General features: G+C 39.3%; 1 protein-coding gene across 1 annotated transcript; it reads left to right on the top strand.

Moving 5' to 3' along the window:
• The first annotated feature begins 14,944 nt into the window (after nt 1-14,944).
• On the top strand, nt 14,945-48,033 carry LOC148036011 (uncharacterized). Its single transcript, XM_087678012.1, has 8 exons — nt 14,945-15,577; nt 15,832-16,014; nt 23,280-23,428; nt 23,528-23,779; nt 38,957-39,118; nt 39,255-39,319; nt 47,603-47,691; nt 47,771-48,033. The coding sequence occupies exons 1-8, from the start codon at nt 15,229-15,231 to the stop codon at nt 47,842-47,844; spliced, it is 1,323 nt and encodes a 440-aa protein (XP_087534138.1). The 5' UTR covers nt 14,945-15,228; the 3' UTR covers nt 47,845-48,033.
• Nucleotides 48,034-72,089: the final 24,056 nt, after the last annotated feature.

Genomic DNA, 72,089 nt, shown 5'->3' with positions numbered 1-72,089 from the left:
TCAATGGTGCCTTGTACCATGCGAGAATGAGCACCAGCTTTTTGTGTGCTTGCACCCATGCATTTGCCTCATCAGTTAGCTTGTCAAAAATAGTTGTGTGGTTAGCCTACCCTAGAATCCTTGCTTCACAAACAAGGTCTGGATACAAGGTATGGACAACCCCCTTTTGTGCTAGCCTATGTACATTCTATATTAGAATCTCATGCATATTAGGATCTCATGAAAATAGTCAATTGCTTACCTGTTTGTACGAGAAATAGTTGACAAAATCTCCCCCTTTGCCACAGTTGTCACTTTCACAAGGCAACAATCAATGCACTCATGCTGCCTCGTGTTATCTGGAAAGGCTGTTGCAAATGATCAATTATGTTAAGGATTATGTAAGAAATAAGTACATTGTAGAATGTTAAGGTCCTATGGTTTAGGGCCACTCACATGTGCATATCTCATTCATCCATGTTGTCAGCCGATGGTTACCATCCCAAACATAAAACATGCAATTTGACAAAAGGGCCAATCGATGCCGCTGATGTTTCCCTTGAAGACCTCATGCTCCTTTAATCAATTGGGGTCCCATTCAATTCTAATCATATCATCAACCTCCTTGCACTGGTGACTTGGAGTCTCTATAATGACACTATGAATATATCCATCCCTCTAACATACCCATTACTAAAAAAGGTTTTCAAGAGTTGCTTATACCTTGATGTGACTTGTCTAATTGTAGGCATGGAAACCAAATGACATAATGGGATGGGTGGCAAAGGGGTGGATGTCCGCATCTGAATAAGACAATGAAATAATTAATGTCCAATCAACGTAAAGAAATAAAAACCATAATCTAAATCATGTTGCCATGTCTTACAAGCACTCATTGTCAACGTTTCCAACTAGTCTTCTATGCATGCTTGCACAATACGGGTATAGCAAGTAACTGTGAGAGCGGTCTCGCCAGCATCTGTCATGTGCTTTTTTTGGTTCTTAATGTTTGATTCTTCTTGGGTTGCGTATGGCCACGTCCTTGCTGTGCACTAAAGGACTCGATACTTTGATGGTCATTGCTTTCCTCGTCAGTATCACTCTCTGATAGTACAAGCTTTCTCTTGCCCTTCATCGCCTGCATCATCAAAGTGTGCCTACCTTCTCTCATGATGTCACTCTTTCCCCACATGCAATTGCAATGGTTGCTTGTAGCTCGGCATAAGTCAATGATCGCGTTTGTGTTACTCTTCTACTCGCTCTTGGAGGGCAACTCTCCCCTTGTGATTGCATGTTGCCAGTGACAATAGCATGTCGTCTTGCTGTAGATCGCGGAGGCAAGTCAGAGTCCTCGAGAGACTCATTTGGTCATCGCTCTCTTTCCTGCAAACAATGATCCAAAATAGGATAATAGGGGGAGATAGAGCAATCATAACAAAAATCAAGAGAGGAGATCCTTACTGTCTGTTCAATTAGCCATTGCACGATTGCATTTTCCTCAACGTCAATCTCAGTATTGCCTTTGTCACGGGTCTTCACACCCCTCTGATGCACAATGGTGATAAGAAATCCCACTCGTCCAGGGAGCAAGCTCGGTGAGGGGAACGTTTGTCAGATTAAACCTTCTGCAATCCTTTCATCACCCTCTTAAAGAGAGACATAATCTTGTCTTTTGAAACCAGATTTGGCCATAATAGAGGGGCTTAGGGTTACTTCTTATAGATATATTGCTTCCTCAATTTTCTGCAAATGAAATACCAAATTGTGTGTGTGTGTGAGGGGGGAAGGAAGAGATGACATTGGGATAGAGAGAGTGTGTGAGAGGCAAATACACAGAGAGAGAGAGCGAGGGAGAGGAAAAGAGACAGAGAGAGGGGGGAGGAAGGAGGAAGGAGGAGATAGAGAGAGGGAGAAAGGTGGGGATAGAGAGAGAGAGAGAGAGAGAGAGTGTGTGTGTGTGTGTGTGTGTGAGGGAGAGTGGGAGAGGGAGAGAGAGAGGAAAAAAGCCTAGGATAGAACAGTGAGATAGAGTATGTGTGATTGTGTTAGAGAGAGAGGTGTGGAGAGAGAGACGGAACCATACTAAGGGTAGGGGGATAGAAAACAAGAAGTTAAATTGCAAGGGGAAGGGGGTCCTTTTTAGGACAAAGGAGAGAGAGAGAGAGAGAGAGAGAGAGAGAGAGAGAGAGAGTCACATGCGGAGAGTGGAATGATTTGCAATGTGAAAAGGGGGGGGATGGGTCCTTTTATAGGTGAAGGAGAGAGAAAATAGGGGGAGAGAGAAAAAGTGACGAAAGAGAGGGGGGAAGAGGGAGAGCATGTGATATGTGTAATTTTTTCTCACTAGAAAGGGGTCATTGATAGCCCCTTGTCAAATGGTTTTTTTTTAAATGACCCATTCTTGGATAGTAAATTTTGGCCCAACTAGATTTGTGGTTTTCTTTTTGCCCATTAAGGGGATGCTAGCGACCCCTTTTTGGCAAAAAAACAAACCATAAATCTGAGAATATATTGCATGGGGAGAATAGGGACCAATAGGGTACGGGCTTTTTTTTCACTCAATATAGGATATGGGTTTTTTTTTCGCTCTTGGGTGAAAAAAAAAACCCGTACCCTATTGGTCCCTATTCTCCTCCCAATACTGTATATTCTCAGATCTATGGTTTGTTTTTTTGTCCAAAAGGAGTCGTCAACAACCCCTTATTAGGCAAAGAAAACCCACAAATCCAATTGGGCGAAAAGTTACTCTTCGAAGGAATGGGTCGCAAAAAAAAAAACATCTGATAAGGGGATGTCGACGGCCCCTTTTTGGCGATAAAAAATCACACATCACATGCCCTCTATCTCATCACCCTTTCTCTCTTAGCCCATTTTTTCAAATAATTAACAAATATTTACTTAATTAACTTTACGAGCGAAAGAGAGAGATATAATTTTCTAAATAGTAGATCTTTACACTCTTAGAAGCATAGTATGAGATAGTCATACAAAGTAAAAGCTTATACACACTCGTTCAAACATTGCTTTATCCATGTTGCCTCTCTCTCTCTTATCCCTCTCCCATCACTCTATTACTCTCTCTTCCCTCACCCAACTAGATTTGTGGTTGTTTTTTTGCCTATTAACGTAGTCCCTATTCTCCCCATGCTGTATATTCTCAGATCTATGGTTTGTTTTTTTGTCAAAAAGGGGTCGTCGGTAGCACCTTATTAGGCAAAGAAAACCCACAAATCTAGTTGGACGAAAAGTTACTCTCACAAGAAATGGGTCGCCATAAAAATTTTCACCCAGTAAGGGGCTGCCGATGACCCCTTTCTGGTGAGAAAATTTTACACACATCACATGCCCTCTCTCTCATCACCCTTTCTCTCTCCCTCCCATTTTCTCAACTAATTAGCAAATATTTACTTAATTAACTTTACAAGCAAAAGAGAGAGATATAATTTTCTAAATAGTAAATCTTTACACTCTTAGAAGCATAATATAAGATAGTCATACAAAGCAGAAGCTTATACACACTCGTTCAAACATTGCTTTATTCATGTTGTCTCTCTCTCCCTCTCGTTCCTCACTCATCACTTTGTTACTCTCTCTTTCCTCGCCCAACTAGATTTGTGGTTTTTTTTCACCCATTAAGGGGTTGCTAGTGACCCCCTTTTTAGTGAAAAAACAAACCACAGATTCGAGAATATACAGCATGGGGAGAATAGGGACCAATAGGCTATGGGTTTTTTTTCTACTCTTGGGTGGAAAAAAATTCGTACTCTATTTTCCCTATTTTAATAAACAATGTGCGTATACATTTCAAAGAAATTTGATTTATGTTGCACATTTTTAAAAACTAGCTCTAATTATGAAACTGACTTTACATATGACAATAATTGTTATTATTAATGAGGTATTATATGACAGTTCATGGAAGAAAGACTTGGGAAACCCTCACAATAGCTTATTTAAACTATGTTTGTAGTATAAAACAACAAAAAGAACTAGCCTAGTGGATAGTCACTTGACAGTTAAGTACACTTGGGTAATGACACAGCCAAGATGGGTAACCTCCCAGGAAAATTTTCCTACAAGCTAGTGGGAGCTTCTCACGTGCAACCAATAGTGCCAACGAAGCCTTCATAGCCCGTTGCCAAGTATACCAAGGCCAAGATGCCAAGGTCCATGCCTTGGTCGCCACCTTAGTTGTATGCCTTGGAGTGATGCCCACCCGACATCAAAAGGGATTTGTGGGTGCGCGCTCTCTCACTCTCACTCTCATATAAATGTAAAAAAAAGTTTAAAATAGTATTTAATTTCTTTTAAATTAGAAAATTAATTAACTAATTAATCAATAGTTATTAATTAATCAATTAGTTAATTACTAGAGCGACTAATTAACTAAATAATTAATTAGTAACTAGTTAATCACTAATTAATGGTAATTATTATATAATTAATAGTTAATCAAGTAATTTGTAATTACTATTAATTAATAACTAAATAATTAACTAACTAACAAAATAATCAATTAATAGCTAGTTAGTTACTAATTAATAGTAGTTATTATATAAGTAATCATTAATCAAGTAATTAGTTAATTAATAATTATTATTGATTCAATACTAATTAATCTAGCTAAATAACTTATTAATTAATATAAATAATCAACATAAGTAGTAAACTAACTTACTAGTTAATTAATATTATAATTATTTTATTAATTATACTAATAACTAATTGGTTTAATAACTATTGAGTCAAATAATAAGTGAGCAAAATTAACTATGAACTAATTAATTAATTATTAACTATTAAATTAATTAGTAATTAGTTATTTAATATTTTATTAATAGTATTTACAATTAGTTAATTAATTGATAGTAATTGCGATTAATTAATAATTAAGTAATGGTAATTATAAATTAGTTAATTTCTAAATTTAGCAAGTTAACTAATTAACAATTTATTTACTAATTGATATTAATTAGATAACTAATTAGTTAATTAACTATTTACTAATTAAATTAATTAATAATTTACTAACTAATTAATTAATTAATGATACTGAATAAATAACTAGATAAACAATTATTGAGTTGAAAAATAAGCGAATAAAATTAAATATTAACTAAATTTACAAATTAATTATTAATTATTAACCAAATTCACTTACTATTCAACCTATTGATTAATTAAGTAACTAATAAAATTTAAGTAATAGCTTTTTTGAATTACTAATTAATTAATAACTTCTTAAATATAATTATTTAAAAAGTAAGTAATTAATCAATCAATAAACTAATAATCAATTATTTAATTAAAAACCAAGTAACCAATTAAGTAACCATTTAACTAATTAAGAAATTAATTATTAATTAACAAATAATATTATATTTTATATTAATTACTTAGTTAAATAATGAATTAATCAAAATGAATAATTAATAAATAAATAATTTATATATTAACTATTAATTAATTACTTAGCCAATAAATTTATATATTGATTAACTATTTGAAATTAATAACCGATTTCTTAAAATTAATAACTATGAACTAAAAAATAATGAGAAATAACCAATAACTAGTTACTTAAAATTAATAACTAATAATTAATTAATTATTATTTATTAATTAGTTATAAATTAATTTAATATCTTTAATTAGTTATAAATTAGTTTTTAACAACCAATAAATAATAGCTTTTATTCAAGTAGTAAATATTAATGGTAATATTATATATTTATTTTATTTAAAATATTAAATAATTTTATGACATAATTATTTAGTAATTAAAAGTATTTTTTATTAAATTAATTAAACTTTCATTGATTTAATATAAAACAAATAATATTTAACAAGATGATATCCGTTAGTTCATTTATTAGATAATTAGTGTATCGATCAAATTATATCAATTAATCTATTAATTAATTTCTTAATTGATAATAGTTAGCCTGTTTTTAAATTCATATATATCAACTAGCTGATTGATTAATTAGTTATTATAGTAATCAATTGTTATAAAGTGAACATTTGTATATTAATATTACTTAACTTGTTTATATATATATATATATATATATATATATAAAATTTCATATAAATCAATGTATTATAATAGTAATATCAATTAATAAGTTAATATGATTGTACATTAATACGTTAGTTGTATGTGATTTTTTTTTTTTAGGGAATGAAGAGAGAGTGCAAGTGCATGTGGATTAGGATCGTTCTACACGTCGAGAAAGGGGTCGCCGGCGCACTTGCATCTATCTTAGTTATTTGGATTTAAGGTCCATGGTATAAGACATAGAGAGAGTGCACGTGGGCCATGATTGCTGATGAGAAAGAGTACGTGGATTGGGATCATTTTTTCGCTGAAGAAGGGGTCATCGGTGGCCGAATATTTGGTGTAAAAATATGACTAGCACCCTTCCCCCTTCTCACATCTCTCTCTTCGTATGATACATGTCTCCCAGCCTAGCCTCCCTTTCTCCATCTCTCTCTCTCTCTCTCTCTCTCTCTCTCTCTCTCTCTCTCTCTGACATGCATTTAATGCCCCACTATGTCACAATGGTTATATAAGGCCACACACCCCCTATGACACAATGCCTCCCCCTCCCTCAAGTTTTGGATTATTTTCTTAATCTCACATGTACGTACACATCTCCCTCCCTCTCTCTCTCTCTCTCTCTCTCTCTCTCTCTCTCTCTCTCTCTCTCTCTCTCTCTCTCTCTCTCTCTCTCTCTCTCTCTCTCTCTCTCTCTCTCCGTGTGGCACCCACATCCACTCACACACACACACTCTCTCTCTATCTCTCTCTTTTGCTCTCTCCCTTCCACACAAATCTTTATATCCTCTCTCTCTCTCTCCCTCTCTCTCTCTCTCTCTCCGTGGCACCCACATCCACTCACACACACACACACACACACTCTCTCTCTCTCCCTCTCTCTCTCTCTCTCTCTCTCTCTCTCACTCTCTCTCTCGTATCTGGCACCTGTATCCATACACAAATGCACACACACACACACACTCTCTCTCTCTCTCATGCTAAATACTTTATATATATAGCACTCACATGCACACACGCTCTCTCTCTCTCTCTCTCTCTCTCTCATCCACACACTTTATATACCCTCCCCTCTCTCTCTCTCTCTCTCTCTCTCTCTCTCTCTCTCTCTCTCTCTCTTGTATATGACATACACCCCCCACACTAAGTCTTTCAATGACACCCATATCTAACATGAGTATTTGTACATGTGTAGATAGCTTTGAAAATGGATCCAACATCCAGTGCTACACCAAATACCAAGGTCCACATATATGTATTGTCCCTATCTACCAAACCTATTATGCACTACACAAGTAGTCAGTTCCTAATGTTGAAGAAGGAAGACATTTGCAATGGCAATGGCTATAATGTTCTTGCTATCACCCATGCAAATGGCCGAATACAAAGCACGTCAGTCGATTATAACAATGACCATAAGGCTGTCCAGGTATATGTTCTGGATACCTTGGTCTCGCAAGACTATCTTGTTAAACAAGGAAATGGGCCTACATTGTAGCCTTCCCCCACCATAGACCTCACCCAGAGCCCTTGTAGCGTTGAGAAAACAACAATCGCAGTGGAAGCCTCACCACCCCCCTTGGACATTGAGAAAAACAAAACCATCCCTATCGCGCTTGATGTGGAAGAGGAGTGGATGCAACAATCCTCTTATATTTTAAGTGTGGTTGAGTATATAATGTCTTCGGGGGCCCTACACCGAGTCTTATATCATTTACTTTAGAATACGAGCGCTATAGAGAGAGTGAGTCCCAGTTTTCTATGATGGTAATGTGGCATACCAGCTTCCACCAATAGTAGTAGATGATATGTGTCCAATATGGAGCAAAAGTACAATGGCCATTGCTGGACAAAGCCCATGTCAACATCAATGGCATTTCTCGATACTGTTCGTCGAAGCAAATGCATCGGAGGGCTAGAATGTCTGAATAAAGATTGTACATGCAAGTCGATTTTTAGCTCCCCAAACAAGGTGGCATGGACATGTGCAATATTCTTCATTCACTCCACTATCATTAAAGTGATTGCAGAGTCGCATGACATGGTTCTAGTACCCTATCAAAAGTAAATGACACTAAAATCAAGTCGAAAGACATGCAATGTAGGTAAACTCAGTACCACCATATCGACTGTTGGAATGTCAGATGTTGGTCCCAGAAGCCTTGGATGCTTCTATTGTAAGAACCCCCCCATCCTACTCTCCAAGTGCGAGTGTGTAGTGTATTATGTGATGTCAACAAGGCCAATGTCAATACTATTTATTCATCAAGGCACACATAACCATGAGGTGCAAAGAGACACATGTAGAGCTAATGTCAAAAAGGTGCGAAATACCATAGAGAAAATGGTAAGACTTTAATGCAGCTGGACCTTGACACCTGCAAATGACTGTGGCTAGAAGGCTAGTGATGGGTGCCTTGGTTCCTAAGCAAGGTGTCCCCATGCCTGACACTGAACTCTTGACAGTGCTCGAGGAACTCCAACCACTCATTCAGAGGAACATGTAACATACTATTCCATTCACAACATATTTCAATATATCTTTAAAAGGCCATGCATATGAAGATCAATATTTTGTGCATGCAAGTTCAAACGCATGGTCCGTGCAGCATGCACTAAGAGTGATTGGGGAATGGAATCTTGTCTTCAAAAGTTAAAGCAATGTTGTGCATATATATTTTTCCATGGTAGCCTATTTCCTAGGCAAAGCCATTAATAATGATAGTAGGTGCTTTATATTCAAAATGTCAACAACTGGGCCAACCTCATGGGTTGACTTAGTGAATCGTATGCGAAGGAATGGCACTGGGGACCTACACAATAACTAGGTATATGCTTTAACCATGTGCATCACATTAATGATTGGACCACCATGGCCGCACATGTGTTTGACCCAAGGTAGTTTCTCTTACCTGATTCTACCGTCACAACACAAACTTAAGTAACATAGTTCTCCTTACTCTCCCATTCCTTTCTTGTGTTTCTATAGTGTACAAGAGTTGATGGCTCTGGCAATATGTGAGACGAAGGAAGAGGATACAGATGCACAAGCTCTTTTTTGGACAAAGATGAATGAGGTGATGGAGAAGTGTGGTCACCCAAGCACTGATTTTCGAGGATTCATGGCAAATGAGGTAACTGCGAATTGGAGGGCCATCTGCGCAGTGTTCAATGGTGGTCCAAACAATGTAATGCATGGAAGGGAGAGATCTTGCTTACTTCATTGGGAATAAAGTCTCTAAATACACACATCACAATATGTGCACAAGAGTTTTCAAGATGAGCATAAGTGCTCATGTCGCATGTGGAGGTGTGCAGTCACAAAAGATGATGCAACAATGCAATATCAATTCATTCGGGCTTGGTGGGCCTAAGGAAAAGTTGTGGATTGCAATATACTAGTAATGGATTGTTGGCTTAGTTGGTGGTATATCACATATCCACATTGGAGACGGCACTTTGTCGAGGTAAGACTAGTTCGTAATAGTAGGATGTGACGTGTGGTGCATTTGTTTTCTCACGCTCCATACCTTCTCATGATGTATTTTTGTCCAGGTGGTGGAGGACATTGCTCATATGCCAACCATGAACTTGGCATAGCCAATGCATGCAAGTTGGTTGGCAGGGGAGGGATTCAAGGGATCTATCAGCTTATACGATGCATGTGTCAGTGATTTGGCCAATGCTCTACTATGGAGCACAAAATGTCATGCATTCATTGGTGGAAAGTTCCATGGTGCAGGACCTAGTGCAGAGAAGCGTTCGAGTAGACTACAACAAGGAATTAGCCCCACACCTTGAGCAATGGTAAGGATGGTTGAGGAAGTGGCAAGAGGAATTGAATTGCATAAACGTCCTGATATTCGAGGGGACAATGTGACTGTAGTAAGAAAACACAAAGTTGATGGAAAAGTGGGGTTTGAGGAAGCCAACGCCTCTCATAGGCCTGAGTATGTGACCAAAAACATACCTAGAAGAAAGGGTACAAGAAAACTAAACTTTGAGGACCCTTTTCCTTCCGACCAATCAAGGGCAGTATTACCAAAATTTTTGGAGGAAATGGTGGTGTAGACAATCCTTCATGACATTATTTGGGCTATAAGAAGGATTCCAGCTCGTAGCTGTGTACAATGTCAAGGATGGTAGGAGCTAGAGAGGGAAAATGCAAAAAACCTATAAAAATATGTCACATGGGGTGCATGCACCTTCATTTTGGGGCATCGTGGAGTGGTCTAGCTCAAGAGGAGAAGCTAGTAATTAACATGGAATGCAGCTTCAGTTCATGTGGTTTTGTAATGATAGTGTGAACCATACATGGAACATTTGTTCTTCCATTCAACATGCACCGCCTAAGGTTCCACAAGTATGGCCAATGGCACGAGGTACTAATTTGATTGTAGAAGAAATCCATGTTGGAGAGTGGTGGGTTTGTTTTACAAAAGGTGGCACAAGAGGCGGATGTTAACGAGGGCTCATGTAGATATCGAAGATGTGTTTCACAGGTTGCAAGGAAAATGATAGACTCAACATGTAATTGCCGGGATCTCATGGACAGTGTTGTAGAAGGAAAAGCATATTCGGCATGCAAGCACCTATACTATGTGTACCTCCAAGTGTTTGGGATGGATGCAAATGCCAACATGTTTATACACCAACCCACACTCACTGAAGAAAACTTGCACATTGTATTTGGAAGCAAAAGAACTTTTCCAACACCACCTATATAGTGACCATCAATGCAATGCCAACACTACCTCTTAGCACAACCATATTTTATTTTGTTGAGAAGTCACCATTATACAATCCATTTGGATGGCAAGCCTTTGGTAAACTTCTCTCTCTTAATTTGACAAGCAAAAGCACATTTCCCAGAGTTAACACAATATAAATGTACATTTGGATTGCTTGTATGAATTGTCTTGTATCATATTTGTTGGGGAGAGGAGGGAAAGGGAGAGAGAGGGGGAGGGGAGGGAGCTATCAATGCATTGAAATTAAAGTTCTAAAAACACTGAGTGGCTACCCAAGCATTCACATTGTAGAGAGAGAGAGAGAGAGAGAGAGAGAGAGAGAGAGAGAGAGAGAGAGAGAGAGAGAGAGAGAGAGAGAGAGAGAGAGAGAGAGAGAGAGACGTATTTAGGATTTAAGAGAAACGTTTGTTACAACACATGCCATAATCTTATGTGAGACATTATGATACAATGTGGACTAATTGCATGTATGAGAGAGCGAAAGTGAGAGAGAGAGGGAGATAAACACGGAGAGTGAGTGAGTGACTAAGAGTTTTATACACACACACACACACACACACACACACACATACATACACACACACACACACACACACACACACACACACACACATATATAAGAGAGAGAGAGAGAGAGAGAGAGAGAGAGAGAGAGAGAGAGAGAGAGAGAGAGAGAGAGAGAGAGAGGTGTTGGCCATGGTGTTCCATTCTTCCGGGGTGATCGCATGAATGAATCCATGTTACATGCTAGAGAGAGTGAAATCGTTTACATGAGATGGAGTGCTATTTGATTGAGTGTACTAGAAAGAGAAAAAGAGAATATACACGTAGAGAGAGAGAGAGAGAGAGAGAGAGAGAGAGAGAGAGAGAGAGAGAGAGAGAGAGAGAGAGAGAGAGAGAGAGAGAGAGAGAGAGAGAGAGAGAGTGTGTGTGTGTGTGTGTGCGTGTGAGTGAGTGAGTGAGTGAGTGAGAGAGTGAGAGTGAAGGTAGTGCTGGCAATCGTGGGGGTTGTGGGGATAATGGTAGTGGTGGTGGAGGTGACAACAATATTGGCAGCGGCATCGGCGGGCAGAGATGGTGTTAGTCGTGGTGGAGGTAGCCTTGGTGGCGGTGGCGACAGTGGTGGCAACGGCGATGGCGGTGGTGGTGGATGAAGTTGTTGTGGTAGTGGTGGTGGAGGTTTAAAAAATCATAGGGTGGAATAAGTGGACTATGTGAAACAAGAAATGGAGGTTGCCCAAAAAAGCTCGCTTCTTGCACTCACTCATAGAAGATGTTCCCCACTTGTTTAGTCTCTTGAGTTTTAGAGCATTTGAGAGCAACATATAACCCTTGCTTGCTTGGCAAGAAAAGGTGCCCCCTCAATGCACCATAGAGAGAGAGAGAGAGAGAGAGAGAGAGAGAGAGAGAGTGTGTGTGTGTGTGTGTGTGTTAAATGGACCATGGAGAGAAAGACATACATTTAGAATTTGTAAGCTTTTAGAATACTCTATGCTTTGTAGGTTTGGGGTGTCCTATACATGCACCATGTAGGATAAATAAGAGGTTTGCTAGATAGATTATTTGGAGTTGAAAAGATTTAAAGGACATAGATTTTCAACAATATATCATGTTGCACAACATTAGCTATCTAGAATGTGGAGAACAAAAGCATGGATTGATATATCATTGAGATGAAATTAGAAGATACAAGAACAACAAATTGTAGCACAAATCAATAAGAAATTGAAGAATCTTGCATTCCCTAGATTGCCACCAAGTTACAAATTAGCAATTTTCCATAACGAGGAAGCCCAATTGGAACCAACTCAACTCACCAACTAGGTGTTGGAAATTTTGCACATGTGAAGTAAATGTTTAGTGATCTATTTGGTATATTTTTGTATTTGTAGATTGTTTTTCCATGGATATACTTAACATTTTCTTTGATTACTTATTTTACTAATAATTTACTAGCATCCAATTAGCACTCTTACATGGTCTTAACCATTTAAGAGAATGCATGTAGTCATTGCTCTTAAATACTATAAATAATGACTATATTTCATATTCTTTTTCACCTACTTTTCCATTCAATATTTTTAAATTAATTCTCATTCTTTCACTTATACTATTACATGCCACTTCTTACCTCCACCTTAAACGAATAATATTCCTTGTTCGCAAGAATAATCTTAACTATCTATTTCCTCTATATAGATGTGTGAAGTTCATAGTAAATGGTTGGCTAAATCAAGACGTTCCCTTTCAATCAAGCTATTTTGCTTTAACTTGCTAAATACATACGTTGGCATCTAGCTACATCTTTAAGGTTATGTGAACAAAATAACACGTACTTTCTAATAATTTGAGACGTGATGAAATGACCTCTCTCTCTCTCTCTCTCTCTCTCTCAAAAAGGACCTTTTCCTACCTTAAAGAAATTGATATCACTTAACAATCACAAAAGACTTAAATAAATAGATACCATTATACAACCATATGGCATTAGGTAAACCTTTGGGGCCCATCCTACCATTATACAACCACATGACATTTTAAGTTTTTAAGTGGGTTTGAGAGAGAGAGAGAGAGAGAGAGAGAGAGAGAGAGAGAGAGAGAGAGAGAGAGAGAGAGAGAGAGAGAGAGAGAGAGAGAGAGAGAGAGAGAGAGAGAGAGAGAGAGAGAGAGAGAGAGAGAGAGAGAGAGAGAGAGAGAGAGATTCAATGGAAACAAGCCACCTCTTGCATTAGGGCTAGCATCCACACCGAGATATTAGGGTTGCACAAATATATTTTAGGGTATTCTTTGTAGACACAAATGTTTGATTAGCTCACGAGTGTTCCATGGAGATCTCACAACTTCTCCATGAAAATCTCATTTGTTATTCTTCCTATATCTTTGTTAATACACCCTTTTGTAAAAGGTTTTGCTAGGTGCTGAAAGGGGTAAGTACATCTCCCTACCTCTATTGTTATTTAGCGTGATAGGATAACACATATGGTAATAGAGAGGTATTCCATGCTAGAGTTGAATGGACTCACACTAGCTCTCTATTTGTGTTGGCCACTATCTCTCCATCTGTAGGTGCCTTGAACTTGTACTTCAAGATTTGATCAATTAAATGGCATTGCCAAAGTATTTTGATTGTGATGAAAGTCCTTAGTTTGTGACAAATTGCTATAGGTCACAATAATTTTATGTCTCATGTGGATATTGTCACTTTCCTGATCATACCTCATATTTAGCTAGGTCCAACCAACTTAATGACTCATTTTGGTGATTGGTCAAGCTTCATAACCACACACCAAGTCCTCTTTCAAAGGTATTTTTTGCATGTAAAGTGCTACGCATTCCATTTTGGACATGTAGGAAGTATTCGACATTCTTGGGAATTGAACCAAACTCCGCATGTATACACCTTTTGGCTTTTTTGCAAAAAGAATGTTAGAGTTATTTCGGATCAGGATAGTCCAACTCACACATGCATGCTCATGGACTCGAGCTTCAACTAGCTAGGCTATGCCCTTGACCATGTGACTGCCTTAGCAACTCGCCCTTCGTGCGAGAAATTTATTGTTTATTAGTTTGTATATTAGCAAATTGATGGCCTTCATGCTGTTGATCAATATTTGGCCTTCCTCCTCTAGGGGAGGCTATAGCGTTTAATTGTTGTAGGGGTTGAAGAACTTTCTCTAGGGAGATTATTTTAAAAAGTGGAGAATTTTTATTGGTTGTTTGATTGACTATTATGAATCTCTCTCATGTGAATAGGCAATTGTTGAGTTGAGGTTGTAGTTTCTAGCTTCTTCCATTCTTTTGTGATTGCAATAGGTAATCTTTTCAATTGCCTGTCATTGTTTTTGGGTCGTATGGTCTCTTGATATGCAAACATCTCCTATAATAGTGTGTTCTTGATGTAAATATCTTCAATTATTCAACAAAATTGCATTATTTAAAGAAAAAAGTAATTGAAATTTAATTTAAAAGCTTAAAATTTTAAATGCTCTAGAGAATGACCAGGCTTTACGATAAGGCTTTTGCTTATCATTGTCACATTTGTTGTCTTAGCAAAGGAATGCCATGCCATTGGCATCCACGAGTTAATCCTTCATCAACTTTTATATTAGCAAAGTAATCGGAGGTGTCGATCACGTGGTCTTACAGGGTCGTCCTTCCCGGTTGGGTGCCAGCTTTACTGAACAGTCCCCGTTCTCACCACGACCACCATCCTCACCATCAAATCATGGTTCCAAGACATGCCAGTGCAGAAGGGACTGACGCCTGAGTCTTTTGCCGTTATCCTGTCAGAGTAAAGGGGCGCTGCTAGGGGTGAAAAAGGAAGCACGCCGGCAACTCCTAGCTCGGTACTCAGAGTGTCATTCAGAGCAGTCGTGTTAGGAGGCAAAAACGCAGGTGGAGGGGAGGGGAGCGGAGGTGAATGTGAGAGAAGGAAAGATGGGCCTGCCAAAGCCGCTGGGGCCATATGCGGTGGCGTTTGCGGACTTCGAGCTGAGGCGCACAGAGGGCGTGCATGGAGGGGGAGGAGCAGCGGCGGCAGCAGCAGCAGCAGCAGCAGGAGGAGGAGGGGGAGGAGGCCTTCACAACAGCCCCGATTTCGTGATGCTGGCGGATGCGCTGGGTGCGCCCCTCATGCGCATCTTTTACCCCACCTCGCAGGCCTACGCTAGCCAATGCACCAGCTCCACTCGATGGATCCCCAGCATTATGTACACCTATGGATACGTGTCTAAGATTATCCCTCCCTCCACGGTTGTCAACCGCATCGCCGTATGGATCCTAGCAGGTATGTTGCCCGCCTCATTCAAAATGCAGATTGTGTTTGACGGATATCGTAGTGTGGATACAGACTTTGGTCTTTTCCCACAATTCAGGGGGTTTTTGTTTCATTCAAAATGCAGATCGTGTATATTGACATTGTATTCGTCTTTTCCCACAATTCAGGCGTTTTTGCTTATTTCTGTAACCTTCATCTTCCCTCATTCCCAAGCCTTTGCATGGATATCTCACTTTAAAGGCTCTGTTTCTTTGTGTTCACAGGCATTGTCCATTCATATATGTGGCCAGCCATCGTAATACAAGCATCCGTGGGCGGCCCCATTCTGCCACCTGGTGATAGTGCCGAAGAAGGACGACTGCCTGTGGTCGTATTCTCTCATGGATTATGGGCTTGCAGAACCACGTACACTGCCTTTTGTTGTGACCTGGCCTCCCATGGTTACAGTGCGTCTCTTAACCTTTCACTAGTCTGTTGTGACGAAGGCTGAAAAGCAGATCCTAAGTTGTCATGGTCGACATGTTGTTTCGTGTTTGCTTGCATCTGTTCTGTGCACACACACATGCACTTTCTCAGAGTCTGCTCAATATAAGCTCATGTTGGAAGAAAGCCAGGTAATGAATTAGCCATCAGAGTCAGCATCTCAGCTTAATCCTTGCAAGAGAGTGGAAGACTGGACCATAATTCACCTCTAACAGTTGTCATTGGAATCATGTTCAGCCAAAAGGGCACATGAATAGCCTTGGAGTCATGACTGTGCTGGGAATTTATGGCTGTTGACCAAGCCAACAAATTAATGGACAGGAAATCTACACTAAATATGGAAAAGTAAACCTCATTTGAAACAGAGTTGTTTTTTTAGAAAATTTTGAGTGGAAGCTTTGCCAGTAGGTGAGTTTTTTCGGTGAGAGAAAACTGTAATGACCGATTGTAAGGGATGTGGAGCAGCCATTCAAGATCATAGTAATGTAGGGCAGAGGACACGAATGGTGATGGGGTTGGGGATGGGGGATGGCCAAAAGCAGGGGGTGGGGACGGGCCAGGATGGCATACATAAATAACATTTTAAATCTCATAGTTACCAAATGCATCACTGGATGTGTGGGTGGAGGTGTGGGTGAATGCGTTCTATTACTGAGAATGTGCATGTGCATGCACACATACACGATGTTCTTTCTGTTGTAGAAAAACCATGTGAGATATAACTTTGTATGAGAGTATGTAGTTTTGTCCGCGTATGTGTGACAAAAGGGGAAGAAACTCAAACCAAAAGGAAAAAAACTGTCAAAAAATGTCTCCTGTCAGCCATTCCTGACAAGGGGATGGCCAAGATGGGGGGACAGCTGTTGGGGAATGGATAGGGGACATTTCTTGTCCAATTTTGGTGTCCTCTTTGGCAGATCTCTTCATAGCTCCCTTGTCTAGGGGGCTTGGGACAGTTGTCCCATGTTTCTATGCTAAAGACACTTTAGTAGAGAATCTAAGGTGTTTTGTGCTTGCATCCAAGGCAATATGGCCTTGTTAATGTTGATGTATCAAATGTGACAATTGTTACCTAGCATGCTCTGATTGCTTTTGAGTGTGTTAAATAATGGAGTGAGATCGAACAAATAGTCAAAAGTTGGAAGCCAAGGGTGTCATTCTAGTCCAACAAGGTTTATTGCTAGGAGCTTTTATTAGTCCAACATGGTCTATAGGTAGGAATTTTTTGGAGGTTGTCACAAATAGGTGATGTCTTCCCTATATAAAGAGTGGACACTCGGTGATGTGGCCAAAGTCTTTAGCACAATGTAGTGGAATTCTCTAGTAGGGCATGACGAACTTTGGGCCAAGATGTTGATTGACAGAACAGAATTCAAGGCATTTTGCATAGAACCTTTGAAAGGCAACATGGCTTTATTCCAAGGTGGCAAATAAAAACAATAATATTTGAATGCTCTCATTGCTATTAAGTATGCAAAATATAGAGCAATATTTTTTGATTCATGAAAATCAATTTGGCAGAGCATTTGACAAAGTGTGTGGTATTATCTCTCAAATCATATGAAATTCAGCTTTGTTTGTAAATCAAGCCATTTGATTTTTGGTTGTATAGTTGGATGTAGGTTCTCAATGCATCAATGGTAAGTAGCTTTCATCATTATGGAAATTCGTTACATTTATTTGTTATGAGTGCCTTGTTGTATTCTAGTGCTACATACTCACTCTTACTATGTATAGATAGAGTCATATGTACAAGAGTCGTGCATGGATTGCGATTGCCAAGTGCTAATTTTACCTTACTCTTATGTTGGTGACTCCTTTTTCATACCTAGAAATGATCAATGTGACATTACGCTTCAATATTTGGGTTTGGCTTGGTAGTAGGATTACAAAATAACCTTACAAAGTCAAAGCTTTTGCTTTGGAATCATAGATAATAAATATAGATGTCTTTGGGTCAAATATTATAGAGAATGAGGTTATTGGACTTAACTTGAGTCTTGTAGAAGTTGAGAAGAATCTAGAATACGAGACAATACATTCTTTATTTGTAAGGCTTAGAATAGTGTAGTTCGTCAAAATGACATGCTCATTTCATTTGTTACTCTTGATTTGGAGAGGAAAAGACATTGATAAACTCAAGGCTTCCCAAAAACTAGGCTTTTCAATTTAGGAGGTGACATTTATCACTACACTTTGCAAATGTTGAGATGGGTTAGACTTTGTATCCAAGGGGTTGGAAACATGTATGTGTGTTTTTAGAGAATTGGTTTGGGCCTATAAAGTATTGTACCCCATGGGGAGAATGAAAAGGGATGATCAGATCATCTAACACATCACAAAACAGACAAGCTATCCCGACCACTTGTGGGTGTCGGTGGCAAAGGAAAGGGCAGAAGAAATATGAAAGTATGGTGGTAATAGAGCCACTAGTGGAGATAGCTCCATGCTGTTCCCCTCACAAATAGAAGGATTTCTCGTGATGAAATTGTGAGAACATGCTTTCTTTGCGAGAAAATTGCTCGGTAAGTGCATTAGACTTGAGATCTTAGAGGAGAAGAGAGGATCTCAATCTATAATGATGTAATAACTTGTTTTTCTGATATTAGTTCAATGACAGTAGCATACCTTGTTGTATATAGAGTTATAAGGCTGTCCAAGGCTGTGCAATGGAATCCCCATGCCAGGAGGAGAAGATTGGCTACTGTCCATACTCCATCCATGCTGTTAGCTCATATTCCATGGCTGAAACCTGCAATTTCTACAACAGAGAAGAGAAGCATGGTTGTCTCCAAACTTGGGCTAGTGTGAGCATTGGGCCGTTGACTTCTTTTTCCTATCCCCCTCTCTTTGAAGTAGCAAATGCCTCATCATGGTCACCAGACTGAGATGGAAGATTCTTGTAATCGCAATGACGCCTCATGCTTAAGTAGCATCGAGGACATGTGTGTAAAGCTGATTGGTGTTGATGATGTTTGGGCCCGTAATATCTATAAATAGAGGAGCTGCCCAACATTTAGCCTTATCCTTTTGTGTAGGTTTCTCACTCTACTCTGCAAATTTTAGCCATTAGCCACCTACCATCTGCTGTCTAGCCATCACTGATTGCAGCCCATCACTATCCAGCCTTAGGTAGCTTGTTTTTAGGCATCGCCTCGCTGTTTGAAGATCTCCATCTGGTGCGCCATCATAGCACTTGATCAGCCAACGTTTTTAGCATCTCGTGCGAGGCGACAAGCTGCTATTATCTCTCCCACCAGGCGATTGTGGAAGTACTTGTGTTTTTGCTATCTAGCAGGCCATCTATATCAGCAAATACTTACTTGCTATTGCTTGACAATTCTTTGCCTCCAATGATCAGTTTTCAGCCTTTCTTTGGTGATACACTATTGCGTTTACTAGATTTCAGCCTTCAATTACTGTGTTTTGGTGACTAGCATCTATCCTTTATCATTTAACGCTCTCTCATGTCTAATTGTTGGTTATTGCAATTGGGATCTATCTTTGGTGGATGTCACTCTCCGACGCTGCATTGCTCTGCCCTTGGGCATTTTGTACACTCATACATTCATTTACAACATTCATTCGCTTCAAAGTTTCTTCTCTCTTTGTTTGAGTTTTGAGTTTTTGTGTTTTAGGTTTGGCATTTAGGGTTCGAGTTTTACTTCTCTTTGTCTGAGTCTTTGTGTTTGAGTCTTGGTGGTACATGTTGTGTTTCCTTAGTGCAAGCCCTAGCATATCTTCACATGATATCGGAGCTAGTGCTCTTCTAAATAGTATCTTGCGGTAATTGTGGAGACTAGTTATTGTGCAAGACTCACATGCGACTCCATTCTAACTCTTAATATCTCAGGCATCTTTTTCTAGGAATCCTATGATCTTCTATCAAGGTTCTTCATCATTGGAGGCTTTGAGAAGGCATTATGGTCTCAAGGAGGAGGTAGACACATCTATACCTTTACTGTCTGTCTTCATCTTTTGGTTTTAGTTACCTTATAGATGAAGACTTTGAGGAGTACTTGTGCATTACGAATAGTTTCATTTACACTCCTTAAGTAATTGCTACTATTCCGTCTGGAATGATTGGTGAGATTGGCCCTCTCTTTGATCTTGAAGAGATCATGACATTCAGTGTGCTTGCCGATCTAGCTTCTTCATCTCAGCTAGGCCTTATGTCAGGTTGATATGACCCTTTTGAGTTGTATGAGCCAAAATCCTCTCATGTTCCCTGTTTCATTGTGTAGCATTTGGATGATTTTCAGTATGTTAACTTTAATAGAGAAGGCTCTTGAAGCAGATACCCTTCATTCTTCGTCTAATTTTCATTTCTTTTGTAGGGTTTTGTATTTCAATGTAGAGCTCACATACAAGCTTGTATCAGTCCTTCTTGAGTTGGAGACAGGAGATGCGCGCTGTTTCTTTCATGGTTCCATCTACTTGGAGTTTTGTGGAGGCTTCTCCACTTGCGGTGGATCGTGTAACATCTCTCTTGATGCTATCATGGTGGTGACTTCTATCCTTGCTTTTCTAGTAGGGATGCTTTATTAACTTTATCCACATGGTTCTCAGCACCACACGAAGACTAACATCCTTAAGTCCCTCTTCCTTCTTCGGCATTGACATCTAGGTTGAGAGAGGATTCCTATCCTTCTTGGTATTCACAGATTTCAACACTTATCTCCGATATCGGCCTTTCCCCCTTGTTGTACCTTCCCTTATGCATCGCATGATTTTATAATCTTTGTACTAGGATGCTTGGGCAAGTGAACAAATTTTCCACGAGGGACATTGTCCATGTGGTACCTGTTGCATGAGCATTCTTCAACATGCAGCATACTATGCATCCCATTGTGTAGAGCACTGCTGTATGGATCCTAAGCTGTTTCCATTGGCGGATTACACCACCATCCTTCTTCCCATGATGCTTCATTACCTTTCCCTCGTCATCAATATCCTCGAGTGGTTGGGTAAGCTTGTATTGTTTTGTAATGTGTTGGATGCACCATCTCTACTCTCGTCTTCTAGGTCATTGTTACTCAATTGGCCAACACTCCTAAAATTAACTTTCCATCTTAAAAAAAAAAAGCTCAATGTGGTTCCATTTGCCTTTGTACGGCTTGATAGGCCACTAGGCAATTGACGAGCATCCTTTGTCAGATGCCTTGTTCTCTTTGGGGTGATTACTTGGACTCCCATGGTCAGATAACAATTGCCTGTGTAGTCTTGGTAGGCCATTGGGCAGCCGACGTGTACCCTTTGTCCGATGCAGTGGCTGCTTTGGGGTGGGTTGCCTTGGGGTAAACATTGCAGGCTCCTTTTAGGCTTAGTTTTGGGCTTGAGAGGGGGTGTTGAGCTAAAACATGCTTTACAGCTGATTGGCATTTTTAAACAACCCCAAAACATGCAAATCAAATAAAAAACACAAATTTGGTGTGGGGTTTGAGAGTTTTAGTGGTTCCCCAAAACCATAAGACGGGCTGCTCGTCATTCAACCTTATCCTTTTGTGTAGGTTTCTCACTCTACTAGTACTTTGCAGATTTCAGCCATTAGCCACCTACCATTTGCTTTCCAACCATCATTGACTGTAGCCCATCACTATCTTGTTCTAGGCAGCCTGTTTTCAGCCATTGCCCTGCTATTTGGAAGTCTCTATTTGATGCCTCATCATAGCACTTGATTAGCTTGCGTTTTCAGCATTTACAACATTCATTCACTTTAGAGTTTCTGCTCTTTGTGTTTGAGTTTTGGGTTTTTACATTTTGTGTTTTGCATTTAGGGTTTGAGTTTTGCTTGTGTTTGTTTGAGTCTTTGTGGTCCAGTCTTGGTTTTACACGCTGTGTTTTCTCATTGCAAACCCTAGCATATCTTCACATCCCTAGGCCCTCGAATTCTATCTATAAATTAGGGTTTATAGTAGAGATTATATAAAATCTCTACCTGTCTAATGAAGAGAGAGAAAATTCAGAAATCGATTGCAAGAAAATGGATGAAATCAACTACTGTCATGTCTAGATAGCTATGAAAGTTGTCTCTACTAATGGAACACCCCAAATATAATGATTGCCTAGCTGAAATAGCTTTCAAACTACTGTCATCTATTGTTGTAGTCTCTTTTGGGAATGTCACCAGCTTCCTTAAATGTTGTAGTAGCAATGACAACCCCCTCCCCCACCTTCTCTCTCTCTCTCTCTCTCTCTCTCTCTCTCTCACAAAAACGTTTTTCCCACTTACATGAGCAAGTTTTGCCAAGTGGCAGCGTTCCAAAACAAATTTTGGCATTATCTTTACTTAATTAATTTTCATAATATTAGTTTTGAAAATTAACTTAATAATTATTTTAGTGTCGAGAAAAATAATTTCACTAGCCAATAGTTAAATTGGCTAGGCCAAATTGTCTCCCAAGTATCCTTGAGCAGCTATTGGCCCTTAGATAGGCATTAATTAATTAATGCCTAGTCTCTAATGTCACCACTGATATTAGTGGCCAATAAATTGGTTTAGGTCCAAATCTAACACTTGGTACCACCTAGTACTTGTGAGGAATAAGTTATTACAACTTTTTCCTTTGGCATCAACTGAGATGTCGTGGTCTTGGGCCGGATTACATTTGCAACGACATGGTTTTTTTCCTCCAAGGAAAATCACATAGTGTAGCCAATTTCTTGGTAGAGTATGCTTGCTATACAAACTAGTATGTACTATTTGAGCAGGCGGACGTAGCCAAGGCCTTTGATGTGGTCCTTTTGGAAGGATGTACTCTTGGTAGCTTGTTATATGCCAATGCCCACATTCTCTTTTGCTGTACTTGAATGCACAAGCTCAGCATGGCAGGCTGCATTCAAATGGATCCCATTTATGGGCTCATTTTGTAAGTTGGATCTGTCATACTGGGGAATGATATTTTGTAAATTGTTTGAGAAAGTATACCAGGGTCACTTTCATCTGTTAATGTTTGACTTTTTCATTTTCACTTTTGGATGCAATTGTAAGTGAATATTGAATATACAAATGATAGACTCTGTTGGTAGGTGGAATGATTTGTCCGAGCCATAGAATCACTTTCTTAAAAGAAGCAATTTTCTCTGGGGTGTAACTGTTATCCATTTACTACTATGCTTGATGGAGGTCGTGTGATTTGTACTTTGCATATGTGCAGTTCTGACCACAGGCTTATGCAGAACCACAATATTAGTGAACTCATTCTGACTGTTTTTGTGGATGTAAAAGTTGTTGTGGCTCCAGAGCACCTGGATGGGTCAGCCAACATGGCCAGCTATGCAGATCAAAATGGAAAAAGGAAATGGTTACGAAACACATTTGCAAAGATACCTGTGGATCAAATTCCAATGCAGGATCGTGCAAAGCAGCTTAGGCAGGTAACTTGGGAAACAGGCAGGCACACTGTTTCATTTAAAACTTTGTTATAAACAATGGGAGGATTTTTTCTAACCCTTGAATGTGTTGCTTAATAACAGAGAGCGCTGGAAGTTCGTAAAGTTGTGGATGTGCTAGAAAGCCTTGATCGAGGATTATTAACTCAGAATGCTAATACTGTAAATGGAAAAGCTGCTCTGAATGTTAGCATGCTTCAGGCCAGACTAGATCTTCACTTTGTTGCTGTAGCTGGCCATTCTTTTGGAGGCGCAACTTCCATAGTAGCATCTGGAATGGATAAAAGAATCAAATGTTGTCTTGCCATGGATGCATGGTGGGAACCTGTAGAAAAGGTAACTGACTGTAGTCATGTTTTTAAGCAGAAGACTTAGAATCACTAGCTGTAATTGGTGTAATCTTACAATGGTATGTGATGTGCGCCCTAGGTATATAGGTGGATTGTTTAAATTACTTCATGCTCGACTTTTTTTCTAGCTGTATGTTTTGTACAATGGTTCAATCATATATTTCCTTGTTGCAGCATGGTGTTTTGGAAAATGATGTCTCAACAGAACCATGAAATGACTTTATCTGAGGCTGAGCATTCTATGCTTTGGAGTTGTCACAACACTGTTTTTGCACAACATGTTCCAACCAAATATAGGGGCACTGTGAAACTTAGCAATCAAATGCTGTTATCCGTATCTTTTATATTTGTCTATAGAGAATACTCAAGACCTTCCCTTCCAGTGAAATACGTTTCAGCAGTGAAACACAATATGGCTTCTAGATTATCACTAAGTTGTGTTTAGGCTGAGGGTGACCAGAGTCTATGTGCTGTGAGCTGTTCATTATTTAAGGAAACCTGGCTCTGAAAGTGTTCAAACATATGATGTGTTGTGCAAGATATGTCATTCTCCAATGGTCCAAGGGGCTTTGGCTGTGGCCAACTGCTGTGAAACCTTGCCTCATTTGTCCACCTCATTGTAAGATAAAGTATGTTACAAGTACTTTATTGTTCACTTTGCTTTGGTCACATATTCTCCAGTAAACAATGTTTCCTATCTTCCATTGAGCAAATTATCTCTTGGAAGATTTTATATAGACCTGAAATGCAGATAGATTCAAATTTTTTGTACTGTCCCTCTATGTTTGTCCCTCTATGTTTTCGGGTTAGAGTTGTCAAAAGTATTAACATGTTGCACCTGAATCTGTGTAGCATTCTCTCTTAATTGCTTTTATTTGGAGCAAACAGCAACTGGAACCTTGTCTCTTTTCCCGAACAACTCTCCATTTACTATGAAAGCCTCTTTCTGTGTACCCTAATGTACTCAAAGACTAGTTTTATTTAAAAGTTTGATAAACTACCTTATAAATGGAAGGATTGGGAATGAATCATTGCTGTAGTAGGAGCTGCTATATGCAAGCTTCTGCAATCTTTGGTTGTTGTGCTTTGATGCTTCAATCACATAATTCTTAACGACAACGGATCCACAAAGATCCTCCAAGCAGAAAGGTCTGCTGAGATTGACAACCTCCAACCAGAAATGGTTTGATAGCATTGGCAACATTCTCCAACTGATGTTCTTAATTTGTCCTTTGAATCTTTCCCAGACTAAGTTGACAATTACATTTGGAATTCATCTTCAGTCCATCCTGCTCATACAGAAGAAATCAATGTATCAAAGGATCACTTGAATGAGGTCAATCTTTCTGATCGACTGCCAAAAAACCTTTTTGTTATTTCTTATGAGGCTATACATCATTAGTTCCTCATAATCCTTCAAGCTCCTGGCAAAAATGAGAATTGAATGAAGATGACAAATGTTGCAGATATGGAATCGGATTTATTATTTCTATGCCGTACTTCTAATACATTACAGGAGTTTCTGTCTTTTTGGGGATATAGTCACCATGTATATGCCTCATGTTCAAAGCATAATGTATCGTTGGTTTTATTAACTTAGTCTTTTACATGAGTAATCTTAAATGCATCACACAAGAACCCAGATAGTTATTGCAATTGTGTACCTTCATCATCTTCACCACCATCTTTTGATTTTAAAACTATTCACCCACTATGGGTAGAAAGGTATTGCAGGAGTTAGCTCTGACTCCCTTTATTGTCAGCTAATATGCATTTCGTCAGTAGTTTTGAATCAATTGAGTAGCCTCTAGCTGCATAGTCCATGCCAATTTTGGCCTCTTGCAGCAAGGTGAAAGCTATGCATCTTTAGCTCCAAGTGTCTTCTTTGCCATCAATATTTTCTGTCAGCCAAATTACTTTGGAAATTTTGACATAACTTGTGGTTATCCAAGATCCCATAGGTGTTGAGCAAAAAAATGCATTAGCTTTACTTAACCAGCCCCAAAACTTGCTTAATTAATGAAGAAACCTAGTTTATTTAAAAGAAATGCGATCCTAGAGAGTTTCTGTGTCCCATAAGCATAAACCCACTTGGGAGGGCCCAAACTTTCTATTAATACGTATGCTGCCCTTTATTTAGTCCAACAATCTCGTTTTTGCAGATTTCAGGTATTTCAGCTTGCTGCTCACACCCTGTTCGCAGAGGACATCTCAGTCAAAGCTGTCCATTGCTGTCTCCATCAGTTGATGCTTGATTTCCAACCCTCTTCACACAGTTTGGAGCTTTTCTCAGACAGGTGATTGCTGTTCCTGTGTGGACCTGTTGTTGTACAGCTTGCCACGTCATCACAGCCCTACGTTTGCTTCTTGCAGGCTATTGCCCAGCTGCTGCAACTGTCGTTTGGCAGTTTTCTCTCTCCTCCAACTATCGCCAGGCTGTCTTGCTTGCGTTTTTAGTCTTTCTCTCCAGGCTGTCCTGCCTGCGTTTTTAGTATATCTCTCTCCTACAAGCTTTCTTGCCTGCGTTTTTAGTATTTCTCTCTCTTGCAGTCTGCTTTTTTAGTTTTTCTCTCTCCTCATTGCCGTCTGCACACCAAATGCAGCTTCTCACTGCTGCGTTTGTTGGTGTTCGACATCCAAAGGCTGCCTCGTTGCGATTCGCGATCCGTTCAGAGTACGACACACCCTCCAGCTCATTATTCCTGTCTTGATCCTCCTGGAGATATAAGAGTTCAAGGTTTAGTATTCATTCACTGTATAGTGTGTTTGCTGCATGAGCATTGTATATTCAGGAGTTATATCACTTCAGTTATTTTCTGTGTTCATTGTCTCTGAGTTACCCTAATCTTAACTAAGTTCTTTTATGAGTCTATGCTTTGTCGTACGATCAAGTCACATTGTTTCTGAACAAACTCCCCAAGAAATACTTCAATTTTGTGAGAGGTATAGTTTTAAAGTCTACCATGCCTACTTTCTATGAATTTGAGTGTCAGCTGTTGCGTTACGTACGGTTATTCGATTAATTTCATATAAACTCTTCCTTAGAGGGGGCTCTTGTTGCTCATTCTCAGAAGGGGCAACAAGGAAAGGGCAAACAAATCCAACCTCCACTCAAAATAAAAAAACCAAATCAATCCGAGGAATCACAAGGAAACTCCCAATCACAACTCAAACAAGGGTAGCAGAATATACCTAAAAGAATAGATATTGTCAACATTGTGTCAAAAGACTGGTCATTTTGACGATGAGCGCCGCTCAAAGACCAAGGGTACATCACCCAAATCTAAGTCTTAGACCCCCACCCCTCAGTCGGGCAACCCGAGCAGGGGAGGCAGGGTGATGGCAAGGGGCAGTTTAAAGGTCAGACTCATACTGCCACTGATCAACCATCTCAGTCGATATCGTTCTCAACTCCAGAGGGCTTGTTTGACTGATCTGTAAAGGCCCATATCATCTCCATAGAGACATTAGATGTGAGTCTTGTCCACATCTGTGAGTTGCCTCCTGACGAGGTTACCGTAGAGGTACACTCGTCATAGTCGAGCACTTCAGCTCTTGCTTGGATTGTGGACAATGGAGCTACACATCATATGGAAAAACACAAATAACAATCGTATGACTAAGCATAGACTGATAAAAGAATACAGTTAGGGTTAGGGTAACTCAGAGACAATTAACACAGAAAATAACTGAAGTGTTATAACTGGTGAATATACAATGCTCATGTAGCAAACACACTATGCAGTGAATGAATATTGAACCTCGAACTCATGTATCTTAAGGGTCAAGGCAAGGGTAATGAGCTGGAGAGTGTGCCGTACTTTGAACGAATCTCGAATTGCAGCAAGGCAGCCTCTTGATGTTGAACACCAGCAAACGTTGCATTAAGAAGCTGCATCTGATGCAAATGGTAGTGAGGAGAGAGAAAGACTAAAAACGCAGGTAGGACAGCCTATAGGAGAAAGAAAGACTAAAAACGTAGGCATGATAGCCTGCAAGACAGAGAAAATTGCCAAACGCAAGCTGTGGACAACCTGGTGACAGCTTGCAGAAGCTGGGCGATAACTGGAGGAGAGAGAAAACTGCAAATGTAGGCTGCAGATGATGTGGCAGGCTGTATGGCAGTAGGTCTGTGCAGGAACAGTAGTTGCCTGGCTGGGATCAGCTTCAAACTGCATAAAGAGGGCTGGAAATCAAGCACCAACTGATGTAGACAACAATGGATAACTTCGGTTGAGATGTCCTCCGCGAAGGGGTGTGGGCAGCAAGTTGAAACACTTGAAATTTGTAGAAACGAGATTGTAGGTTGAATGGAGGGCAGCATACATATTTATAGAAAGTTTGGACCCTCCCAAGTGGGTTTGTGCTTATGGGACACAGACACTTTCTAGAAATGCATTTCTTTTAAATAAACAAGGTTTCTTCATTAATAAGCATATTTTGGGGATGTTTTAGTAAAGCTAATGCATTTTGAGCTCAATATCCACTTCCATTTTTCCAGAGATGAGCTAGGCATTATCCGCTTAGTTTGTACCCATATTCGACAATTTTGTAGATATCTTGACCAAAGTAGTTAATTGGCCGGTTTTTCAGTACCTCAGGGAGAGGATACTTTCCTCTTGCTTTCCCTTCTTGTTTGAGAGGGGGTGGCTTTTACTCTTGATAGTGACAGTGATGATGCTTACAGTTTTTAGACATTTATTCATTTATTGTTCTGTATTGTATTATGGACATTTGTAACTTCATCTGCACTGTCAGGATGACTTGATTGTAAAAGGGTGCTTGGGTAAGTGAACAATTCCCCTGCGAGGGCACCGTCTAAGTGGCACCGTTGCATTGCATCTTGTGTGAGCATGACATCTTGCATCACCCTTTGCATTACCCTATGCATTGGCATTCTGTTCATGTAAACATGTATTTATGCGCATTTATCTCTTTTCGGTCTTTTTGGAGTGGGCGACTCTGGATCCACCATATTCGTGGCATTACCCATGGCAGTCTCCAAGGCAGTTTTTCCTTAGCTTGCTCGCTTGCTTTGCTTGTCTTGCTTGCCTCACATATTTGCTATGCTCATAGCCATTTTCCTTCTTTACCGACACCCAGTAATGGTAGGGATGGTATGCTTATTTTGTGAAGGTCTTGGGTTTGACCATCCTTATCCTTTTCCATTTAGGGCACGAATACATTTTTGTGACAAGTACTTGTGTATCGCTTAGCTCCATAGCTTTCTAAACATGTGCAAAGATGGTTTTAAATGACACATTGTTAGGAAAGTTTTATGCTGTGTGTGCTCCCCTCCCTAGCCAGCTAGCCAGACAGTCTTCTCTTGCATCTTCCTCTTGTTCACCGGTGGGCTCTCTTCCTTGTCACCTCCCTCTTGCCTTCGCCTCTTCCTCTCATGTGGCTACTCCATTGACATAGCCATCCTCTTCTTGAAAAAAAACAACAGAAATAAAAAGATGTCAAAGCTTGCATCACAGATAGAGGCCTCGCATGTTGATATGAGGGGAGCCACTCTTTTCTCATTGTAGGCCAGCATTTGCCTAGGATCCCTGCTCCAGATTGCTCGCAAGCACAGTGGTCTCAAGGAAACTATCACATATGGGAGTTGATTGCTAGTATCATTGTCGGGTATGTTTGGATTGTGAGGTGTAGCCATTTTATAGAAGATTTTTCTCTCTGTAGAGACTCTTTCGAGGATTTAATAGAGATCATCAATGCTCCCCACAGGAGATAGGAGACGCTGTGAGGGGTTTTGAGAGGATGAGGAGGAGGAAAGATGCTTTCTTGCAGATATTGGTATTTGCCCTTTTCACCTAGCCCTCATATGGTCTGGCACCATAGCCCACATATTGGTTGTTCATAGAACCATTATATTCATGATGTACCCGGTTTCTCTTCACATGGCCTTCTTTGTACCTTGTCAGAGGAATTTTCCCAAGGTGTCATTAATAGAATTTTCTTTAATTTTGGAAAAATACCATTCTGAGCAATGCATATTGAAAATTTCATGTGACATGGGTGAGATACATCATTCTACTTCTAGTAGAGAACACGATCTCTTGAAGTGGACTTTTAGGTTCATCCACCCTTTGTGTCCAGATGAGATATTGTCTAGCTCCTTTTTGGCCATGCTCATTGTTGGGAATAAAGGGCCATTGTGCCTTTTATATGTGCACGGGTGTGAACACACCCTTAGCACATTGTACTTTCATACATATATCTATCTAAAACCTAAAGTGGTACACTTGTCATTGTACCGAAAAACGTGTTCACTCTATACTCTGCTCTCTCGCACTCTCCACAGTCTCTCTCATTGCATGTAATGACTGTCTGCCTCGATTTCCGTGCCTAATCGATTCCTTCAAATTGGAATCAAAGCGTAAGGTGTTGCAGATGGTCGTCAGGTTGAGGCAGAAGACCAACGTGGTGACGAGAGCTCAAAGGCGAGCAGGAGAGTCACAGGTGTAAGTTGCAAGCAATGACTTTGCAAGCAGGCGTGGACCAAGAGTGCGACGGGATGGGCTGTAGAGCTGATGAACGAGGAGGCTGTTGTTGCGTGACCAGTCGAGCTGCGCGACAGGCGATGTCTGCAGGGAAGTCGGACAGGATTGGCGGGCAATAGTCGACTGCATAGGCAGTAGTGTGATGGGCTGCGACAGCGTGGACCAAAACGGCTGCAACTAACAGGCGATAGTAGGCAGCAGTCAATGCTTGACGCCAGCGGGCAAGGAGGCTTAATGGGGCATGCAACGCGTGACGGAGCAATGCGTGACGGAGCCAGCGGGCGAGCGCGCGACGGGGAGGCTTGATGGGTCAACGGACACGTCATTCAAACCGTTTTTTTTCAAAAAAATAAAAAATCTTTTTCTCAAACTCCTTCCCCTAACTAGGGTTCGCGCATGCAAGCACAAAACATCAGCTTTGTGCAATTTTGGCCGAGAAAGCTGGGGCTTTGCCAGACTGAGCACTGTTCGTGGAAAATTGAGGCATCTGCGTCGGAATTGCAAACATTGTGCGCATTTGAATTGGGGATTTCGCTAAAATTGTTGAAATTTTGCTCATATGAGTGAAATTTCTCAACATTTAGCCCAGAAATTTGGGGTTTTTTTTTAGATTTGGGAAATTTGATGCAGGACAAGCAAATTTGTCTTAGAAATTGCAGGAATTTGTGACATTTTGTCCCCGACATTTGGGGCTTTTCATGTACATGCACAAATCGGGCTGAAATTGACCCAATTTCTCGACATTGAGGCACATTGGATCCCGTGCAATTTGGGGCTTTTGCGATTTGGGCAAAATTTGTGCAGCATTTGGTCATCTTATGTATATGCAGGTTGAATTCTGCGCAATTTGGACATCAATACTTGGTGAAATTTGGGGGTTTTGCTGAAATTGCTTCACTTTGGCAAAATTGGACAGCCCTATGCATGATAGAGGAAATGCAGATGTGTGTTTGACACTTTTAAGCACAAAATTTTGGGGCTTTTGACTGTTGGTGTCAAATTTTATGCCTGTGGGTACACGTACAACAGAAATTGCAGCTGAAATTTTGGGATTTCTCATGTAAAGTGATGCACATGCCTTTTGGAACAGCTGTAATCAGTTGGATAATGCTGTAGCACTTGGTTTGGTGCTTATGAAAACTGAATTACAGATCTGAAATCTGTACTTCTGCATGGTCATTTATTGCTGATTGGTACTTGTTTGTACCTTGGTCACTTGGGTGACAATTTGGGCCTGCATTTACTGGTTTTTTGGTCACTTTTGAGCTGAAAACCATGGCTGGCAGCAATGACAGCAGTAATTTGATGCATATAAAGAAGCTTGAAGGCGCACATAATTTTGCAGTGTGGCAAAAACAGTGCTACAATATCTTGTTACAAAAGAAGCATGCAAAGCCGATCAAAACTAAAGGGGCAAAGCTTGTGGACATGGATTAGGATGATTGGGATGAGTTGAATGAGCTTACACGCTTAACCATAGAGCTATCGATTTCTGATGCCTTGCTCTTCAACATTGAAGGTTTGGATTCTGCATATGCTATATGGACTAGATTGGAAGAACTGTATGCACAAAAGATCGCTGCAAGTAAAGTGTATTGGCTGAAAAAGCTTATGGATTTGCGTATGAAAGAAGGTACAGCAATGTCTACTCACTTGAGTGAGTTTAACTCCATTTTCAGCTAGCTGGTTGCCTTGAAATTTATGATTGATGAGGAATTTAAGGCTACTTTCTTGCTTTGCACTCTACCAGAGAGTTGGGATACATTCAAGATTGCTATGAGCAATTCTAATGTGATCCTTTTGTATGCTGATGTAGAGAGTGCTCTACTTATGGAAGAGATGAATCGGCAGAACAATGCATCCAACAAGTCTTCGAGTGCTTTGCATACTAGGGGCAGATCATAGCAAAAGGGCAAATATCATGGCAAGGGACGCAGTAAATCACGTGGCAAAGATGTTGAATGCCATCATTGTGGCAAGAAGGGTCACTTTAAACGTGACTGCTACAAATGGAAGAAAGAGAAAGGAAAAGGCAAGAAGACAGATGATTGCAAAGAAGAGAAGAAGGACAATCAGCCTAAGAAAAGCAGTGTAAAAATTGAAGAGGTGAATGTAGTCACTCATGACAGTGACAGTGGGAGTGATGTACTCTTTGTCTCTTCACATTTTGGTACACATGCTCTACTTGCAGATACAGATGATGATATGCATACCTGGATTCTTGATTCGGGTGCTTCTTTTCATGTCACCCCTCATCATGAGTGGTTTTCCGCATATATAGGGGGTCGACATGGTGTTGTCCATCTTGGGGACAACTATGCATGTGAGATTGCAGGTATTGGTAGTGTGCAGTTACAGTTTCAGCATGGCTCTGTCTTTACACTTCAGCATGTACAGCATGTACAGCATGTACCTCAGCTCAAGAAGAGCTTGATCAGCATAGGGCAGCTAGATGATGATGGTTTTCATACCACCTTTGGTGATGGAAAATGGAAGATCTGTAAGGGATCTAGGGTTATTGCCAGAGGTTGCAAGAGTGATACGCTATATCCACTTCATGTATCCAGTGTGCGTGACCATGTTGTTGCCGTGACTGAGCAGCCAAGTGTTTCTTTGTGGCATGGCCGGTTGGGACACATGAGTCAAACAGGAATGAAAGTGCTTTCTCGTTTGGGTTACTTACCTTGTCTTCGTTATGCTGATTTTGAGCACTGTGATCATTGTATTTATGGCAAACATGCACAGACTTCTCACAAAAAGTCTCTTTCTTTCAAATCTTCTCCTCTAGAGTTGTTACATTCGGATGTATATCAAATGCTAGGATTATCTTTAGGGGGAAAGAAATATTTTGTCACCTTTGTCGATGATGCTACATGGAAAGTATGGGTTATCCTATTCGTAGCAAGAATGAAGTGCTTGACAACTTTAAAAAATTCTTTACATTGGCTGAAAATCAGACAGATAAGACACTTAAGTGTTTTCGCTTTGACAATGGTGGGGAATATGTGTCCAAAGCCTTTCAGGCATTTTGTGATAGCAAAGGGATAAAGAGGGAGCTCACTGCCCCTCATAATTCACCCCAAAATGGAGTTGCAGAGCGTATGAATCGGACCATATAGGATAAGGTCCGTACGATGCTGTCTCATGCTGCATTACCCCATGGTTTTTGGGCAAAGGCTGTTACGACAGCCGTTCACTTGATTAATCGGTCACCAAACAGGTCTTTGGGGGGAGGAGTTCCCCAAGAAGCATGGTCGGGCAAGCCACCTTCATATGCTCATTTGAAAGTGTTTGGCTGCGAGGCTTTTACGCACATTTGTAAAGAAAAAACACAGCAAACTTGAGCCAAAGTCCTGTAAATGCATTTTCCTAGGATATGGTGACGAGGGTGAAATAGGATATAAATTGTGGGATCCCGAGAAAAGGAAAATAGTATGCAGCAATGATGTTATCTTCCAGGAAGATCGCATGCACAAACAACCCGAAAAGACTGAGGAGGTCCGTAGGGTCTTATTCCGGGAAGAAATACCTTTTGGACAGCAAAATGTGCATGCTGTACAGCAGCAAATACCTGCTGTAAATGAACCTCTAAATGTAGGAAATGGTCAAGCAGCTATTGCCCATGAAAATGAGCCATTACATGTGCAGGAACAGCCAGGACAGCAAGCTGTTAATGCTGATTTGCAGGCTGAAATGCCAGGACAGCATGCTGAAAATGGGAATTTGCAGGAACAGCCAGCAAACAATGACCATTGGCTTAGGAGATCGTCTAGGGCTACTAGACAACTTGACAGATTTGTTCATGGTGCAATTAATGTGGCTGAGTATGTCATGTTGACAGACTGTGGTGAACCGTCTTGCTTCAAGGAAGCAATGGATAGACAGGACAACAAGAAATGGTATAAAGCCATGCTGTCAGAGATGGAATCTCTTGGAAAAAATGGCACTTGGGACTTGGTGCAGTTGCCTAAAGGGCAGAAAACCCTTCCATGCAAACGGGTTTACAAAATGAAGGTCACTTTGTCACAACTCTATAGAAACAGAATTTGTATCCTTTTTCATTAATTTGTCTATATAATGATTTATTAATTTGTTTCCTTTGCACTAATTAGATATAAAGAAAAGTGCATTGGAGCCTGGCCGCTGATGAGTGGTCACAGGTTATGGTGGACCCACGCAGTGTGTTAGAGAAAAGATAGTTCACACTTTCATCTATATAGCCCGATTGGGTGCCTGTGACCAAAACTCACGCATATCAGGGTTAGACTTGCACACAGAAAGGATTGATGCCTTGAAGTGTGGGCTAGATTCGCCAGAACAGACAGTTACAATCAACAAGATGGCATGATCATGAAATGCTTGTACAATGTGCATGTGTGGGCTGAAAGCTTGAAATGCATATTTCTTTGCATAGGAAAGTCACATGAAGATTCTGATACTATTTTTGCGATGTACACGGAAAAAGCTTTCATATGACCACCCATATTGGGGGGTCCCTAAATTTTAGGAGGTCCCTAAATTTTAGGAGCCTCGAATTAGCCTAAAAATGCTAGTCCTAAAAAATAGGGATGTCATTCTAAAAATAGTAAATTTTGTACTCTGACTGTGCTTACTAAATTTAGTTGTTTCTATTCTTGACAGTATTCAGCCCAAAAAGGAAGGCCATAGAAAAGAGACAAGTGTCAAGACACTTGTCACACAAGTTTCCAAGTATCCCACCACTTGTCACATCTCATGACATGTGGCTGGACACTTGTCTTGTGCTACTCCACTTTCCCCTTTTGTACTAGCTCTTCTCTCTCCTATAAATAAGAGCTCGTTTTTCTTCATTCAGCATCATTTTTCTTTGCTGTAAACTCATGTACAACACCCATAGATAGCCAGAAACTGGCCCCATCCATCTTCATCATCATTCCCCACTTCTCCATTATCAAATTCCTCCATATTCCCTCTTCTATCACTGCTGTTTTACAGGACAGCAAGCCTATAAATTCATTACAGCACCTTTTTCTCGAGCTCTTTCTTCCATTTTATCAACAAGAAGCAAGCCCTATCCATGTACTGCTGATCAACGATGGAGAAAGGTTGATTTCCCCTCTTTCTTCTCTCATACTGTAAAGAAATCAGTTCTTATCATTGCATTATAGATAACGCATGTGTGTTTGCACATCTTTGCATGATCTTGTGAGAGTGAGAATTACTTCTCCTCACTCTCAGGTTGATTGTAACTGAGCTCTTCCCTAAGGGACTTGGGTTGAGCAGAAATACATTCCTTCCGGGGGGGGGAGGGATTGCCCATCTTCAACCCTCAATCTTGTCTCCATTACTTTTACATTTTCATGGCTGTAATTTTGTGAGTACTTTTCATTTTCAGCTTTAAGTGTTCATTCTCTTTTATATTAAATCTCAAAAACAAGCAAATATCATCATTGTTAAGCATACTACGTTGTTCGGGGCGTTTACACACTTCTGGTTCCTCACCAAAGTACAAAGTAAGATTGGTTGCAAAGGGGTACAAACAGGAGCATGGAATTGACTTTGATGAGATTTTTTCTCCTGTAGTCAAGATGACTACATTGAGAACCATTTTGGGCTTGGTTGCAGTTGAGGATATGGAGCTCATACAGATGGATGTAAAGACTGCGTTTTTACATGGTGATCTGCATGAAGACATATATATTTAGCAGCATGAAGGGTTTGCTGAACAAGGGAAAGAACAAATGGTATGTAAACTCAAAAGGAGTTTGTATGGGCTGAAACAAGCACCAAGAGAATGGTATCATAAGTTTGATACATTCATGCAGTCCCTAGGCTTTCATAGAAGTCAAGTGGATCACTGCTTGTACACCAAGAAGGCAGCAGATGGCAGCGTGATTATCTTGGTTTTGTATGTTGATGACATGCTGATTGCTGCAGGGATACTCATGCCTTGGATTCATTGAAGCAAAGTCTTCATGGCAGCTTTGACATGAAGGATCTGGGTGATGCAAATCACATTCTTGGCATGCGAATACTCAGAGATAGATCTAAAGGTTTACTCTATCTATCTCAGCAGGAGTGTATCTCCAAAGTTTTGCAGCGTTTCAATATGGAGGGGGGGAAAACAATTGGGGTTTCATTGCCTCCATATTTGAAACTCAGTGCAGAGGACAGCCCTGCATCTGATGATGAGAAGGCTGAAATGGCCAAGATACCATATGCTTCAGCTGTTGGCAGTTTGATGTATGCTATGGTTGCTACATGTCCTGACATTGCTTTTGCATTGGCAGTGGTTAGCAGATACATGGCAATCCCTGGCAAGAAGCATTGGGATGCAGTGAAAGGTATTATGAGATACCTCAAAGTCACAAAGGAGTTGTGCATCTGCTTTGGAAAGCAGAAAGCATCTGTTGTTGGCTTTATGGATGCAGACTATGCTGGTCATGTGGACTGCAGGAAGTCCACTTCTGGGTATGTGTTTACTTTCATAGGAGGAGCGGTCTCTTGGATCTCCAGGCTACAAAAGTGTGTTGCATTGTCTACTATAGAGGTAGAGTATGTAGCTGCCACTGAGGCATGTAAGGAGGCTTTATGGCTTTCACGTCTGGTGGGAGAGCTTGGCATCACGGAGTTACCTGTTCTCCATTGTGATAGTCAAAGTGCTATCATGCTAGCATGGAATCCTGTCTTTCATGCAAAGACAAAGCATATACAAGTGAAGTATCACTTCATTAGAGATGTACTTGAGAGCAAGAGCATTGAGCTTGTCAAAGTGCATATAGATGATAATCTTGTAGACCTTCTCACGAAGGGTCTTCGAGCAGAGCGGTTTGCTCATTGCCGACAGATGATGGGAGTTGGATAGATATATTTATTTCAGCTTTGTACATACTTAGACTTAGCTGATTCTTTTCTCCTCTTAAGGCACATTGCCTTTAGGTGGGAGGTTGTTGGGAATAAAGGGCCATCGTGCCTTTTATATGTGCACGGGTGTGAATACACCCTTAGCACATTGTACTTTCATACATATATCTATCTAAAACCTAAAGTGGTACACTCGTCATTGTATTGAAAAACGTGTTCACTCTATACACTGCTCTCTCGCACTCTCCCTGTCTCTCTCACTGCGCATAATGATTGTCTGCCTCGATCTCCGTGCCTAATCGATTCCTTCACCCATATTTTGAGCTGAGCGTCTTCTATGGTGGGACTATTTTATGTCTGCTTGTCCATTGAGTCACAAGTAGTGTCCCATTTTCATCCCTTGTATAGGACGCCCAATTATTCATGCGTATTGGCCATCACCCATCCATTTTACATCTCGTTCATTCATTGTACATAGATTAATTATTAGACTCTTGATGTAGATGCTCAAGGGATTGTGCAATGCCATGGTTGGAGCTCATGTGCTCCATCTTACTTTCACTTGCAAGGGAGCTGTACAGCAGTTGGTTGTCGTGTGACTAGTCTGGTGTCTGTGTAGGCCTATTGGGCCACTTTGTTTCTATTTCAGATTTTGATGCAAATAATGTGCTAAGGCTTTATTTGAGGAATACACACTCCATCTTGTGACATGTAGAATGAAATTTTCTTAGTCTATTGAAAGGCTTCATGCCATTAACTGAAGCGCATGCCATCTAGCATCTGATCTGGAAAGCACGAGTGTCCCTGCTACTAGGCTGCATGCCTCTGACTAAGCAGAACTGAGCTAGATTGTTAGCAACTAGTCAAAAACTTCTCAATTCATCAACCTATTGTGTTCTAGTTCCAGAGATGTAAGGCCACTGTAGCCCTACCATGCTTGTGTTCCAAATTCAGCAATTGCTACATTAGATTCCACATTTCCAGTGGATTGGAAGTGTTCCATTCAATATTGCAGGTTCATGAACAGATCATTGTAAGAAGTGGCATTGGGCCAGTTTGATTTCATAAGTTCAACAATCTCAGTATTAGAATAAGTACTCTCTTTTCTGTTAATTTAGGCTTCCTGCTTTTCCCAGTTGTTCTGCAATCATAGTATCTGCAGTTCCAGTGGCTAGAGAATTTAACATGCATTTAGTAACGCTTTGGCTTTCAGGGTGGCAAAACATTAGCAGTTTGTGTCTACTCCTTTTCTCTCTTGTAGGGTTTTGTGTGTGTGGAGCAGGAGGGCTGGGGGATGACTAAGGGGGAAATTCATTGTGGTTGCATACTGTTTCTAGGCTTCTTTATGTATCAAAAGGAAGTTGTTTCATCTCAAGTCTGCAATCCAAATTTGGTGAGCATTCTGTTAATGTCACGTACATATCATGGTTTGGGGAGGCACATTCCAACCGCATGGGTGGCTAGCTGGGTGGCACATGGTTGCTGATGGGCAGTGCATTTCACAGCCTGGGTGGCATCTTTTTGTGGCTGGCTGACCTGTATAGGTCCGACCTGCTTTATTGATTGCTTTTTCCTCTCACTCATATCCTTCATATTTGTGGAGATTGAGGCCCGAGCTGCTGGTCACATGAGAGCTGTGTTAGTATTGTATTTTGTTCTTGTGCTTTATTTGATGGATCCCATTGCCTGTTCAACTAATGGGACCTTTTTGCTGGAAGAAATGTGTTGTGCTATTTTGTCTGTTATGCACTTCATGTCTATAGCTCAACACTTGAGTCAATCTTGGGATTCTTAATGTATTTGATTTTTTATAGACGGAGATTGAAAAGCTGGCGGGAAAAATTCCCGTCTTGCTATTGAACACACAAAACTTCAATTGGAAAGCCTTGCGTGAGTTACGTGCAATGTTCGTGAAGGCAAGAGAAGAAGCAACTGATGATGGCAGAACATTGGTAACAGAACTCAAAACAATCAAGGTAACCATGTTAGCTCTTTTTCCATATGACACCTTACAGAAGTGCATGTATTGTGCTTTGACTTTTGTGGATGGTAGATAGCTTGCCTAACTATGGTCTATTTGGGCTGTGTCTTGTTACAATATGTCTATTACAGGAGACATCTCATCAAGATCAATCAGATTTTACAATGCTTTTTCCAAATATCATGAAGAAGATGGGGTATGTTTCATGCTTCATAGAATTTACTCACATATTTACGTTCAATCTCCTTAACAAGGCCTTAAAAATGAATCCAAAGAATCTATCAAGGATTTGGTCAATTGGTAACTGCACAGTTTCTCTCCGTGTCTGCTATGCTGTGAATGGATAGAAAGTACCTTGAATCAGTTGCAGGTTTGTGATTTTGTAGCACTACGAGGAAAGGCTTCTTCCTTTAAGCCTAACCTTTGGTTACAAGGCTTGCATGCTTTGTCCAATGCTTTATCAGCTTTGAACTTGGTCTTCCAAACATATTCAGCCTGAACTCCTCACACTCCACTCAGGTCTCAAATATTCTCCCCTATTGTATGGCCCTCTCGACAGATGGTGCCTTAAGTTTTCTGCTTTAATTTGTTAATCAAGATTTACTAAAGTTCATTCACTTTGGTGCAAGCAGATCCACCAGCCCATCGAAGATAGTGTCACACACCTGAGTACATAGGGTGAGGTAGTGTCCTGAGCTTAGAACTGCCAACAGGAGTCCCGTGAGATGATGCTAGCCAGCTTGGCTCCACTCAGCAGAGATGCCCCATCTTGCACATTTGGAGCTGATCATACTCGAACCTTGATCATAGAAAATGGAAATAGTTGGGTCTCTATGTTTGTCACAAATAACTGGGCGGGAAGTACATGGTGACCATGGATTCCCCTCCTTTAGCCAGACCACTAAAGTGTGTCCCTATGTGGGAATGGACTAGGAGCAAACACTGCCTGCTGTCAAAACGTCCCATCATGGACTTGAAAGTCAAACCTACTCCGGGATCTGAATCACCAAACAATGTCAATGCATGTAGAAAGCCTCTTTCAGGGTCCACTGCATCATATGAATGTATGGCACCTCTGCCCTCTCACAATCATCCCTCTAGCCCAAGTATAAGTGAGGAACACCATTGCACTACTAGAAGACAGGGACATCCTTGCTCCATTCAAAGATAAGCATTGGAGGGGGCCTCAGAAAATCAAGGTTAGGCTATGTGAGGAAATCTCAAGCCACTCAGAGAAAGTTAGAAAGAAAATTGGTGATATGCAAGATGATGTTGGAGAGTAGAGAGAGCCAGAGACACCTGCAGTACTCGTGGTCAACCAGCTTGAATAATCAAAAAGGTTCAACAGTTCAATCACAATCAAATTAAGCACATAGAAAGAGATCAATCAATGAAGAAACTGTAGTGCATGAACATGTCAACCGGCACAGATGAACTCTCTCCAAAGAAAACGAATCAGGTAAACAACAGCTGCCAAGAACACATTTGCCACGTGAGTTAAAGTGGAGGTGACTGGTCAACAAAGCAAAAGCAGATGATGTCAGCATGTCAACAGGAGTCTAGGAGAAAAACACAACAGTTTGATGGTAAGCAACAGCTGCCATGAACACATTTGCCATGTAAATTAAAGTGGAGGCAACTGGGCAACAAAGCAAAAGCAGATGATGCCAGCATCTCAGCAGGAGTCTTAGGAGAAAAACACAACAGTTTGATGGCTGGTTAACAGGTGAGTGACTGCATACAAAGGCCTCACAAACCAACTGGAGCTTAAATGATGATGAAAGTGCAGAATATACAGCTTGGGCAGTAGATTGCCCAACAGAAAACATAGAGTTTAGGGCTGTGAAGCTGAAGTAGTCAACTGTAGCAGGGTATACAGCCATAAAATGCAGGGTACATAGCCATAAAACGCAGGATATGAGCTGGAAACAGCACGTCCAGGCAGGGGGTGTCAGCAGCATAAACACAATCATTGACAGCCTTCTGAGCAGTAGACCAGCTTGGAGAATATCTTTCCAGCAAGAACAGCAGCACAAAGCCAGAAACCAGCAACATTGACTGTTTGATACCATGTGAGAATGGGCAACAGAAGTGGAAGAATCATTGCTTCTGAACACTGAGAAGAATAAACTGTGAAAGAGAGAACACGAGAACTCAAGTAATGAATGTATGGGCAATAGAATCAATTACACAATACATGAGATGAACTTGTCAAACCACACATGTGAAGGCACGTGTTGTAAGACTATTAGTACCTCCAGTCTCCATTCTCTCTCCAAGTGTGTTGTGCTAAGAAATGCACTTAGCCACTTAAACAGCCCCAAAACATGCTTATTTTAGGCTTATTTTAGCCAAAGCTCTAAAACAAGGAGCGGATCGAGAAAGTTTAGGAGAGGATCTAGAACCCTAATTTTCTATAAATTGGCAGCCAGCCCTCCACTCTTTCACAATCTCTTTTTTGCAGGTCTCAGGTGTTACCAGCTTGCTGCCCACACCCTGGTCACGGAGGATATCTCAGCCCTTGCTGTCCATCACTATTCCCTACAGTCTGGCGCCTATTTCTAACCCTCCACACGCTGATTGCTGCTGTCCTGCTTGCGTTTTTAGTCTTTCTCTCTCTCTCTCTCTCTCTCTCCTGCAGGTTCCGTTTTTAGTCTTTCTCTCTCCTGCAGGCTATCCTGCCTGCGTTTTCAATCTCTCTCCTATAGGCTCTGTTTTTTGGTCTTTCTCTCTCCTCATTGCTGTTTGTATCAGACCCAGCTTTTCATTGCTGCGTTTGCTAGTGTTCAACATCCGGAGGTTGCCTTGTTGCAATTCGGGATTTGTTCGGAGTACGACACACTCCAGCTCATTACCCTTGCCCTGATCCTAGAGATATAAGAGTTCGAGGTTCAGTATTCATTCACTGCATAGTGTGTTTGCTACATGAGCATCGTATTATTAGTAGTCATATCATTTCATTTATTCACTGTGTTCATTGTCTCTGAGTTACTCTAACCCTAACCCTAATTGTGTTCTTTTTATCAGTTTGTGCTTTGTCATACGGTTTTTGTTCATGTTTTTGTGTTAGGGTATTTTTCTTTACAAAGTGGATGTGATCTGATACAACAAGAGAGTGGAGGAGGAGTAAAGTATATACATGTCCCAAAATGAGACCCAAGATAAATGACCTAGTCCTAAGTGGGCTGTCCAATTGGTCAGAAAGGTGCCTAATATAGAGCATGATAAAAAATTTAATACCCATAAAATCTACAGTGCTAACACCAACACTACCTGAAACATATTCGTTCATATACTTTGACATAAGCTACTATTGACTTGCTTGAAATCACACTAGAGGGAGGCCCATATGAGTTGTGGAAAGTTGAAATGAGATGGCGAGGATAGCCACCTCTTAGTTGAGGAAGAATAAACCACTTTCAGGACAGCTCGCATGGAGTGCCTCATCTTAGTCAAGCTTGGTGATAGGTTTCTATAATCCTTTTCGTTAATATGAGCCAATGCCTTTCTTTTTCATTCCTTTTGTTATGCATGAACTAACTATACGTTACTTTGGAGACTAAGACCAATACTAGTAACTATAGAGGAGGCTTTAGAAGTAGAAGAACTTAGAAATGTACAACAAGAAATGTTTGTTGTGAAAGCAAACTAGAGGATGATAGGGTTTGCAGGGGGAAACATTGTGTGTATGGCAAAGACTAAGAGAGAATAGAAGCTGAGAAAATGAAGCATTGAATCATGCTAAGTGAACAAAGCTGATATAGTAGAGCCAAAGCTTTAAAAATGACTCCACTATCCTATCCAATCAGGCAGCAACACCTATAGGGAATCTGCACAGTGAAGGGAGAGAAATGTAGTTCTCTTGGTAGTTCATGTTGAAGATGTATGTTGAAGGTGAAGGAAAAATGTCGAGGGAGTGGAATACAGTCCTTAGATGCCATTGGAGTTGAGGAAATTGAAAAAGATCACCAGCCACAAACGTGTACTCTAGAAGATGAGGATCAATAGGATGGCTTGCTAGATGAGGAAATCGAGCCCTTGATGAAGCAAGAAGTGCAAAAACGTAGGTGTTTGAGGCAGGAGGTGCTTGTCAAAATTGTTGGCGATGCCAAGGAGGTGTTAGATTGTGAAACATAGCCTGAGAGGTTGATGTCAGGTGGAGAGCACTGTCGCTAGCTAGAGAGAGGTGATTTGGCAACAAAAACGTAGGTGCTTGTTGATGCCAAATGGAGATGGTGGTTGCTAGATGGGGGAAGAGAATTTGCGGCAAAAAACACAGGTACAATATGATGCCAGATGGTGGAGATGGTCACCAAATGGAGGAAGAGAATCGGCAGCCCAAAAGGCAGCCTAGAAGAAATGGAAGATAGAGTGCTTGGTGCAGGGAGAGATGTAGACCATGAATTGCAATATCGTGTGGGTGTAGTGTGAGCAGCAACAAAGAGGAAGAGAGTGACAGAATGTCGGAAGGAATGAATGTGGGATGGGTGGAATGAATGAAGTCAGTGCCATATATATAGGCATAGATTGTCGAGAGTATTGCCCATTGAAGTCTCTCGGGTGCGTCTTGACTCTCTCGAAAGGCGCCTAGAAAGCCTTTTTAGGTGTGCAAATGGAAACCAAAATAGGAATGGAGGAGGGGGAAATGTACTGAATGATATGGTTTCTTAACAATGTATACTTGGTACTCTAGTAGTTTACCTTTTGTTTCATATGAGCATTGTTTTGGTGCATTGCATTCTTTAATCGTGGCCATCCACCTACATCTAGCTTGCATTTAGGCTTTACTTCATCTTCCTTTAGTAGATTAGGCTTAGATCCTACCTTTGCAGAAGCTTCGCTAGCCTCATTTTCGTTCAATCAAGCTAGCTTGGATTCCTTCCAGGTCTTATGACAACTTTTTCTTCTTCCAATCAAGTGAGTACCACTTTGCATCATAGTGCCTTATTGTTAGCAATATCATGTGGGGACTTTGCACCTCTCATCTACTCACAAGTGAGTACCCTTTATGTGATGGGCTTCCCCCTCTTGCATTGCATACGTTGATCCTTGCCACTCAAACACAAGGATATCCATCTTGTGCTAATGGTGTGCCATCCTTTTGAGTCTTACCCTCAGGTTACAGGTACCTTGATGGTTCCCATAGAGTCAATGTGTTTACACTAACATTTGATCCATTGTGCACACCTCACCTTTGCATGGTGGGTACTTTGGGGCAAATCTTGAAGTGCACTTGACTTCCTTTCTCTACCCAGTGTATCCTACCCTTTTACTCCAATTGTAACGATGGCAAAGGCCTTAAGTGATGAGACTTGTTTCAATAGGTCGAACTTCAAAACTTGGTCAAACATTGTGCAATAAGTGCTCAAGTCCCAATGCTAATGGAAACTAGTCATTGATCTAGAGCCTTGATCCTCAACTTGCCTACTCTAGTCTAGTGCATCAATGGAACGCTTGCAATGCTATAATGGATAGGAAACACCTAGGCTATGTGGACAAGGTGTGTTGCTCCAAGGCTTGGGGTAATCATGGAAACCTATTCCCAATCCCTTTCGACCTCAGGTACACCCGCACTAAGCTAATACCTTTTATTAGCCAAGAGGGGGACTCCATCCTTGAGAGGCTTGAATGTCAAAGTGTGCTGAAAACTTGCAGAAGATAATGACCAGCCAAATGAAGAATGGCTGTCCCCAAAATCTAGCTGGCTGCTGCCATGCCATGCATCAGATGCCAGAAAACCTGCATAAACTAATGCAAGAAATCCTATTGCCATCATAAATGCTGGTCATCTCCTAAATTGAATGTAAATGAACCCTCCAACCATTGAAAAAGAAATGCAAAGGGCTGGAAAATAACTCGGTTAGTGTGAACACACTAAAACTGGCTTAATACCTGCTCTAAATAAAGTTGCCCTTTGTCAAAACACATGACATGAGAGATGGACAAAATGTTAGAGCTTCTAATGTTTTGGATGTGGTGAAAGGCCAAAGGAGATGGAATGAATCCAAGGGTGGCAGAAGAAGTGCTAATATTGATGAAGTTTGCTGATGTTGTTTGTCGATGAAACTCCTTACAATCATGGAAATCCCCTTCTGAAACGCAAGGGTCAGGGAATCCATAGCTGCATCACCGCTATTGTCCCCCTCTGAAAGGGATGGGGGTTACGTGAGAACCACTAGAGGGAGATGGTGGGGGATGGGATGGAACTTGTGGGATAGGTGGTGCACAATCAAGAATGGGTGCAACAATGAACAATTGCTTTGAAGGACCTTGCACATTGGAAGGGGAATGGAGCTTGTATAGCCTCCTCTGTGTGAAGAAATGCTCTAAATGCACAAAACACAAACCCAATCGTACGACAAAGCACAAACTGATAACACTGAACAGAATTAGGGGTACGGTAACTCAGAGAGAATGAATACAATGAAGAATGAAGTGAATGACTACTGAATATATAGTGCTCATACAACAGACACACTATCCAATAAATACTAAAACTCGAATTCTCATATCTCTAGGATCAAGGCAGAGGTTATGAGTTGGAGAGTGTGTTGTACTTCGAAGGGATACTAAAATGCAGCAAGGCAGCCTCCATGTGTCCAACAACATCAAATGTAGCCAGAGAGGTTGGATCTGATGTAGAGAGGATGTGAGGAGAGAGAAATACAAAAACTGCAAGTACTTGAGGAGAGAGAAAAACTGGGCAATAGTTGGAGACGACTGAAGTGTAGTAGGCAACAACTAGAGAAGAGAGAAACTTAGCAAATGCAGATTTTGGATAATGGCGATAGTGTCTGATTGATGGCGATAGGTCCAAGTGATGACATCGGCAACAAACGCAAGCATTAGACAGTAGGCGACAACTCCAAGGTACCAAGCGACAACTCAAGACTATAGGAGATAGCTCACAGGTGGGGTCAGAGACTTGAATTAGGGGCCAGATGGTAGCAGATAACAATGGGAAGCTCTGGCCGCAATGTCCTTTGCAAACCAAGTGTAGATAACAGAGATATGGCTCCTAAAACTTGCAAAAACGAGATTGAGAGAGAGTGTTGGGGTATATCTATTAATAAAAAGTTTGGGGCATCCAAATTAGCGTTTTGTATGTGGGACATAGTAACTCTCTAGAATTGTGTTTCTTTTTAAGATAATAATATTTCTTCATTAATTAAGGGCATTTTGGGGCTGTTTAGGTCAGGCTAATGTAATTTTAGCTCAACATCCCATCTTTGGCCCGAAAGTGACCCATGAGAAATATGCCCTTTTTAGTTATGTTTATTTTACCCCCAGGCGTCCCACCCCAAAGCATCTAGGGCATTGGGCAAAGGGTGTATGTCGGCCGATACCTCCAAACTAGTGTGAAGTCTTTGGCTTCGTTGGCATGGTTTGGTTTTGGATGGCATCTTCTTTTGGGCAGCCTTCCACCCAAAGCTCAGACAGTCATGTTTGAGTTGCGATCAAACTAATGACAACACTGGCTCAACTACCAAGTGACATGTATTTGTTACGTCTTGTGAAGTCTCCCTCTTGGTAAAGGGAACCTTGTGGAGGTCTATTTGTGAAAAGGAAGCATGCAACATGTTGCCAAATCGGCAGAAGTTTTTCATTAGGGAATGGTAGGTATGCCAAATTTAAGTTGGGGAAGAGGACTGTAATGGGGAACTGGTTTATGTTCTGGAGCTAGTGGAGCGGCTCATGCTAGAGTAGCTGTAGCATAGGACCCATTGGATATCCGGGGAAAAATATGACAATTGCTTTTTGTGGAAAATAGGCAGTGGCAGGGAAAGACGACAAGATTGCTGCTATAGCAAATAGGCAGTGGCAGGGAAACATGACAATGGCCCTGCATGGAGGGGGATAGCAAAAGGGGTGGCACAAGAGTGCATGCTACTAGCCTGTAGCAGCCATGGATGGCTGGCAGTGGGAGTGGTAGTTGGAGATGGTTGCGGGCGGGGCAGGTGAGTGGCAGGTTGGGCAGACATACAGTTGCTGGATAGACAGAGGGCAGAGATGGCAGGCAGGTGGATGAGGGAGGAGGGAGAGGTGAAGGGCAGAGCAAGGGAGGAGCTAGGCAGGGCTGCACTCGGAGGGGGTGGGGATGTGGGGGTGCACAGGGGGACAGGGGAGCTCAGAACCTTCACTAGAATCTAGTCGTGCTTTTTCCTGGAATGGCGGCCGCCTATCATCCATGCCAACAGTGGACGAATGGGTTCATGGAAATAGGAATGCGTGCAGGTTACAAAACTACATGTTGTGCGATTTGCGCCTCTTGGGTTGTTAAGGTACATCGATTCACAAACAAATCGTAAGAGAGGAACCGATGCTTCATAGATAGTGATTCTGCTCCATGAGTCATGTCTGATTTCTTGAAAAGCTTTCTTGAGCTGTGTATTGGATGTTGGGTTTTTATGGTAAGCATTTACAGTATTGAAAAAAGGGTAATGCGTGTGTGCATCTGAACAAACGTGGGGATGTGCAGAGTTGCGGGAAACCTGGACCCATTTCTTACAAGGAAAGTGAATAGCAGGGCGTGCTTGGATTTCTTGCATAGACATTTCCTCCCACCGGGTATGCATTTAAGCAAGCATGTGTGGATGTGAACCTATCAATCCTTGTTGGCTAATCCTTGATGTGCTGAATTGTGCAGGGACTGGCTCGCCTTATGCTGTTGAAGTGGCCGGCGATGAAGAGTATCTCATCATTGGTGAAGCGGTTTCTTAAGTACCCTGTCAGCACCTCCGCAATCTCCATGTTTCTGCCGAATTGCTCCTGTCTGAGCTCTCTCTTATCTTTATCGTGGCCGCCGATCTTCTGATTTCAAAATTCTTTCCTGATGACAATTCTTTGTGCTACAACGCACTTTGTAACTTTACGAGAAATGATTGTGTCTACTTTGGCAGTTTTCTTTTTCTTGCGTCTTTTGCCTTAAAAGGCTTACCAATACCTTTGGTCGGTTTGTTTTTTTAAACAGAAGATTGGTTTAAAACCTTTAAAATGTCCAAAAGTTTTAACATTTAAAGTGGCACATAAAATAATTTGATCTGGAATACCCTCCAAAATTGTGAGCGCTCCATAATGTCACAACCCTTTTAAAATATTGTTGCTACATGTCATATACATGCACATACATACACACATATGTACGTATATGTACACACACTCTAAGACGCAAGGGTGCATAGGACAAAACAAGATAACTCAAGAGTTCAAATCTAATCCTCTTTTGAGGTGCCATTAGCATGCATTTTAAAATAAACTACCAAGGTTACAAGTGATACTATATAAGTTAATGACCAGCATGTGAATATGATTTGCTTGTTGGATACAAAAGAATTGCTTCATAATGATTATCATACTAGAATATCGCGGTTCACTATACCACAACATCAAGAAGAATGTTCATTATACATCATAAATAGGATCATGTTTAGATAGTTTAATGAGCCTTGTATGTACCCTCATCAATCGGCAAACAAAGGATGGATGAAATGTTATGAATGCACAACCTCCACAAACATGTGGTACCTCAAGTGCATATCAACCAACTTGCACCCTTTAATATTGAGCAATAATAGAATATTATTCTTGACCACTTAGGGCATAAATTGTTAGAAGTGTGCAATCCCTATGTTATCCTTGAACACAAGTTTTTATTAAGTGGCTAGAAAGGATTTGATTCTTGTCAATGAACAAAGAGGAGACTTGTAGTAGTCTTAGGCCCGAGATATATTGAAGTGTTTGTAAACTATGCACAATGATTTTCGCTTAATGCTTGCCATTGTCCTAAGACCTAGCAATTATGCCTAGCATCTTTTTTTGGGAATGAAAATAAAAGGAATCTAGCTTGGTGTAATTAATGTTGAACCACAACTTTGTACTTTAATATCTCTCATTTTTAAAGTTTTCTTCATTTTCTCTTTAAGATACTTCCAACTTTAAGTATGCAATTTGTCCTTCAAGTGTGTATATAGTATGTTCATGTATATAACATGGTACACACGTATATTATACACCAAGCTAGGTTTATACATGCATGCACAAAAAAAACTTTTCTAAACATGGTTCTAATGTAATCTGTGCATCATGAAAAGTTTTATTTTGCGTTATCTAACTTGATCATAGGGATCAGTCTCTAAATGGATCGCTCCAATTATGCTATGCATTCAATGAATATGAAATATCTCTATGAAGACAATTGAAAAAACAAAGCAAAATGTTACATAAAGAAAGTATTTCAATGTTTGCTTCTTTAACACATAAAATTTCAAGATCATGAATTTCCTCTAGAATTTCAAGATCATCAATTTCCCCTATGTTGTTGCATGCATCCCTTTCTCCTTCATTGTCTTCATTTTGCATATATCCACCAAAATTTGTTGGAATTGTTATGCACCCTTTTTATGTGTCACACAATTCACACCTTGAGGCTCAATAGAAAATGGAGCCTCCAAAATATGAAGGTTAAAAAAACAATACACTAAGTTATTGGCCCTAGAAATTTCAAGTATGAGTTTCATTCAAATTTTAGTTTAAAAAAAGCTTGTTTTACAAAAAAAATAACCCTTGTATTGATCACATATGGTATGGTTACTTTTTAAAAGGTGCATCCTTCAAGGGATTCAATGAAATTTAGACAATTTTAACTCATCAACAAGTGAATGAAATAAAAGATGAATAAACTCCATTGATGGCTTTCGAATGATAGAGGAATCGCTAGCATCCACATAGCAACATGGTAAAGCTTAATATGCATAAAGCCAAGCTCTTTCCATCGACTAGGAGCCAACAAGAGTCAACAAGATGTTTGCAACATCAATTCGCTAGGATTTTTCAAAATGCATTTATTGTGATCATGCTTCACTTTTTATATGTACACATCTTCCTTGCTTGCATGATAGCAAATGATCACACACTTTTTGGAAGGCTATCATAATCTCCTTGAAATACTTAAAACTAAGAATGCAAGAAATATTACTCTTTTAAGGATAGTAAAAGAGGTAAATGCTTCATTTTTCAAAGGGCCTCATAGAAATGTCAAAAAAATTGCCACATGAATTTTTTTAATTCATTAACAAGGTGCAATATAAGTAGAATTACCTTCATCAAGTTAATGCTCTTTTCAAAAATTTGGGAAAATAATTTGCCTTGCTACAAAGGCATTTTTTGATGCCGTTGTGTGTTTGAGATTATTGTAAGCCAAAAATATGCTTAAGTATATTGCTTGAATTGTGTATCTCATATCTCTCAATTCACTAAGCAAAGATAGGTGGTGAGAAATCGCGTTACAAAAAATAATTCAAGACATATGTTAGAGTACCAAGAAATGTATAGATGTGCTAATAAACTTCCCAATGTCATTAGTGGCCACGAACACTAGTTGAATATATGTTAAGAGTACTAGAAAATGCATAGGTGTATTGATAAACTTCCCAACATGATTAGTGCTTCAACAACAAGTTGAGAGTATAAATTGCACAAAGAACCCAAGTGATCCCTAAATATTGAGCAATAATGTGTTATCTTGTGCTCTTGCATTTGGATATATTATTTGAAAATGATGGCAATGACATTCTTTAGACCTCCTGCTTTTACAATGGATCATGCAATGACATAAACTTTCTAATTTTACAATGGATGGAAAGCAAGCAATCTTTTCCTGAAAATCTATATCGATGGCTTTTTGTAGTACCTTACACATAGAGTTACCACAATAGTAACATGATGTTTCACATTTTGGGCATCTCTCCTCATTTTAGTATTCACCTTTGTATAAAATACAATCGTTGGAAATATTTGGAATCTTAGATCCAAGGCCTCTCACCATCAAATACAGTTATAATCTATTGTATAGATTTATTGACAACATGCTTTTCAAGATAACTCCACAAACTCCTTAGTCACACTTGCTTTTATACATGATAGCAAGTGTTGTGTGTCTTGCAAGAGCTAAAGCTCTCTATCTCTCCCCCATCTTTTCATAGTATCAGAGTAGAGTTCAAGAAAGGAGCAGTGAGTTGAAAGCACAAGAGTCTACAAGGAAGCCCTATTGTGGAGAGTACTACACACACGCACACATATTCTCTCTCTCTCTCTCTCTCTCTCTCTCTCTCTCTCTCTCTCTCTCTCTCTTTGTGGCTTTAAAAAAATTTAGCATCTGTCTCCTATATTAATAGCTTTGGACCTTTATCAAATCATATACACTCTGTGTGTGTGTGTGTGTGTGTGTGTGTGTGTGTGTGTGTGTGTGTGTGTGTAAAGTTCTAGCAACTTTCTCTTACAATATTACATTTGGGCCTTTTCTGTATATTAATAGCTTTACATATTTATCAACACACACACACACACACACACACACACACACACACACACACACACACACACAGTGTGTTAAAATAATTCTCGCAACTCTCTCCTATAATACTACAGTACTACATTTGGGCTTCTCTTACATTAATAACTTAGGGCCTTTATCAACACACACACACACACACACACACACACACACACTCTCTCTCTCTCTCTCTCTCTCTCTCCAACTAGAGATCAAATTCCTCTATTTAAAATTTTTTGGCCTAAGTACAATTAGACTAAAAAGTCACATTTTGATTATAATTTCAATAGTATAAATTTTTTTAAAACATTTGATAAGGTCTTTATTTTCCAAGTACACAATGCAAAAGATAATAGCCATTATACATTATGTTAATTATTAGTTTTCTACGTTAGGAGATTTCTTTTCTTCAAAAGATAGAACTACTTTTTGTTCAGAAGCTCCAAACATTTCAATATAGTTCATTCACAAAGTCTCAATCTATTATGTTTCACATTAAAATATATCATAAATGCACACATAATATGATATTCTTAGCTAGTAATTTTTTATCTATTCTCTCTCATATATATATATATATATATATATATATATATATATATATATATATATATACTCTCTTTATCTCTCAACTCTATTGAGTCCTAGAGAGAGAGAGAGAGTCACCAAATATACACAGTGAGAAATGGAGATAAGGGCCACACACACACACACACACACACACACACACACACACACATACACAGATGCATATATACATGCATTACTTAATTTATTGCTTAGTTAATAACTTAATTACTAATCATTTTTTAGTTAATTACTAAATAGAAATATAAAGGGAGGAGGGAGAGAGAGATAGAGACGAATGAGAGAGAGAGAGAGAGAGAGAGAGAGAGAGAGAGAGAGAGAGAGAGAGAGAGAGAGAGAGAGAGAGAGAGAGAGAGAGAGAGAGAGAGAGAGAGAGAGAGAGAGAGAGATTATGTGACACTTTGAATTTTTTTTTGGTCGAGAAGGGGGTTGCTAGCAACTCATCGAGAAGAGGGTTGCTAGCAACCCATTCTCGAGACAAAAAAATTTTACAAGTTTCCTTTAGCATTTCTTTGAGGGAATGTGTGAAATTTTTTAATATTAAATAAGGAGTTGCCAGCAACCCCTTCTTGGTGAAAAAAAAAAGTCCTCTCTAATTTTGTTTTTCACTAAATATGGGGACTATTAACAACCCTTTCCCAATTTAAAAAAATTTCATAAGTCTCCTTAGAGAGGATGAAGGAGGCAACTTGTGAATTTCTTTCGTCGAGAAGGGGTTGCCAACAACCATTATATAGCGACAAAAAATTTCACGTCCCCTTAGAGAGATGATGGAGAGTAATTGTGATTCAAAGCTATGTGTATGTATATGTGTGTATGCATCAAGAACATGGGTTGTTAGCAACCCCTGTCCAACAAAGAAAATTCATGTTCCCTTAAAGAGATGATGACAAAGTCACATAAAATCTCTCTCTCTCTCTTTAATGAGGAAACTACTACAACATTCAAATGGACAAGGATTTTTTTGTTTAGTTCACATAGGAGATAAAGAGAATTTCAAACCAAATAACGATATTGAGTCTTAGAAGTCGTGCAAGCTAGCAACATGGAGACTTCTCTACATCAATACGTCATTGAAGAAGGGGGTGTTACAAAATTTTCTAGGAAAATGCAGGGACAAGTAGGTGCACTTGAAGGAGGAGTAGCTAATATATAAGGATCACTAGATCGAGCAACAATGGAATGAGGAGGTGTATCGGAGATGTCCTATCTTCCTTGACTACCTAGATGTGAATTCCTCTCCAATGAGAATGCATTATACCAAAAATAATTAAAGAAAAAGAGATGCAATAGACATAAGTATCCAAATTCCTTATAAGTAATTCCACATATATTCTTTAGAATATGTTGCACTTTTATGTCTTCTTCTAAAGAGACTATGGCGGCAGGAAAGTGATACCTCTGGTGCATTTGTAAGTAATTCCACATATATTCTTTAGAATATGTTGCACTTTTATGTCTTCTTCTAAAGAGACTATGGCTAATTGTAGGAAAGTGATACCTCTGGTGCATTTGTTATCGTAACTCATTCTTTGGGAAGGATTCATGGTGAAGCCACAATTTCTAAAGTATTTTGATGATATTGATTGGCCATACTTTAACCCTACAATGATACTATTTGTTGATGTGACAGCATAAAGAAGATGCAATGTAACCCACCTAACTCCTTTATATGTCCATCTACATTTTAAGAAAATCCCATGGATACCATTTTCTTCAAACATATACTTCCCTATTTGATTGAGAAAAATCCCATGAATACCATTCTCTTGGAATACATGCTTCCATGTTTGACTGAGCTAGCAGGTCTTCACGGGGGAGTCTAGGAGTTTGTTAGAGAACACCCATTTCACCCTCCAGCAATAGAGCTAGATTGATATTTAATGTTTGCAATAAATATGCTCATTTGCTTTGTGCATAGTAGTTCACTAACTTGCAAATGTATTTGTGGATTTAGCTTTTTTTTTTTGGTAGTTTTTGTAGCAAGTTCATGTAGTATAATATGAAATATATCACTATATTAAAAAATTGATTATTGAAGTTTGGAGTTTAAAATGAAGAATTCTTAAAAGGAATAATAGCTATATGTAATGAATCAATATGGAGCTATATTTTATAGAGATTGTGAAGCAACTTTTTGCAAGCGTCTATTGTAAACAAATGCACAACTTTAATCTATATGTGAGCCTAATCAAATGAGGAATAGAGAGTGAGAGCAAGAGAAAGAGAGAGAGAGAGGAATATATAAGTATAAGTGGACGTGTCGGTAGTTTGCTTGTGTGTGCATAATTGAAGTACTAACACGTCAATATGTAATTACAAAATATGTGCAAAGAAAGAAGAGAGGGGAGATGTGAATGTATATATAGTGTGATATCTCATGTGTATGCATAAGTGAACCATTAATATTATGATAATATTATCAAAGATAAGCACATAAGCTTAATCTAGCAATATAAATAAGTTAATAAGAGAGAACTACTAATACATTGTGTTATATATATATATATATATATATATATATATATAGACACACACACACACACACAGAGGTGTTTTTGAGGGAAGTGACATGTTCATGGTTGGTCCCCAACATGTGTGTGTGTGTGTGTGTGTGAAATGTGTAAGTGAGTGTATTTGGTTTTGCTCATGTGTGCACAATTGAAGTACCATGATGTAATTATAACATTCATGCAAATAATTGAGAGAGGGGAGATATGAATGTATACGTGAGTGTGATATTGCTTGTGTATGTATAATTCAACTACTAACATTGTGATAATATTATAAAAATTAATCACATAACCTTAATGTAGTGATGTAAATCAATAAAAGAGAGAGAATTACTAACGTGTTATTAGAGAGAGAGAGAGAGGGGAAGAGAGATGAGAGGGTTAGGGATAAAACGTAGAAAGAGAGAGAGTGTGTTATCGAGGGGGAGGAGGAGAGGGAGATGGTTGTGGGTCTCCGATATATATATATATATATATATATATATATATATATATATATATATATATATATATATGTATGTATGTATGTATGTATGTATGTATGTATGTATGTATGTGTGTGTGTGTGTGTGTGTAGACGGTTGGTCCTCAACATGAGAGAGAGAGAGAGAGAGAGAGAGAGAGAGAGAGAGAGAGAGAGAGAGAGAGAGAGAGAGAGAGAGAGAGAGAGAGAGAGAGAGAATTGGTTGTGGTTCTAATGAGGAGGGGGAGAGTAAGATGTGGTGGTGGTGGTACTAGTGGTAGTAATGTTATTGAGGGAGTGAGATGTCGGTGGTTGGTCCCCAACATATGAGGAGAGAATTGGTTGTAGTTCTAATGAGGGGGAGAGTAAGATGTGGCAGTACTAGTGGTGGTGGTGGTGGCAATGAAGGAGCAGCAATGGTACTTGATATATGCCCAAAAGAAAAAGAGGACCAAGTGGACTATGTGGAAGAAAATTGGAGATTGCAAAAAAAAAAAAAAACTTGCTCCAAAAACTCCCTTGTCACATGCACTTGATTTGGGAGAGCTGAAGTATTTTCTTGTCATTGAGGTAATAAGGACATCTAAAGGGATATGGCTCTCTCAAATACGGTACATCTTGGATATGTTGACAAATGGTATGGCTAGATTGTAAGCCAATATCAATGCCATTGGATCAATATGTGAAGCTAGTTGTTGATGTGGGTGAGATATCGGAGGATCCCATGACGTGTAGGAAGATGGTGAAAGTTTCACCTTCACCACTATCACCAGGCCATATTGTAACTACACAGTTGGCTTAGAGAGTCAGTTTATGTAGGTGCCTCATAAGTTTCATTTGGACATTGTGAGACAAACCTTTCAATACCTTAAGGCCACATTAGATTATGGTTAGTTTTATGAGACTAACTTGGTGGTGTAGTTATTTGGTTATACTGATGCAAATCCAGCAGGCAATGTGTCTGATAAGAAGTCAACCAATGGCTATGTATTTTCCATTGAGAGTGGGGGTGTGACTTGGAGCAGTAAGAAATAACTCACTATTACATTACTGAGTAAGGTAGAGTACAAGGGTGATGCTATGGCAACATGTGATATAGCTTGGATGTAGAAGTTTCTTAATGATTTGGGGATACAAATAGATAAGAGAGTTGCCATATATTATGACAACATGAGCAACATACAATTGGCTAGGAACCTAATGTTTCATGCGTATATTAAGGTTCATTACCATTTCATCAGAGAGCAGGTCTTGGCAAGTGACATTGATATCATATATGTGAGCACAAAGGAGCAAGTTGTATATATTTTCACTAAGGTCCTAGGAGCAAAAAAGCTTCAATGTTTTCGAAGCTTAATTGGAGTACAAGTCATGGAGTTGAGCTTGAGAGGGAATTTTGAGATGTTAAGCTCAACACGAGTTGACATTCATGTACCTAGATGACCGTTTTTGCATTCATATCATTGATGTGGTTGGTACCTATGTCTTTATATCATTCCAATGCTACTTTACAGCCCAACTGAACACGAGCATGAGTTAGTCCATCTACCTAAGTTATGGGATATCTATTTAGTCATATTTCTACTTAGCGTGTTCATGCTATGAACCAATTTATATTATATATGTTGTACCCTCTCTTATTCTTGTAAACTATTATAGTGGAGAAGAAGAAGAAAAAAAACTAGGGTTTTTAGCTTCCTACCTTGTATGTAGTCTCTATGTCTTGTGTCTCTTACAAGAGCTCAAGCTCCCTCTCTCTTCCCCATCTTGTTAAAATCAATCTAATCCTAAGGAAATTAGGTGGAATAATTTCCTCCTTGTCCAAATTGAGGTTGCTAGCCATCACCACCCATATATTAAAGCTCTATTCCTCTATTGACTTGCTATTTTTGTACATTATGTTCATGTTATCTAGAACTTTGTTTAAGGTTTGCTCATGTTTGTAATGTCTTAGAGGATAGTATTTCTTGATGTGGCTTCCATTGAAATGTCCAATATCTTCCCCTTCTAGGGTCTTCAATTTGGTATTTTTGATTTAGTTGATCACAAGAACTTGGCAGGGTCCTAATCCCGTGAACTTTATATCTTTTTGTGACCCTTAAGTGAGTGCAATTCGGTCTTGTATGTTCTTTGTTTGTTGAACCAAGATATTTGATGAGCCATTTCAACAATCAATAGATGGGTGACCAATAGTCCATTTTTTGTGAGGTTCTACAATTCAATAAGGCACTTTGTCCAAGCTTATTTCCTTGCCAATGCTCTTATACTACTCTTCATAGACTAGGGATTAAGAACTCAATGGGTACAACCCCATTGATACTATAGGTTAAGTTGAATGGTGTTTGACTTATGGTCATTTTGTACATTGTTCTTTAAGTCTAGAGTGCAGCCATGAATTTGCTGTCCCAGTTTGCTCTTGTGATCTAGAAACTGTCTTTGTCAAGATGGCAATCAACATTTTGTTTGTTGATTTTTCTTGGTGTTTGCTTGTGGATGACCATGAAAGTAGGGAGAAAGTGTTCCACAACTCTTTTCAAAAACTGGCTCCCTTGGCCACTAACAATTTCAATGGAGCACTTAAATTCCGATATGACTTCCTCCCAAATAACTCAATGGGCATAATCATATTGATAGTATAGGACAGCTTGAATGGCGTTTTATCGATGGACATTTTGTATGATATTCTATGCCTAGATTTCATCCATGAGTTTAATATCTCAATTTGCTCATGATATGGAAATTGTCTTTATCAAGATGGTAATCAACATTTTGTTTGCTAATTATACTTCATTGTTTGCTTATGGATAGATAAGTAAATGATTTTTTATGGATAACCATAAAGGTAGAGAGCAAGTGTTCCACAACTTTGTTCATGAAGAGGTCCCTTGGTCATTGTCAATTTCAATGGGAAATCCAAATCTCAATATGAATCTCTCCCAAGGAAACTTATCCCTTGTTCATGCATCATTTTTATGCCTCATTCTTGCCTTGTCCCATTTAATCATGTAGTTTATTGTTGTGATGATAATATGTCGAGCTTGAGAGTATTGTGTTGTAGAACTTATTGAACCCATAAAGTCAATTCTCCTTTTTTTGAAAGGATTTTGGGCCAATATAGTTGTTAGCTCCATTTTGTCCTTGTTTACATAACTTGATGCATTCACACTTATTGCCATGTTTGACACAATCGGTGGCATCCTTGAAGAGAGTTGACCATCATAGTTATGATTGTAGCCATTTTTGAGCCATGACTTTGGTGTCAAAGTGGCCTCTATCTATTTTTCCATGTGGTTCTTGTAGCACATCCTCAAATTTATACTCACATATGCATCTTCGTAGTGGACCGTCCTATCTCAATTGATACAATTGACTTGTAATTAGTTCTAGTCTTGAGAATGAGGCTTGTGAGTTTCAAGTTCTCTATTGGGCATTCAAGTAAGCCATTTTCAAAAATATTTGTGAATGTTTTTTTCTCTATAAGATGTTAGATTGGCTTTAAAGAGGTAAATTTCTTGTTGTACCTTGAACAAGTGAGAATTGGAAAGGTTGCTATCAACTCCTGTTGCCTTCTCTACACTCATTACATGGGACATGTCATTGACCATATAATGATTTTCCTATTCTTATGACAGTTGATAAATCATATTCTAACAACAAAAGTAGCCATATAGCTATGCAACTTGTGGTGCAAGGTTTTTACTAAATTCAACAAACCTTAGATGGCCTACAAAGAATGTAAAGAGGGTGGCAATGAGATAATGGCAAAAATTCAAGATAGTGCATCTATGATAACTAATATAGAGATTATACAAGGTGTCACAATAGTTTTGGAATTCAGTATAGAGCAATAGTTGTGGAATTCAATATAGATCATCTAGAGTAACTAGTGTGACCAAAGAAGCATTCTATGCCTTTGGGATTTTCTACTAGTGGTATCCCCAAGGTAACCCAAACCTTAGATGTCTCTATGGTAACATCATTCTTGGACATGGCATGGCCTAAAATGATTCCATGTTTTATTTAGAATTGGCATTTGAGTGGATTTAATGAAAGTTGGTATTTCACAACGATTGAAAGATGGTCAAAGTTGTTTGGTCCAATTAGAATTGACATAGAGATCATTAAAAAACACCTCAAGGTTACTTGTGCAACATGTACTTCAATATAGTGCATATCAAGTGTTGGAAAGTAGCTAGTGCATTTGTTTGTATGAAGGTCATGACTATATATAGAAATACCCCCCATCCTGTGGAAAACAATATGTCATATTGGTCATGAGGATATAGCTTGAAATCTCATCAGGGAAGCTATATAACTCCTTGCTTGTTACTTGCTCAATCGTATGCTTGGTGTACAGCAATGGATACTAATCTCTCTTAATGATTGCGTCCACCCTTTTATGGTTGATGTACACTCAAATCTTACTATTCTTTTCAAGTACCACCACTATAGGTAATACCTAGTTCCTATGCTCTATCTCATGACCCTACCTTTATAATATGTGTGTAGGTAGGGTTTATCAGCTAATGTATTTGATTTGTGGGCTTAACCTCAGGTTTTGTTGGGATCATGTGCATTAGCACATATGGGGTTGCTCCCTTAAGGTTTTAGTATATGTCCAACTGAAGACATCTTGAAACTCTCTAAGAGATTAATTTGCTTTCTCTTGTCCTCTTTTGCTAGGTCACTGGCTATGAATAGAGGCTTGGGTCAATTAGGAAGGTATTTTGGTTTTTTCAGTTGTTTTCAGAGTCTTGATTCATTGGGCTTCCTTCAACTCATGTTTGCTTAGGTGTATGGGTAAGTTTTTCTTCATTCATTTGGCTTAGGTTAAGGGATCTTAGGATTGGTATCAATGCTCTCTTTAGAGTTTGAACTTGTTGTGGTTGAATCTTGGTTAGACTCCTCATCAATATCCTTGTCTCTTTCCATCATAAAGATTTCGAGAGATGAGATGTCTTTAGTCTTATACCTTGAGAATTCATAGTCTAAGACCTCCAAATATTCTAGCCATTCCAACTCAAATTTGATTCTTATCACTTTAGTATCAATCAACAACCCTTTAACCTCTTGCAATTTTGGGTTTGCTAGAAATTTCTCCATAGGTCTTTCATTGAAGTCAAAATCCCTAGATTTATCATTTATCTCCTCTCCACTTCTAGTTTCAGATGAGCTCCCATCTTCATGTTTAAGTTCCATTGGGGATATCACTTGCTTTTTGTGGTAATCAAATAATGATTGGTATAATGTTTTCCATTTCCAATCATGTTGTTGGAGTAGTTCCTCAAAGATAAGTTCATTGGATTTGGGGTTGTCCTTGGGATATCATCACAATTAGCCAAGTTCTTTGCAGAGCTTTAGGTGATTAGTAGAAACATTGAACCTCAAAGTTCTAGGTTGGGATGGTTTAGGACTCATCATGAGGATGAGTAGGATAAATTTATTGGTGCTAGGGCTGAATCATATGGATAATGAGTCCTTGTCCACTATATTGGTTCATTCACTTGTAGGCTTTCTTATAGTCAATTTCTTCCATGAAATACAAAGGGGCAAGAATGTGCATCGTCCTATTTGTCTTTTGCAATGTTGTGTTAGTCACATTGGAGTATGCCAACAAATGTGGTTTTCCAGATATCCATTTCTATTTTGACTACTTTATGTATAATTTGCAAGAGAAATAACCCATTTCCCTAGTTCTCAATCAGTAAAGTATTTCTCATCCAAGGGTGACCAAGTAATAGATCATAAACTACCCCTTTCATGACCATGAAATTGACTAAAAAACCAATTTGAGTGATCTTAATTGGCTAAACCTTCAACAGTCCCAACAATCAAACCTTGAATCTGTTAGTCACACTATGAGGCTAAAGTGCACAATTTTGATTGGTGGCCATTGGTGGGTTTCCCCCATGCCTCTAGAAATGAATGGTTAACTATGCTAATTCTAGTACCTGTATCTATAATACTTGCTGGGGGTAAAGGCACCTGTGCCTAACCACTTGTGTATTCATTACATTGATAGTACCTGCAAACACATGTACACTGCAAGTGGCGGCACCCATCACTGTCACTTTATTCATTATTCTTTTAGTGACATTTGAATAAGGGAAGGCTAATCACACATTGTGATCGTTGGTGTTCCCACATACAGTGTGTCTCACACTTGCTCTCTTGCTCTATCCGTCCTAGCTCTTGCTTACTTTTGCTTTTGCTTGTGTGCTTTCACTTGGGCTCTACCTTTCAAGTGGTATCAAAGCCAATCATTTGAGGAGCTTATTCATCCTTTGCTTTAGCTTGGATTCAAAGCTTCAACCCAAGGTTTCATGGTAGCCATTGTTTATTTCTCTCGAGGTATGCATTGAGTCTTTTCTTCTTCAAGCTTGTTCAAGCTTGCTTTGCACTTGTTGAGAAGGTTTCCAAGGCTTAGTTGAGCCTTGTTGAGTGCTTATCGAGCTGAGAAGTAGCCATTTTATCCATCTTGGATGGATACAAAGCATGTTGTAGAAGTCATGGATAGTTATGGCAGCTTGACAACACTATTATATTTTGGCCATAACTTTTGCACATGGTATCTGATTTAGACATTCTATAGCTAGAAACAAAGAGCATGATGAGAGCTACAAATTTGGGCACTTACACAGTTAATTTTGTGCAACTTTTTGTTCTATGTTTCACACAGAATAGAACTTTTCTAGTTTGGACATCCATAATGCATATTTGATGAGATTGGGGATGTTATTTTGGTGCCCAAATGGTATGATTATGATTTTAGGATTGCTTTGGGCTTGAAATAGCTCAAATTTCATTGCTATTTTAGTGCTGTTATAATAGGGCAGCAAGTATTTATAATTGAAAAGCTTATGCCTAATGCTCATTGGCTGCTTTACGGGATACTCAGTGGATGTACCACTACTTCAATTGTTATATATACTTCTCGATAAGCTATGGTATGCTTTTGAGCTAAGATTTGAGCTCTGTTACGTTGATCTTGGCTATGATTATATGCCTTGGTTACTTTAGTGGCTTATGTAGTTACAGACTTGAAGAATCTATTGGATTTTGTACTCTTGGCTTATGCTTCATGTATCTTGAATACTTAGATGCCATGCACTTGATGTTTTGAGCTTGCATTACTCATTTGGCATTCGATTTTATTCTAGTGGGAGTTACCCATGCTACTTTGGATACTCCATAGAGCTTTGGATTTATATAGTTAAGGTTGAGCTTACTTTCACTGAGACCGTGGGACACTTACTTCATGTACATGCTCTCTTGATATGTATTGGATGCAGTTACTCTACAATGGGCTAATTTGATCACTTACTGTAGACCTGGCACTTATGTTTGTCAGTATTTGTTAGTGATATTTATATACTTCTAGGTTATGTATTGAGCTTTGCTTAGTGGGTTATGCATTTGGCAGTTCTCTTCTCTTTACCTTGAGATCTCCTATGAGCATGATCTCTATGCCTACAACATGTTTAGTTACTAACACACTGCAATTGTGATGGATTTTAGTGCAGGTTGTTCCTATTCTTTCTTTCTTGGTTTCTCACAATTGGTTGTTGGCATACTACTACAATTTATTATAGCAGCTTGCCATTTAAGTTTTATGCATTCTATCTGAGGGCAGTCACTTGGATTTGATTAACTTGGATTGTACTTTCATCTCTTGCATTGTGACTAGTGGATCAAATGACAATGCTATATTTAACATTGAGAAGTTGGATAGAAAATACTTTGATCCAAAGGATTGGATTGAACTGGATGAGGTATGTAAATCTACAATCATTTTGTCACTCTCTAAGCAGGTCCATTATAATGTTGTCTTTGATAGGCAGATCGCTTTGGCAATTATGGGATAAGATTCGTAATGTCTATTATAAGAAGAACCCTGTCTCTCAAATGTATTAGTTGAAGCAACTCACGGCCCTTTGTATATGAAGGAGGGGACCTCTATGTCTACCCACTTAAATGAGTTTCATTCTATTTTCAGCCACTTGCCTTTGAAAGAGATTGAATTTAAGGAAAATCTTTCTCCCTTGTTATTGTTGGTCACATTGCTTAAGTCATGGGACATATTTCGTACTGCTATGTGTGCAAATATGCATGTTGATGGGATGCAATTATAAGATGTAGAGGGTGTGATCTTGAATGAAGAGGTTAATTGAAAGAATGTATATACTTTTCGCACCTCTCATGATTTGATAGTTAGAGGCAATAATGGTAGGAGCAATAATGATTGCCATGGGAGAGGCTCTCAAAAGTCTCATTCTTAGTCATGTGGAAAATCTTGTAGTAAGTCTCGTGGCTGTGAGTGTGATGAAAAGTGCAAAGAAAAGCAAAATGATAAAGTGTAGGAAAAGAATGATGATCATAGCATTTTCCCTAGCAAGTCTAGTGTCAAGATTGAAGAGATTAATGTTGTGCAAACTGATTGTCATGATGACTACATGCTTACAACTTCTCCTCTTGATATTTTGCGATTGACTAATGCCTCATCTACATGTGCTTAGTGTTGCCTGCTTGATTGAGGGGCTTCATTTCATGTCATCTCTCATTGAGAATGGTTTCACTCCTACTGCAACATGACATGATTTGTCAGATTGGGTAATGACTTGGCATTGGATATTATTGGTATTGAAGATGTCCAACTGTAGTTTGTTTACTTTGCATGATGTATGCCATGTTTTGGCTTTGACTAAAAGCCTACTTTCAACTGGATAGTTGGATGATGTAGGTTATATTGTCTCTTTTTGTGATTCCTCATGAAAGATTACTTGTGGAAATCTTGTCCTGGCATGAGATGCTAAGTCTAGCACTCTTTACGCCTTACTTAAGTGTGTCTGGGTCTATCAACTGTATTTTGGCAGTGGTTGTGATGTATCATTATGGCATCACTACCTTGGACACATGTCATTAAAGGAAGTGAAAATACTTACCCATTTGTAGTATCTTCTACCCCTTGACTATAAGTGTTTGGAGTCTTGTAATCATTGTCGTTATAGTAGGTAGACTCACAATTCCCATAAGTAGTCTGGCAATACTTGTATGGGTGAGCCTCTGGCTCTTATTCATTCTGATGCTTGTGGACCTATACCTTGTAAGTCTTTAGGTGGCATGAAGTATTTCATTACTTTATTGATAATTACTTGCATAAGATCTAGGCATACCCTAAAATTCAAAAGTCTTGGCTACATTTCAGCGTTAGCTTGCTTTTGTTGAGAACCACTTTAGATATAGGTTGAAATGCCTACGATGTGACAAGTATGTATTTAAAGCCTTTGAGTAGTTGTGTGAGACAAGAGGGGTATTAAGTATCAATTGACTACCTTGTACACCCCACCCCAAAATGGTATGGCAACTAAGAGTATGAATAGGATGATTCGGGAGCAAGTTCATAGTATGCTTAGCTAGGTAGGATTATTATAACACTTTTGGACTAAGGTAGTTACTACTGCCATACATTTGATTAATCGATCTCCATGCATTGCTCTTGACAATAAGGTTGCAGAGGAGATATGGTCTGGAAAACCTCCATCATATGCTCATTTGGGTGTCTTTGTTTGTGAGGCTTTCTGCCATGTTCTTAAGATAAGCGCAAGAAGCTAGATCCTAAGTCTATGAAATATATCTTTCTTGATTATAGGGATGCAAGTGAGTTGGGCTACTACCTATGGGATCCACAGGCTTGGAAGATCATGTGCAGTAATGATGTTGTTTTCCATGAGGAGAAAATGCATAAGCAACCCAACCAAGTTGTTGAGGTGTGCAGGGTAATATTTCAAGAGAAGCCTCTTGTTAATATGCAATAGTTAGATAGCATGCAACAGCAATAGTTGATGCTTTAGTGGCCCAGGATCATGATGTTAGACAAGATGTACAAGCCCCACAACCTATTTTGGAGCAGTCTACTAGAGATAGATGTGAGCCTGATTAGTTTGCATCCTCTATGGATTATGTTGTGGTGACAGATGTTGGTGAGCCTCTTACCTATGATGAGGCTATACACGGGTGATAGTCACTCTTGGGAGAGGGCCATGTAGTCAGAGTATGTCTCACTTCAAAAAAATCATATGTGGGCTTTGGTTCCTTTGCCTAGTGAAAAATGTGCTCTGCCATGCAAGTGGGTGTATAAGTTGAAAAGTACCCTTGGACACCCCAAGCCAGTCTATAAAGCTCGATTGGTTGCTAAGGGTTTTAAGTAGGAGCATGGTATTGGCTTTGATGAAGAATTCTCTCATGTTTTTAAGATGACTATCCTATGCTTGGTTTTGACTTTGGTTGCATAGCTCGATATCCGGACCTCTATTAGATGGATGTCAAGATAGATTTCTTACATAGAGACTTGCATGATAAAATTTATATGCAATAACCTAAGGGCTTTGAGGAAAAGGGTAGGGAATACCTAGTGTGCAAGTTGAGAAAGAGCCTTTATGGCCTTAAGTAAGCACCTAGGGAATGGTACCACAAATTTGTCACTTTCATACATTCATAGGGATATACTCGTACTAATATGGATCCACGTTTATACATGAAGAAGGCCCATGATGGTAGCCTGATAATTTGGTACTTTATGTGGATATGCTCATTGCTAGGAATGCTCATGATGAGCTAGATGCCTTGAAAGATTAGCTCAAAAAGAGCTTTGAGATGGACATGGGACATGCCTGGCGTATTCTTGGGATATGCATCACACACGATTGCTCTAAGGGGCTCCTTTACTATTTTTAGAAGGAGCACATCCAGAATGTCCTTGAATGGTTTCATATGCAGGATATTAAGCCTATTGGATATCCTTTACCTTTTCATTTGAAGGTTAGACATGCCAATTGTCCATAGTATGATGAGAAAAAGGCTGAGATAGCCAAAATCCCTAATGCATCCAGAGTGGGCAGTTTGATGTATGCCATGATAGTCACTCATCTTGACATAGCATTTGTAATGGGAGTTGTGGTATGTTATATGGCTACACCTGGCAGGCTGCATTGGGATGTCATGAAAGGTATCATGAGATACCTTAAGGGCAATGTAGATATGTGCATATATTATGGTGGCTAGGATACAAGAGTCATGGGGTACATTGACTTTGATTATATATGACACACAGTGATACACAGATAGTAGGAAGTCCACCTTTGGCTATGTCTTCACCTTTGCTAGATATTTTGTTTCTTGGATATCTAGGGTGCAAAAATGCATGGCATGATCTACTATAGAGGTAGAGTATGTTACAACCCCCACTGAGGCTTGCAAGGAGGCTCCCTAGTTATAGGCCATGTAGTCGTCGCGCACAAACCTTAGTATTATTGATGTGGTTCCTACATTGCATTCAAATTCTATGAGTTCCATTCAATTTTTGATTTTCCATATGAAAACAAAGCACATTGAGCTGCACTATCACTTTATCAGGAATGTGGTAGAGGATAAGTCTTTTGAGCTTGTTAAGATCTTGATTGATGAGAATCCTGTAGATCTGCTCACTAAAAGTCTCTCAACATAATATTTTGCCTTCCTTAGCAAGATAACGAGCATAGGTAGACATCTATTCCTCATCCTATCATACTTTATGTACATTTATACTTTTGTCACCTTTTTTAAATTCTCTCCTCACTAGGGGCACATTCGCCTTTAAGTGGGAGGTTATTGGGGGTAAATGTGCATGTGCCTATATATTTGTGTATTCATTACACTGAGGCCAGTCACACATTTTGACTATTGGAGTTCCCACATATGGTGTGTCTCGCTCTTACTCTCTTGCTCCATCCACCATAGCTCTTGCTTCCACTTGTGTGCTTTCACTCAGGCTCTACCTTTCAATACCCTTTTGTAAAGAGTCACTTGGAACTTTCACTAGGAGGACAATGCAATGCTTGGCTCCTTCTAAAGTGTGTTGACTCCGTGTTTCCCAATTAATTTGTTCAATAAGTATTCTATTTTAATTGAATCCAAGCAGTGTTCATGGAGACAAAATTACTGCTTTGAAGGTGGTGTTATTCTTTTGTAGAGCATGAAGTGATTGTTCGAGCTATTAAATCCTTTTCTCTAGTTTGAACAATTTCTAGAGGTTCATAGTATTCCTAAGTAGTATTTCTAGTGGCATTGTCATTGCAGTTGAGGCTACTGTAGTGATGGCATTGGTTTCCACCTCCTCATAGTACTAAAACTTGTCACTTTTTGCACTATGACAGTCTTAGCTTTGAGAAGCTTTGCCTTATTTTTTGATAAATTAGATTTGAACCAAGTCTTTACAGGTTATGTTCTTCTAATGAGTTTGACAATGGTGTTGTATTGGGTGGATAGCCCTATTGTACTCATATTGTCTGCACAACTTCTTGACCTTTCTCTCTTGCTTAAGCTTATTGTATCCATTTCTTACCCTTGTCAATTATTTGTAGTTGGCATTCTACATTCGGATAATCTCCTTGCTTTTGTTGTTGCAACCTTTTTTGTGTGATGAGTTGTGGTTGTACTTTTTCCACTAATTGGAACTTTTTTGGTTAGTATTGTGCCCTCACTTTATAGTGTCATATTTGTTGTAGCTCATTTATTACTTTTCTTTGAACTCTTTTTCCCTATAATAGATTCATTTGTAGTGGATGGTCCAAGAATGCTTATGCTTGCATTTTTGTTTGTGCTCACATATAATGGCATTTACAATGAATAGGTATTATGTCCTTGTCATCTATATTTTCCATGCCAAAAAGACTAAGTGATACTAATAGGACTATTGCTTTACTTGTGTTGAATTCCCTCTTAGTGGAAAAAATTGTATATGTGCATGTTATGCTACATTTCAAGCATTGTTGGTCTGCTCAATCTGCCTTCAATGCTTTTAGTTTCTATGGGAACTTGGTAGACACATGTCCAAGTTGCATGTAGTTTCAACACTCAATGGTTTCCTAGGTTAGATAGTGCCTCTTCCTCATCCATACCCTAGCATCATGACAGGATAGAATAATAGTCCATAAGGACAATGTGTCTTCCTGGAGGGTGAGTGATGATTGGAACAAGAGGTCTTGCAATGCCTGATGGGTTATTTGTGACCCTTGGTGCCATGGAATTTTTCTCAATAGGTCTTGGTAAAGCTAGTTATTGAGGCCTTGGATAGTAGAGAATCATATTCTATTATTACTAGTATGTGTTCATATAAGCGCCATGATAATGTAGTATCCTTGGGGTGCTACAATATGTTGTTTCATGTCTAAAGCATCCACAATTCATACACACTCATTAGGAGTAATTGAAGGTAGGTGCTCACCTCTCTAGCGTATATTAGGTATTGTAACAATATTGTTGTGGTTACTTTAGGATTTTTGTAAGTTAGGACATTTCTAAGTGTTGTTGCTTAAAAGCCACAAGAAGTTTTTTGGCTACGTGAAGCTTTGAGCTACTTCTTATGGGAGCAGTGCCATCTCCTACAATTCCTTTCTTGTCTATATTTCTCTCTCAATGTACACAACCAAGATGCATGGCCTCATTGAGGACCTCATTGATATTGGACCTATCTAATCTGTGGAATCATTGGCCATTGTTTTTGTAGATACCTTTATCTTGGAATCCCTTAAAAAGATTTGGGATGGCTTGAGTATTTGGTCTCTCTGCAACATGGATTTTTTGTACAAGCTTCATATATTGGAGATATAGTTGGGCATATTCTCTCCCTGGTGTTCTAACTTCATGAGCCATATGATGAGGTTATCACTACACTCAGCTTTTGCAAATCACATCATGAATATGATTTTTAGAATAGATAATTAGGAAGTCATAGTTGCATCACGTCCAATGAACCATGTTCTCCCTCCTTCATCGGACATAGCCTAAAAGCTTATGTCTTTTTCAAATCCAAGGTGAGGTTGTTGGCCTCATACAACTGTTCAAATTTCTCTATGAAGTTATAGGGGTCATCCCTTGATCTATATATTTCTAGTTAAGAGGCTATTAAGGGAGTTTTTTCTTGCTCCTTGGTTGTGGGTGTGACACATAGTCTAATGGGTAGTGTGTTGGCCACTTGGATCCCAATGTAAAGAGCATTGGTGTTGCCTAGAAACCTCCTTTGCATGAGATTGATGATTGAGTAATTTGAAGATTCTAGGAGCTTAGTATTAAGCACAATTCTCACCATGTTGTTTATTTCTCTGTGTATGTTTTCCCTCTCCTACCCATTAGATATAATTAGGCCCATGAGTTTGTCGAGTGTGTCCTTACCTCAAAGAGCTGATATTTGGTATTGTTGTTCTATGTTGGCTCAATTAGTTGGATAATGTCTTTATTGGCCATACCACAATATGTACCCAATGATTTAGTTAGTTCTATAGGTACATTTTTCAAGAATGATTTCTTTTCCATTATAAGAATTGTGTATCCTTGTCTTCTTTTTTACGAGTTGTATTCTTGTCTTCTTTTCTACAAGTTGAATAATCTTCTTATCAAGAGAAATTTCTTATGTCCAACTGATTTCAATTTCTTTGAGAGTGTTATGAGGTAGAGATGGTTGGTTATCAACAAGTATAGTAGTTTCTTAACTATTGTACACATGCATGATGGACTTGCACAACTTGGCCCTTATTGACTTGGTCTACATGTGAGATGCAGTTTTTAGATTCATTATTATAAATCTTGTTTGTTCTTGATGTGGTTTGCGCAATACTTTTTCTTGTGTCCTTAGGGGTTCAACCACTTTTAGGAAATTCAATCAATTAGTTCAACCTTGATTGTGCTATTGTGCTCATGTGCACAACGGTTTTCAATGCACCACTTTTAGAATTCACTCGCAACATGTATGCTATGGTCTTAATGCAAAGAGATTACTCCTAGTGTCAACTAGAAAAAACCTAAGTCTTCATGTACCTAGGATGTGTGCAATTTTTTCAATGCATCACTTTTAGAATTCACTTGCAACATGTACCCTAGGGTATTAATGCAAAGAGATTACTCCTAGTGTCAACTAGAAAAGCCCTAAGCCTTCTGTACCTAGGAGGGTGGTGTGTGCAACCATATCTAATAATTTTAAGGAGTTATTTGATTCTTGATTAAGGACTAGATTTTAGTTCACCTAGGTGCTATTGTGGCCTAGAGCAACAATGTGTCCTAATTCTAGTGGGCCAATGACCTTATATTTGTGCATGGCATCTTAACCTAAGTGATGTGCACTAAATACTTACTTAGGGGTCCTAAGAAGATTATAGTACATAGGCTTAGATGTTGGGGATAGCCCTACAACTACAAGGTGTGAGATGTTGTGCACCTCAGGTTGGGTCTTAATGGTGGCACAGTTGTTTGAGTCCTAGTCTAAACAGGACCTTGGACTAAGTGACTAACACATGAGTGTGTTGATCATGGATGTGGTGTGTTCGATTGTGTATAGTTGTTGATTGTGCATGTGTATGTAAGTTGCAATGGGTATGGTCTAAGTACATAAGTGCTATTAGGGTGATATTATGGGTTTTATATCCTAACAAGGAGGATGTGCTAGGGAAGGGGTATGTCATAATTGTGGAAACCCTATATACTGAATGTGCAGATGATAACAAACTTAAGATGCCTAGGAAGGAATATTGAATCCTCCTAGTTAGGGAGAAAAGTCACAAGCTAACCTCTAGGGCAAAGCCTAATGTTATTATGATGCAAAAATAGCAGGGTTCAACTCTTTGCAATGGTGTAGTTCCCTGATATGCACTAGGAAATGATGAATAGAACAAGGGATCTACCCATACTAGGCTATGCCTAAGTTCAATGAGTTGTATACCTTAACGAGTAGAACATGTGGTTGAGTGGATGGAAAACAAAGAGGAACTCCAAATGTACATAATGGAGGGAAAAGAGGATGAAATGAATACTCAAACATTTCAAATAAGGAAAAGGTTATGCCACATTTTCTTCCTTGATAAGAGGAGTAACTAAAAAGTCATAGGAAATTTCAAAAATACCAAAATTATTTTTGAAAAAATATTCTACATAATGAAAGCCTTTTTCTCATCGGTGGAGAGCATGCTCTATCTAGATGCTAGAAGGTTGAAACACAACCTCAAACTCCTACTAAATGAGACTTAGCAAGAATTATTCTAAGCATATGATTTATGTGACTAACAAAGGATTTCCCTATTGTACATGTCGATGTGCCTAAGTTGAAGTGTGGATGCAAAAATGTGCTCAACTATATGTGTACTAAGTCCGATGGTGTTGGGTGGTATCCTTTTAAGGAAAAGTGGTACACTTAATGTGCACTCTGAGACTACCTAAGGGTAAAGCCTACTATGCAAAAGTTACCTAACCTTCTTGTAGTGCAAGAATGTGTTTGATTTCATGTATCCAATGTTGGAGAAAGTGCTCTACAATTGGCTCGTAGGGATAGACTCTAGGTTTAGGAGAAGGTAATGACCTCACTACTTATAGTAAAAGAATGAGATCACTTATGATGTATGCATCCTTGTTGTACCACCTCACTTATATCTACCTATATAAGATGCTTCATTGTAACTCACTAAGCATAAGAGAGGAGAGTAACTTTATATAAGATTGAAGAAGTGTATGAGCTCCATTTCATTTTGATTCTTAATATAAATTCTTGCATTTTAGTCTCCATTTACTTATGTTCAATCTCCTGTATTTAAGTAATTACTATTTTTTATTTCCAACCACCTTAAGTTATTTGCCTAGGCATGTGACATATTAAGTGCATCCACATTCATCCAATATGGTATTAGATTAGATGCTCATCCTATTGGCTAGATTAGTGCATCCAACTCTCATTTAGGTAGAAGCATCTATATTGTCTTAGCACCATCTTCTTCATTAATTTCTACTTTTTACACTCCATGTTTAGCAAACCTTCTATCCACCCAACTTGGAGGAGCCATATCTCCCCAAATAGGCATCTTTAACTCGAGCATTAAATAGAGGATATCTTCTCCATTGTTAATCACAAATAGAAAATGACCATAAATTTTTGGGAAATATTGTTGTAAAAATAAGTATAAGATCTAGATGCACACAAGAAAAGACTAGTAATGTAGCGGTTGGGGATAAAAGGTGCTTATGCCTAGCCGCTCGTATATTACTGCATTGACAA

This window comes from Lygodium microphyllum, chromosome 5, assembly GCF_053477565.2.
Source record: "Lygodium microphyllum isolate KBCC chromosome 5, Lygodium_microphyllum_v1.1.10, whole genome shotgun sequence".
In the NCBI taxonomy this organism is placed as follows: domain Eukaryota; kingdom Viridiplantae; phylum Streptophyta; class Polypodiopsida; order Schizaeales; family Lygodiaceae; genus Lygodium; species Lygodium microphyllum.
This window is presented reverse-complemented; position numbering and strand designations above follow the sequence as displayed.

Excerpts from the sequence above, each read along its gene's own strand:
- LOC148036011 (XM_087678012.1), top strand. The coding sequence starts at position 15,229 with ATGGGCCTGCCAAAGCCGCTGGGGCCATATGCGGTGGCGTTTGCGGAC. Across the intron at positions 23,429-23,527 it reads GTGCAAAGCAGCTTAGGCAG|AGAGCGCTGGAAGTTCGTAA; the intron begins GTAACTTGGGAA and ends GCTTAATAACAG. Across the intron at positions 23,780-38,956 it reads GGTGGGAACCTGTAGAAAAG|ACGGAGATTGAAAAGCTGGC; the intron begins GTAACTGACTGT and ends GATTTTTTATAG.